At 36.9% G+C, this 72,089-nt stretch overlaps 3 protein-coding genes across 3 annotated transcripts; all 3 read left to right on the top strand.

The window, feature by feature from the left end:
• The first annotated feature begins 13,411 nt into the window (after window positions 1-13,411).
• LOC149179213 (uncharacterized) lies at window positions 13,412-18,168 on the top strand. Its single transcript, XM_089422386.1, has 2 exons — window positions 13,412-13,564; window positions 17,368-18,168. Exons 1-2 carry the CDS (start codon window positions 13,412-13,414, stop codon window positions 18,166-18,168), a joined length of 954 nt encoding a protein of 317 aa, XP_089278512.1.
• LOC149179212 (uncharacterized) lies at window positions 18,165-19,898 on the top strand. Its single transcript, XM_089422385.1, has 2 exons — window positions 18,165-18,783; window positions 19,186-19,898. Exons 1-2 carry the CDS (start codon window positions 18,165-18,167, stop codon window positions 19,896-19,898), a joined length of 1,332 nt encoding a protein of 443 aa, XP_089278511.1.
• Window positions 19,899-37,033: 17,135 nt separating this feature from the next.
• LOC149179211 (uncharacterized) lies at window positions 37,034-37,516 on the top strand. Its single transcript, XM_089422384.1, has one exon. The coding sequence runs from the start codon at window positions 37,034-37,036 to the stop codon at window positions 37,514-37,516; it is 483 nt and encodes a 160-aa protein (XP_089278510.1).
• Window positions 37,517-72,089: the final 34,573 nt, after the last annotated feature.

Raw genomic sequence — 72,089 nt, 5'->3', positions numbered from 1 at the left:
GTCGAACATGGAGGGATATAATTCCACCTCGCAAATTTGGTCCTTAGCACTGTCTAGGTCCCTATAACAGTAGGCCTTCTTAAAATGTAGAATAGCAGCTTTGGAAATGTCCTTCTGTGTCTAAACCCGATTTTCGGTTGCCTCAGTGATCTCCCATATGGAGTTGATCTTTCTCCTGTGATTGGAAAATCTGTGAAAATATTTAGTATTCCTGTCCCCTTCTCGAATCCATATGGACCTACTCTTTAGGGACCATATAGACACTTTAATAAGTAGTATATGTTTCTTTGTAAGTTCCAAGGCATGTATACGTTTCCTCATAGCAACTGGGAGATTATGCACAAGCATATGTGGGCGAATGGCATCTAGTTCCCTCAAAATGTCAAGTAACTCTTTGTTCATTTGACCTCACTTTCTCTTCTCCCATGCTTTTACGTCAACCCTAAGAGCCCGAAGCTTATCCAGTATATGCTTCATGGAGGAAATGTCCCAAACGGTGACTCGATTCCATACTTTCCACACAAGATTGTTAAAATGTAGGTCTTCCAACCACACACGATTAAACTTAAAAGGCATCCCACATGTGAGGTCCCCCCTCCTCCAATGTAGGATGATGGGTCGCCGATCCGAGATATAATTATTCACCGCCTGTGATTGGACTATCCCAAGTCTCTCAACTAACTATTCATGAAAGAGAAAGTGATCTAGCCACTTTGCGACACATCCATCCCCAATCTTCCATTTTCCCAAGTTGGAATGATCATAGAAGGGCATATATCAACAAAGTTATAATGGATCATAATATCTTTTATCTGTTCAGCCATAACGTCAACCTTTCTAGACCTCCCCCATACCTTGTCTAGACCAATCGTACAATTCAGATCCCCTGCAATGACAAGAGACACAAGTCCCAGAATCTCCGACGCTATCAGGTTATCCCAGAAAACAACCCGATCTCTGTATGGGGCATATACATTTAAAATATGAATTTGACCCTTTAAACCTTTGATATGACCAGCAAGGAAGATGCCAGCAAAACATGAAAATGCCTTTACATTAACCCATCGAGGGTCCCATAGAGCCACCAGTCCCCCCGAGAGACCAACAACATCAGTGGCAGCCATATGCCAATCAGGAAGCATCTTCCTGAAATAATTTATCACTTGCGGAACCACATGCATAGTTTCCTGTAGAAGGATGATATATGGACGAAGTGAAAGGAAAAGTTCCTTGAGGGCCAGATATTTAGGAGTAGCCCCTAGACCCCAAATATTCAATGAAAGGATGAAAGTCATGTTAACTCAGGTGCGGGCATCCGTGCTCTAAGGGCCCGAGGAGAGGTAGTAGCAGCGATAGGAACATCAATGAGAGCATGTGCGTCAAATGGACTAAAAGGGAGAGGCTAAGTGCATCCTCTGAAATGTCTCTTATCTCGGTTTTGTTTTTGATGAACAGTGATATTGCTTGCCAAGGAAGGATTGATGCGGGGGGACGATGAGCCAAGTGGCTTGTGGACAGTGAGAGTTCGAAGATCCAGAGTCTTCTTTTGGAGGAGGAAGTCAAGATCACTATCCACACAGTTGGTAGGGTAATAAATGGGCGAAATAGGAAATGTAGGACGCGTCCTAGATCCCGGGATGGATGTGAGACAAGTGAAGGTGACAGCACAAGAACATACATAATATGTGAGGAGGGCACATCATATGACTTCAAGGGGGGTACATTATTCAGTTGAGGCGGGGAGAGGGGGGGAGGGTGGGTGGGTGAAACCCTATCCAATGGGGGTGGTGAGGTGTCATCAACAGAAGGAGTACTAGACCCTTCAGAAGTCCAGGGGGATGAAGAAACAATGATAGGGGCAGAATAAGTTAGTTTCACATATTGATAAAAAATGGGATGTACATGATATGAAAAATTCAAAGTACCTGATGAACATTGTGCATCACGCCTATGAATTTTTGCCCCATTCCTGTTACTAGGTATAGAAAATTTATCATCAACCTTCTCCAACGCACCGAAACAATGCCACGTATGTGCCATATGCCTACCACCCAGTGGACGATGACACTGCGCCAAACGATGTATGACATGATGGCAGTTAAGACACTAGAAATGTACCCCCAGAAATCCAGCTGCTAGACCAGATGACTGTCGTCCCATTGTAATTCAATGTGGTCCGGAAATGCACCTATATACTCCTTTTCGGTCAAAATGCATTCAACTCGCTTATCCTGTGCACCCAAACACCGCAGGTCGACATAAACAAACTTCCCAATAACATTTCCAATGTCGATAAAAACTTGTCGAGTCCATAATTTAATGGGAAGTCAAAGCAATTTAACCTAAATCAATTTTTTTTGTGGTGTTTCCTTGAAAGGATTAAGTCCTATATACCAAGAATGAAAATCCAGAAAAATCCTCCCTTTAATCCAAGGAATAGCCTTGATTTTCATTAAGTCATCCACTTAACAATCTCACCACCGTAGGCATGTAGCCCAACAGAGACTTCCATTTAGTGTCAACCCAGTTCCTCATATCAGCTTCACTCAGTTCAGTGAAATGCCACTTACCAACAAGCGCCCGCTTCTACATGTTGCTAACACAGTCGATTAGTACATCATGGCCAAAAATCAGTGCAGGCGCATGGGGTGGTAATTTTGATGGATCATTGTTGACGTCAGGATCGTCCTTCTTTTTATGCGTGATATACCCCATGCACATCGAGAGTTGCATGTACACCATCTGGCATGTACATCGGGTCTTCAATGAGTGCCAAGTGCCTAGGTTGTTTGGACCCCCCGTCCACTCAGACCCAGAAAATATTTGGTAATTTGATTCAGCATCCAGCGTGGCACGTATGTAGGCCTCATGTGCTGATGTGTCTGACTCCAACAAATCCATAATATCACAGAGCAGAAAAAGGACCAGTGATACGGAAGAAAAGGGAATGAATTGACATTGTAATAGACTTATAACCTTGTGATAAGCATTTCTTATTTACCAAATTTACATTAAAAAAAATAAAAATAAAATTTTCTATTCAATAATTTTTAAATTTTTAATGTAATAGTGAATATAAATTTTAGTTTGATTATATATTATTTAAAATTATTTAAACAAATTTCTTATAAATTATATAATATATTTTGATTAAAAAGTTATTAAATATATAATAATATTCTCTATTTAATATTTAAATTTCGATTATAAATTATTAAATTCACACATTTTATTAATTAAAACATATATATTCTAAAATATAATATAAGTTAAAGAGTTTTTGAAGATGTTACTATGATTTCAACTTTCTTGTAATCAATGAGATTAAAATGAAGAAGGGAAGGGTGACTTTGAAAAAAAAGGAAACATGTGTGAAGGAGAATATATAAATCTAAAGATATTTGATTAGAAAGCCCAAGTCAAATGATTATTGTGGCTCTTTTAGGTAGGGTGACATGAATTTGTTTATCATCGTCTCTTTAATAATGTAAATAGGATGATTGTTATAGTGTCTAATTAAAGGCAGTCACTTAAAGTTTTATTTTCACTAAAGTTGTAGTTAGTTTATTTGATAAAAAGTAGTCTAATGAGGCCACAAATTTTCCTATAAAATGGTGGAAATTCTAGCATGATTTTGGTAAAATCTGATATAAATTTTGGGAAAATTGGGGTACAGTTGTCAACCTTTAGGATTTTGCATGCCTCGGGGGATTTTGATGGTGCTAAATTTCCACCATAAAAAATGTGATTCAAACATTCCTATAGTCAAATGTTTTGAAGAAGAAAAAAATGGTTGAATTTCCCATCCCACAGACCTCCAGTTTGAATACATAAGTGATTCAAACTGGAGGTCTGTGGGATGGGAAAAGCATAATCAAAGATAACAAAAAGAGAGGGAGGAAAACAAATCTTCAATGCACCATCTGCATTGGGGAAATGCTAGTGGAGTTAGGCAGGTACTCCAAGCTCACAAAGTATTACAACTCTCTCTCCAACCTTCCATCATGAAGTTAATCTCATGGAACATTAGGGGGCTCAATAGCCCTGGGAAATGCAGACTGATTAAGAACATGATAAAGCAAGAGAAACCCCAAATTCTCTTTCTGCAGGAAACTCAATGCAACTAAATCTCTCTAGATTGAATTGCTGCAAAAGTCTGGCCGGGTAGTATAGCAGTAGCAGTAGATGCTGTTATCGCTCAGGTTTCCCCAAAGTTGTGAGAAAGGGAAGGATGCCGAGGTAACCACAGACCAATCTTTTAGATATAGAATCTAGCCAATCTGTATCCAGAGAAGGCTCTCTCTTTACGATTTAGCTTTGTTTTTAAAAGTATTAGGCTAGTTATGAAATTCAAGGGTTTTGTTTGAGTTTGGGTGTTGAGATTCCATAGAACAGAGAGGTATGACAAAATAGTTCAGTCCATTGGGCATGATGGAGTCAAAGAAGATGGCTTTCTGGATTTGGTTTCTTAACAGAGGATGGCTTCAAAAAGCAAGGTAGTTAAACAGGGAACAAATAGAGATTGGAAACAGATGGAATGGACTCAAATGGGTGAAAGGCAGTTAAGAATCCTTCAACCTATTGAAAGAGGGAAAGTGAATGATTACTGTTAAGGAGCAGTAAAGAATTCTTTAGAAAATAATCAACATGAAAGAATTAGGAAACAAGAGCAATTAAGAATTCACTGTTTATCCTAATTCTGAAGAAAACACAGAGAATAATAAAAACTCAAAACAGAGTGCAATCAAGAATATTATGAAATTAACCTTTTTCTTTATTATTTAGATTATGAAACACAAATGATATAGTAAACAAAAACACAAAATATAGGGGACTTATTGGTCGAGAGGTTGATTCAAGAAATCTGTGACAAGTCCTCTCCTTCAATTCTTCATCCAGTAGGCCAAACAGTTGAATCCAACAGCTTTTTATTCCAAAATTTCAGTATGATAACATAGTATAGGAAATCCACACACCACACACCACCCCAATACTCTAATGGAGGGGGTATTTATACAACAAAAATATGTACAACCTATATCTCATAACAGCTATGAGATAATATCTAGTTTTCACCTAAAATAGTTTACAGGTAAAATAGAAGCGGCTAGAGAAAGATAACTGATATTGTGCTGGAGGCAGGCTCTTTAATTCGGTTGGCAGCTATCTTCTGTAGTAGCTCTGCGCCGACTGCCTGTCTTAACTAATGCATTAATTTTGATCTGCTTTCTTTAATTCTTCTCTGCTATTTTTAATTCTCCTCTGACACCTTTAATGTTGATCTGATGTATTTAATGTTGATCTGCTTTGCCTTTAATGCTGAATTGATACTCTTTGACTTGTTTTCCTCTGTTCATCACTGTCCACCGTGTTCTGGTAAAACTAAACTATGAACGTGTCTTCTCAGCGCTTTTATCTAGAAATTCTTGTCTCTGAAGGTCCACTGGTTAGGGTAGCAAAATATTCCTTTTCATCTTTATTTCTTTCTTCAGCAAGCTTGAAAATCCTTCTGTTTGGTTTAAACTATATTAGAGAGGAAAATTGCTCTATGCAGGTTGAATGGCTAACCACGGAGCTCGCGTTGTAGCTTTTCTGTTCGAAAGGCGGTCGAAAAAACTGGAGCAGAGGTCGTTATTTCTGCATGGGAGTTCAGGGCGTTGTATGCAGTGTATAACACTGAAAAAGGATGTTTTTTCCCAAGAGTGTGGTATGCCGAAAAAAATAGCAAAATGACGATTTACCCTTTTATTGGAAAAAATGGAGTTTTGGCGGGATTTTATGATTTGAAGGACAAATGACGTCAGCAGAAGTGCAGGGCAAGTGACGTGGAGGTGATGTGGCGGGTGACATCAGCAAAGGACAGTTGACGCCAGTGGATGACGTCAACGATGGTGGTAAGCGGTTTGGCCCGCACCGCTTTTTGGGCTGGGTGGTTTCAGGCGAGGGGGAAGCGATCATAGCGGGAGCACGGCACGTGGCAGAGTACGGGCGCCAAAACCATTGGCCTCTCGCGAGTTAACGTTTGGCAATGGAGGGGGTCGCGAAATGACCGTCAACCGTTGGATGTGAGGGCGTTGATCGGACGGTTGACCACTTTCGGACATGGCGAAGGTTTAAACAGCGGGGCCAACATAATAAAACAATGTTTTAAAATGTATCGAGGGCAACTTCATTGGTTAGGGGTTGGTTATTAATTAACCCAGGTGGTTAATTAAGCCATTTATGCGCGGTGGGTAACGGTTATCAATAAATTTCAAATAAATTTATCAATCCCTTTTAAACAGTTGTATGGCAGTAATCGACCAGGGTGGGGATATTAATATTTTGGGGTTTTTTATGTAATTTAAATAATATGGGAATAGGTGAGAGTTTATCCGAGAGTTATATAATAAAAGTTAGCAATTGATATGATTTATGCAATGGAAAGCGTTAAGCCATAATGTTAAAAAACTTAGGCAAAAGGGGGAAAACCAGGGTTTTGAGGTGATATTATGCATTTTCTAAGTAAAATGGGAATTCACTTAGGCAAACGTTTATGAAATGAGATGAGTGATTTTTGAGTGATATTAAGCATATCTTAATACTTTAGGGGGGGAATTAGTAAATGATTAGGGGGAAATATGAAGGAGAGTTAGCTATGAAACTTTGCCTCGCTTGAGCTGCATCAAGTGTAATTTTTGCCATGTACTTGTGATAGGGATGAGATTAACACATTTAGAGCCAAAATCTTATCACAAGTGTCATTCTGCAACACCAATCTACCTAGCCTGCCTACTTTCCTAGCATTTTTCCTTCTCTTTTATTGGGTGCACTTGGACTAGCAAACCCTCATCAAATTTTCTTTTCTTTGCATGACAAGCCTACCTAAGTCTACACTTATTACTTTCCAAGGCCTCAGATTAAACTATTGAGCTTCTTTGCTTCTCTACCTATCTACTTATCTGCCAAGATTAAACAGTTTGGTCAGATTTTTATTCTCTATCTCTAAAACAAGAAATTCAAACATTAATTAGCCAAGATTAAGTTGTTTGGCCATTCATCAATTGTGGCATAAAGTTCTACAGGCTGCACACAATGCTTTATTTACAGAAAATGAAAAAGTAGTGGCATTTTGGACTTGCACACTTTCCTGGTCTTTCTTTGTTTGGGGTTCATTTCTTTCACTTTTTTGACCATTTTATTCTTTTTACCCTTTGATTTTTCTTTTAGGGCATACCCTCTTTACATTTTTTATATTTTTTGATTTTTTGATAATATGGAAAACCTTTGCAACAAGGAAATGGATGAACATATTACAGAGCTCAACAAGCCAATAATGAAATATGACACCTATTGGTATAGGAGTATAACTATGGGTCCACTTGGGTATGGCTTTCCCTGGTGGAAAGTCAAGAAAAACAGGTTAGATCGCCTTCTGAATAACTTTTACTGTTTCTGAAATCTTCTTTTTGTTGGTTGCTTTATTGTATATATGACAGCACACTTGTGAAGCTTAGGTCCTTCTTCGTCGGGCTTCAACTGTAGCAAGTTACTATCCAATCCAAACTGTGACAGTATTAAGGATGCAGTATGTACATGTTAGAGTAAAAAATTCGTCAAAAAACTGGATCAAAGTAATGTTTCGGCATTCGACCATTCAATGGTCCTTCTTCTGTTCCTGTACCATCCAGGTTCTTCAGAAAGTAAGTATTGTTCTTTTGCAATGCTTGGATGATGAATGGCCCTTTCCATAGGAAGTCAAACTTCCCATGTTTTCCATTGTCTTCTCTCCTAGAATCCCACCTTAGAACTTTGTCTCCAATGTATAATTCTTCTGCTTTGGTCCTTTTATCAAATATTTTATTGAGTTTTTCTTGTAACACTTGGGATCTTCGGTGCACTTCTTCTTTGGTCTGCTGCAAGTGGATGGACTGATTTATTCTCCTTTGAATAGCATTGGGCTTCACCTAAGCTTCTTGCAGCAATTTCATTACAGGAACTCCTAAAGATGAAGGAAATACAACCTCCATGCCATAAACTAGCTCATAAGGGCGAGTTCCAATAGATCTTTTTGTAGTAAGTCTGTATGCCCATAGTGCATTTGTAAGTTTCTTGTGCAAGTTTTTCTTGTTCTCTTCCAACAATTTCTTTATAATATTAATCAGGACTTTATTGGAAGATTCAACTAGACCATTACCTTGAGGGTAATAGGTTGTGGAATGGCCTAAAGTGATATGGTATTTGCTGCAGAAATTTATCAGTTTCTTCGATTTGAAGGCAGCAGCATTATCAGTTATGATCTTTTTAGGACAGCCAAATCTAGACAATATGTTGGTTTCTAAGAATGCTATAATCACTGTATCATTGCCTTGTCTAGAAGGAATGGCTTCTATCCATTTGGTGAAATAGTTTGTGGCAGTAAGAATCCATTTATATTGGCTAGAAGAGGGAGGATGTATTTCTCCAATGAAGTCCAAACCCCATTGTTGAAAGGGCTTTTAAGTGGAAATTGGTCTCAAGGGTAAGGGTAACAGTTTCCTTTTCCCTTCAAAAATTTGGCATTTGTGGCAAGTAGTGACAAACTTCTTTACATCAATGAACAAGGTTGGCCAGTAAAATCTAGCCCTTGGGATTTTGTCTGCAGTTGATTTCCAGTAAAGGTGTCCACTGCAGTCCCCTGCATGAAATTCTTTGAGAACTTTGTCAGCTTATTCTTTTATTAAACAATTTAATAGAATACCTTCATTATTTTTCCAAAAAAGAGCATTATCTAAAATATAGAGTTTTGAAGCTTTCTTCTTTAAAAACCTTTTCTTTGTTCTGGATAACCCTAGAGGAGCCTGCAGGTTTAATAATACATGAGTTATATCAACATACCAAGGTGATTCTAAGAAGGCCTGGCTGATTTGTGGAGTCACCATCTCTTGTTCATTATCCATTTCATTAATATCCAAGGCTTGAAAGTTTGTTGCAATCATGAGTTTAGCCAATCCCAGTCCTTTTATCAGCTTTGTAGGTTTTATCTCAATATCATACTCCAATATTTTAGCTATCAATTTACCTCGTTTGCCTTCAATTCCATCCTGAGTCAGGATGTTTTGGACAACAACATTTGGTACATAAGCTACTACATGGGAGTATAGTATATAGACCCTGAAGTCTTGAATAGCTTTCACAAGTGCAAAAGCCTATTTTTCCATGATTTTGTAATTCAGAGGTGCATCTCTAAGTGATTTACTAAAAGAGGCTATGAGTTTTTCACATCCTTGATCATCTTTTTGCAGTAAAACGACTGCTATAGTGTGTTCTGATGCAAATGAGAAGATTATGAAATCTCTATCGAACTTTGGACTTGTGAGGACTAGTGTTCTAGTCAAAGCCATTTTAATTTCTTCAAATGCTTGTTTGGCTTCTACTGTCTAGTTGACCTTTGAATCCTTTTTTAACATATTGTTCAACAATCTAATTAATTCAGCCAAATTAGATATGAATCTTCTCAAAAAGTTAATCTTCCCTAGGAAAGCTTGAAGTTCTTTGACATTTCTGGGGTGGGGTATTTGCAGAATAACTTTTATTCTAGCAGGATCAATTCTGATGCCATCTTTGGAGATGATGTGGCCTAACAGTTTGCCTTCTTCTAGACCAAACATATATTTTTTAGGATTTAATGAAATGCCATACTCTCTGCATTTTAAAAACACTTGTCTCAAATGATCTAAATGTTGTTGATCTGATCTAGAAAACACACTGAGGTCATCTAGATATACAACCAGAAAATCGTGAATCTCTTTTGAAAAAGCTATGTCCATTGCTTATTGAAAGGTTTCCCCTCCATTCTTAAGTCCGAATGGAATTTTAACATATTTGAATGTACCCCATGGTGTTGTAAATGCAGTCTTTTCTTGGTCATCGGGATGAACCAGAATCTGATTAAAACCTGAAAACCCATCCAAAAGTGAAATCCTAGAAGCACCTACTACCCTTTGTAAAATATGATCCATCTTAGGTAAAGGGTAGTTATCTTTCAAAGAAACCTTGTTTACATTTCTTAAGTCAACACATAATCTGATTTCTCTTGTTTTCTTCCTGGTAGGTACTAAATTAGATACCCACTCTGAAAATCTGATTGGAGCAATTATCCTTGCATCATGCATCCGTTTGATTTCTTTTTCAATTAAAGGAAGTAGTACAGGGTTGATTCTTCTGAGCTTTTGTTTGAATGGTTTCTGATTTTCCTTGAGGGGTATTGTATGCTGAATTACAGAGGTGTCATAATATTTTTGGTCGTCATAGCTCCAGGCAAAAACATCCTGGAATTCTTTGATCATTTCAACATACTTAAGTTTTTGATTAGGGGGCAAAGATTTGGACAATTTTACCACTTTTGGATTCTCTTCGGTTCCTAATTTGTAGTCTTCAATGTCTGCTTTTGGAGGTTCCATCTGAGGTTTCTTTGGAATATCGTTGAAATCAAAGAGATCTTCCAAAGGAGTTAATCCTTTGGGCAAGTGATTGTCTTTCAAATTGATAATTTTAGATTCTCCTTCAATAATCTCATCAACATCTGCTTCTTTAAGATCCTGTATTTCCCTTTTGGTAAATTTCATTGGATGAAGCATTTGAGTTGCATTTTCTATTGAAATGTCTGTTTCTAACTGATTTGTTGGATCAAACTTACTAACTATATCTCCATCTATGTTAGTGCTAGAAAATTCTTCTCCTAGGGTTAAAAAATTGTTGATCTGATTATCACTGTCAAACACTTGCCAGTTCTTTACATTATCAGGTATGGCTAGCCTGTGTCTAATCTCAGCTGTGAATTGATGATTTGGTTCAAATGGTAATTTATAGGTGCTAGCAAACATTGCTAGGCTATGAGCTTGCAAGTTATGTTTTATTGGGATTTTGGCAAGCTGAGTTTCTAGAAATGTATTGAGGATCTGTATAGTTGTTCCTCTATACTTTCTCAATCTGGGATCATTTGTTAAGAACTTTCCTTTTATCTATTGAATGATTAAATTAGAATCTCCTAGGACTGACACTTTAGTTTCTCCCAATTTTTTGATCATTTTAAGACCTAGCAGTAGAGCTTCATATTCAGCCATATTATTAGTGCATATAAAGTTTAACCTGTAGGCATGGCCTTCAGCATGATTGTTTCAAGATTGTGCACCCAGACTCCGGCTCCTGCTCCTAATTTGTTCACAGAACCATCGAATTCTAAGTACCAAAGGATTTTATGTTCATAATTAGTATCTGGAGTTTCAGGGATCTGTTCAATATGGAGATCTGGTTTTTGAGTTTCTTCTGGTTTATCTGATGTTTCATGATTTTTAGAAGTTTCTTGGATTCAGACATTAGACCTTTTATTTGCAATCTTTTATGTTTCGTCTGCTAGAACTTTCATTTCATGTGAGGGATCAATTTCAGCATTGTAAAGGATAAAAGAATCCATATCTGAATGTACTGAGTAGATAGGGAAAATTTGAGGTTTCTTTTGACTACTTACTACATACTTCATTAATGTTTCTCTGTATAGTCTCTTGGATTGACCAAACACTGAAATAGTAGCGTAAGACATGTCTAACTGTAGAGATCCTTGAAGCTTTGCACCCCAAGATCTAGACAATAACATACCATACTTTGGTGGAATACCATCTACTACTATGTCCAATAAGATGGTGTTGGCAGGATATTGGACTAGTGACACACATAAATCTTTGATTAAACCCAAACATTTGACCTGACTTGAATCAAAAGAGAAAAGGTCTTTATATGGCCTGGTGATGTCAAGGTCTAATCTCTCCATTACAAATTTAGGCATTAAGTTATGGGAAGCACCAGAATCAAACATGGCATTATGAAGTATTTTATCATGTATGTTTAAGCCTACATAAAAAGGAGGAATTTCTCGTTCTGCTATTTTTCCATTTACTTCAGGGCCAAATATCAATTCAGGTTGGTCATCAAAAACATTTACTGAATCTTCGTTCACAGAAATTTTGAGTGATCTGTTGATTTGACTTTTGTAGACATCATGTTTAGCCAATTCTGATAATGGAACGGCTATCTTTAGTTTGCCTACTTCTGTCTCAAGATTAAAAGTTTTTTCGTTCTGAGTTCTTGTATTTCAGATAGCTGAATTTTCTGCGTTTCTCTCCTCTTCAAGTGTGGGATTATGGGCTGAAGTTGTTTCCAAATCATGTTCTAGAGGTTCTTATACATTTCCTTTAGAAGGAATAGCGGTGGAAGTTTGTATGTTCTTTGGTTGATCATCTGATACATCTTCAACAATTGGATTATCAGGGTTAGGACCTGCTTTAGAAAGAATATGTACAAGGGGGTATTGATCTTACCTTTTTTAGTCTGCTTGGTATCTTTCTTTTTACCGATTTCAGGGACATCTATCCTTCTTCTCCTCAGATTGTATTGTTTGTGGACTTCATAAATGGTTGTATCATATCCCTCCCTAAAGTCAAATGATTCACCTGACTAAGTTTGGAATTGTTTAAGGATGTGAGCTTCTTGATCCTCTTGGGTCAAGAAAACTTGTTGTTCATTGTTGAGTCCCATCAGATTAATTTGAGTGTCTTTGGTTGGTTCATCAGAAGTTGAGGCTTCAACATAATTTTCTTGAAATGGGGGCCTAATATTTTGGTCAGGCCCTATCTTTCCAGTGTTAGGATTTTGGTTCTTCCTGAAATTTTGATTTCTCCCAATATTTCTTGGTTGACCATCCCAAGGGGATTTTCTCTCAATTGTTTCTACTCTATCTCAAATTCTATCCATTCCTTTAATACTTGCATCTAATTTGTGTTCAAAGGCAGAAGGTTCTTCTTTGAAAGGTGTCCTCCTTTTAGCTCTGGCTCTAGATTGTTTAGATATCAGGTTCGCCTCAACACTGACACCTATACTCTGCATCTCTTCTAAGTTTCAAGGAGCTCTTTCCCTAAGTTGGTATTCCATATCATAATCAAATGCATCAGGGAATTTGATCAAGGCTAAATCGTGAGGAGGTCTAAGATTCTGAGGAATAGTGTTGTGGACATTATTGAATCTAGTACAATAATCTTGGACAGTTTCTTGTGTGCCTCTTCTTAGGTTTTCATATTCTGATAAAATGTGGAGAGGATCTTTCTTTTTTTCCCATCTGTTCAAGAAGGTCTGATAGAGAGCTTGTGGGTCATTGATATTGTTGGTAGGGAGGGCTCTAAACCAGGTTCTAACGTCTCCAGTGAAACTTTGAACAAATACTTCCATTCTAACATCATCATCATCAACCTCATATTTTTCAAAATAGTTGATCATTTTATTGGTATGTTGTCAAGCTGTGTAAGTTCCAGTACCATCAAAAGAAGGGATTTTACTTTGATAATCTTGGGGCATAGCCCCTGGATTTGCAGGTAAGTTTAGGGGAGTATATCGGTTTGCCATGGTTGCAGAAATAGCTGTGACAGCTGGAGGAGTAGGGATAACAATGGGAATGAGAGTTGTAGATGGAGAAGTGGAAAGGGTAGTTGGAGATGCTGATGGTGAACTTGGAGAAGCTACAGTAATCACAGAAAGATTTGGTGTTCTTTCAGAGGTAAGCTCAGATTGAATGGAGTTCTGCAAATGTTTGTCAAGGTGTGAACTAGCAGAATTTCCTTGGCTCTCTTGACTTCTAAGGATCCTAGGAATTAGATTAGGATTTTCAAACATAGGTGGGGGATTAGGATCAGTATTTGATTTGGTGTAATGAATCCTTTCTTAAGCCAGTTTCTAGGTATGTTTTTGGTTTTTTTCTTGAAATAGTTTTGACAATACAACTTTAACAGTCTCTTCTAAGAAGTTTTTAGATGTGGGAATTTTGAACTTCCTTCAGACTTAAAAAAGAGGAACTGATCAAGTATTTGAAACCAATTGTCCAATCCACAAGCTAGACCAAAGATAGACTGAAGTAGCATTCATTTACTTCTACAATTGCAAAGAAAAAGAATTTCAAAGGCTACTTGGCTAACTTCAGGCTTCGTCTATAGGTTGTGAAATACACAATAGTAATAAACAATTATTCAGTTCCCCAGTGGAGTCGCCAATGATGTTATCACTCAGGTTTTCCCCAAAGTTGTAAGAAAGGGAAGGATGCCGAGGTAACCACAGACCAATCTTTTAGATACAGAATCTAGCCAATCTGTATCTACAGAGGGCTCTCTCTTTATGATTTAGCTTTGTTTTTAAAGGTATTAGGCTAGTTATGAACTTCAAAGGTTTTGTTTGAGTTTGGGTGGTGAGATTCCATAGAACAGAGAGGTAAGACAGAATAGTTCTGTCCATTGGGCATGATGGAGTCAAAGAAGATGGCTTTTTGGATTTGGTTTCTTAATAGAGGATGGCTTCACAGAGCAAGGTAGTTAAATAGGGAACAAATAGAGACTGGAAACAGATGGAATGGACTCAAATGGGTGAAGGGAAGTTAAGAATCCTTCAACCTATTGAAAGAGGGAAAGTGAATTATTACTGATAAGGAGCAGTTAAGAATTCTTTAGCAAATAATCAACATGAAAGAATCAGGAAACGGGAGCAATTAAGAATTCACTGTTTATCCTAATTGTGAAGAAAAAACAGAGAATAATAAAGACTGAAAACATAGTGCAATCAAGCATATTCTGAAATTAACCTTTTTCTTTATCATTCAGATTATGAAACATAGATGATATAGTAAACAAGAAAACTGTAAAACACAAGATATAGGGGACTTATTGATTCAGAGGTTGATTCAATAAATCTGTGACGAGTCCTCTGCTTCAATTCTTCATCCAGTAGGGCAAACAACAGTTGAATCTAACAGCTTTTTATTCCAAAATTTCAGTATTACAACACAGTCTCGGAAATCCACACACCACACACCACCCCAATACTCTAATGGAGGGGGTATTTATACAACAAAAATATGTACAACCTATATTTCATAAAAACTGTGAGATAATATCTAGTTTTAACCTAAAATAGTTTACAAGTAAAATAGAATTGTCTAGATATAGATAATTGATGTTGTGCTGGAGGCAGGTTCTTTAATTCGGCTGGCAGCTGTCTTCTGTAGTGGCTCTACGTCGACTGCCTGTCTTAACTAATGCATTAATTCTGATCTGCTTTCCTTAATTCTTCTCTACTGCTTTTAATTCTGCTCTGACACCTTTAATGTTGATCTGATGTATTTAATGTTGATCTGCTTTGCCTTTAATGCTGTGCTGAACTGATACTCTTTGACTTTTTTTCCTCTATTCATCACTGTCCACCGTGTTTTGGTAAAACTAAACTGCGGACGTGTCTTCTCACTGCTTTTCTCTAGAAATTCTTGTCTGTGAAGGTCCACTGGTTAGGGTAGCAAAATATTCCTGTTCATATTTATTTCTTTCTTCTGCAAGCTCGAAGTCCTTTTATTTGGTTTAAACTGTATTAGAGAGGAAGACTGCTCTATGCAGGTTGAATGGCTGGCAGCGGAGCTCGTGCTATAGCTTTTCTATTCGGAAGGCGGTTGAAAAAACTGAAGCAGAGGTTGTTATTTTTTCACGGGAGTTCGGGGCGTTGTATGCAGCGTATAACACTGAAAAAGTATGTGTTTGCCCAAGAGCGTGGTATGCCGAAAAAATAGCAAAATGAAGATTTACCCTTTTATTGGACAAAATGGAGTTTTGGCAGGGTTTTATAATTTGAAGGACAGATGATGTCAGTGGAAGTGCGGGGCAGGTGACGTGGTGGGTGACATCAGCAAAGGACAGCTAACGTCAGCGATGGTGGTAAGCGGTTTAGCCTGCACCGCTTTTGGGGCTGGGCGATTTCAGGTGGGGGGAAATGATCATAGCGGGAGTGCGACACATGGCAGAGTACGGGCGCCAAAACCACCAGCCTCCCACGAGTTAACGTTTGGTGATGGAGGGGGTTGTGAAATGACCGTCAACTGTTGGATGTGATGGCACTGATTGGACGGTTGACCATTTTCGGACATGGCAAAGGTTTAAACAGCAGAGCCGACATAATAAAACAATGCTTTAAAATGTATCGGGGGCAACTTCATTGGTTAAGGGTTGGTTATTAATTAACCCGGGTGGTTAATTAACCCATTTATGCACTGTGGGTAATGGTTATCAATAAATTTCAAATAAATTTATCAATCCCTTTTAAACAGTTGTATGGTCGTAATCGACCAGGGTGGTGATATTAATATTTTTTGGATTTTTTATGTAATTTAAATAATACGGGAATAGGTGAGAGTTTATCTGGGAGTTATATAATAAAAGTTAGAAATTAATATGATTTATGCAATGGAAATCGTTAAGCCATAATGTTAAAAAACTTAGGCAAAAGGGGGAAAACAAGGGTTTTGAGGTGATATTATGCATTTTCTAAGTAAAATGGGAATTCACTTAGGCAAATGTTTATGAAATGAGATGAGTGATTTTTTAGTGATATTAAGCAGATCTTAATACTTTAGGGGGGGAATTAGTAAATGATTAGGGGGAAATATGAAGGAGAGTTAGCTATGAAACCTTGCCTCGCTTGAGCTGCATCAAGTGTAATGTTTTCCATGTACTTGTGATAGGGATAATATTAACACATTTAGAGACAAAATCTTATCACAAGATTCATTCTGCAACACCAATCTACCTACCCTACCTACTTGCCTAGCATTTTTTCTTCTCTTTTCTTGGGTGCACTTGGACTAGCAAACCCTCATCAACTTTTATTTTCTTTGCATGACAAGCCTACCTAAGTCTACACTTATTACTTTCTAAGGGCTCAGATTAAACTATTGATCTTCTTTGCTTCTCTACCTATCTACTTGTCTACCAAGATTAAACAGTTTGGTCAGATTTTTATTCTCTATCTCTAAAACAGGAAATTCAAACCTGAACTAGCCAAGATTAAGCTATTTGGCCATTCATCAATTGTGGCATAAAGTTCAACAGGCTGCACACAATGCTTTATTTATAGAAAATGAAAAAGTAGTGGCATTTTGGACTAGCACACTTTCCTGGTCTTTCTTTGTTTGGGGTTCATTTCTTTCACTTTTTTTACCATTTTATTCTTTTTACCCTTTGATTTTTCTTTTAGGGCATACCCTCTTTACATTTTTTATATTTGTTGATTTTTCGATAATACAGAAAACCTTTGCAACAAGGAAAGGGATGAACATATTAAAGAGCTCAACAAGTCAATCATGAAATATGGTACCTATTGGTATAGGAGTATAACAGATGCTTCTGGCACCTCAAGAGGCTTGGAAATCATCTGAGATGCACGCACCATTGAGCTCAACAACATTCATGCAAATAAGCATTTCCCTCAAGCTACTTTCCACATTACAGGCACCATTATACATGGTCACATAACCAATGTATATTTCCCCAGGAAGTTATGCATAAGGTAGAACTTCTGAATACCCTTTCCTCAATCAATACTGATAGGTCTCATCTGCTCTGGATCACTGGGGGCGACTTCAACATGATAACCAAGATGGAAGAAAAGCGAGGAGGAAGGAATAAGCTGGACAAGGAAAGTAACAATCTAAAAGATTACATTCAAAGCAATTGGCTTATTGACATTCCATTCAACAATGGCCTTTTTACCTGGAATAACAAAAGAGCTGGTTCGCACCAAATTGCGTCTCGCCTGGACAGATTCCTAATCTCTGACAACGCAATCCACTTAGGGGGAGACCTTTCAGCTTCAATCCTGCCGCTGACAGGCTCAGACCATTGGCCAATTTCTCTCCAATGGTCTCGACCAGGCAATGCTACCCACAGGCCATTTCACTTCGAGGCTTTTTGGATGACACATCCAGATTTTGTCAATCTGGTAAATTCGGAATGGATCAACTTCTCTTCGCCAAATGGTACAAGCATGTTCAAATTTCAGCAGAAGCTTAAATACCTCAAGAGTAAAATAAAACAATGGAACCATTCTTCATTTGGTAACATTTTCCAGGCTCAGACTGCTCTAGATCAAGAGATGAAACAGTTGCAGCAACGGATCATCACAGAGGGAAGATCAGAGGAACTTTCGGAACAAGAAAAGTCTCTTGAAACTCAGATCTCAGAGAGGGCCAAACAAGAAGAAATGCTCTGGAGGAAAAAATCGAGAATCAGGTGGCTAAAGGAAGGGGAAAAAATACAAAAAATTTTCACCGTTCCACTATTCAACACCGAATGAATAACAATATTACTCACATCCAAAATGAGCAGGGGGTAAAAGTGGAAAAACATGAAGAAATTGAGCTCGAACTTCTCAACTACTTTAAGCAAGCTCATCAAGAACCACAGGTGGACAGAATGCAAGCTATAGGAAAAATCACAGAGAACATCCCCAAACTCGTCACAGAAGAGCACAACCAGCTCTTACTCAGGCCGGTCGACTTACAGGAAGTGGAAAATGCAGTTCATCAACTGAAAGAAGGCAAGGCACTGGGGCTAGACGGATTTACCTCCAACTTTTTCCATAATTTCTGGGAGCTAATTAAATTGGAAGTCTGGCAGATTGTTGAGGAATCAAGAACCATGAGGTGGATGCTTCCGGCTATGAATGCCACATTCATAGCCCTTATCCCAAAGGAAGCTCATTCTAACACCCCTGACAAATTTCAGCCCATTTCCCTGTGCAATGTCATCTACAAGATAGTTTCCAAAATCGTAGCTTCAAGACTTAAATCGCTGCTACCACTTCTCATTTCGTCGGAGCAGTCAGGATATGTAGAAGGCAGGCAAATTACGGACGGCATAATCCTCACTCACGAAATCATCCACTCCCTGAAGCACTCCAAGAAATCAGGTATGCTACTTAAAATCGACCTCTCAAAAGCCTTTGACAGTTTAAGTTGGATGTATATTCAAAAGACCCTATCTGCCTTTGGTTTCTCCCCAACTTGGATTCGCTGGGTCATGAGTCTCATCTCTTCCTATTTTTTCTCAATTTTGATCAATGGTATCCCCTCATCTCCTTTCCAGCCTTCTCGGGGTATCAGACAGGGGGGCCCTCTTTCCCCTTTCCTCTTTGTGTTAATGGCGGAAGGTGTGGGCCGCAGTATTAAAGCCGCACTATTTTCACAGAAACTAAGAGGCCTATCATTTCCTAACACTCCAACCTTCACTCATCAGCAATTTATGGACAAAAATATGCTTTTTGGTCACCCTTCAGTCCAGGAAGCTTGACAATTCAATTCACTATTGACAGACTTTTCAGAGGCCTCTGGCGCAAAGATAAACAAGGCCAAATCTCAAATCTTCTTTTTTCATACCCCCGCTGTCACCCAAGCTTCTATAGCTCGTATTCTTGGATTCTCAATTGTTGTTCTCCCTTCCAAGTATCTTGGCACTCCTATGACTGACTCAGCTATGAAACACTCCTCTTGGAGAATGCTCTTAGAAAAATTGGAGGCTCGATTATCTTCCTGGACTCATAGGGCTCTCAATATGGCCAGTCGCCTTGTCTTAATCAAGGTAGTTCTGCAATCCATGCTGTTGTATCTCTTCTCGATCCTAGTTGCACCCAAATGGGTTCTCAAAGAGATCAAATGCCTACAGAGATCCTTCCTGTGGGGCAACTCAGATCAAAAACGCAAATGGGCCCTAGTCAATTGGGACACAGTTTTCCTGCCAAAGCTTGCTGGTGGAATGGGTCTGAGGGATCCTTACCACAACAATATGGCTATGGGCACCCACATTTGGTGGAAATGGCTTACTATGCCATCCACCCCTTGGGCATCCCTATGGACTGCAAAGTATGCCAACAGTCGACCCACCGAAGAATTAATCCGAATTTCAGAAGTCAACCCAGGTTCTCTAATCTGGAATGCGGCCAAGCAACACAAGCTCTTAATTCAGCAACATAGCTTCTGGGAAGTGAAGGACGACAATACAGCAAGGTTCTGGGATGACTCTTGGTAGCAGCAACCCAAACTAAAGGATTTGATCTTACCTCATCAAATCCCGGAACAGGAAATGCAAACCTATAATACTGTCAAGCACTTCTGGCTTCCTTCCACATTGCAAGGGCACAGGCAATGGTGTAGCATGGACCACATAATAAGACAGGGAACGGACTCAGCTCAACAGATTCTCAGTACTGAATTAGCAAAGAGAAGAATACAATACTCAGAGGAAAAGGATATTCTTAGATGGGGCTATGAAGAAAAAGGATCCTTCACAACTAGGGAGGCCTATCACATCATCATGAAGGAACACATTGTCAAGGACCCTCTCTGGAATAAAATATGGGACCCCAAGATTTGGCCGAAAGTCTCGACCTTTCTTTGGCTCTTATGTCACAATAAAATCCTTACTTGGGACAATCTCAGGAAGAGGAGCTTCCAAGGCCCCTCCATCTATCCCAACTACAAGCAAGAAGAGGAAACCACTCAGCATCTTATGAAATCTTATCCATTACCGCACAAGCTCTAGGAAAATGTTAGCTTCAGATGCCAAAAGGATGGAAGGACACAAGGAGATATAGTTTCCACTATTCGCAACTGGGCAAGGAACCCATTCAAGAGCAAGCTGTTAAACTCCTTATGGAAGCTTATACCGGGTTTTCTCATGTGGACACTATGGAAGGAGAGAAACCGGCGAATCTTCAAGGACCAATCTATGCCCTTGGAATCTCTATGGAATACAGTATGTCAAAATATCAAGGAAACACTACTTCTTCAAACATGGTCTAAGGAAGACTTTCCCTCTCTCCCGTTGGAACGAACCATATGGACAAATTGGAATCTACAGTGGAACCAAGAAATGATAATCAACGAAAAAACTCAAGCAAGAAGCAGGACACCAGATAAGTGGATTCCTCCTCCCTGTCACATGTTCTAGCTAAACTTTGATGGAGCCTCAAAAGGAAATCCAGGAAAGGCTGGATTTGGAGGAATATTCAGAGATCATAAGGGAACTCCTATTATAACCTACTTAGGCTCAACTGGATGGGACACCAACAACTCGGCAGAGTTAGAAGGATTATGGCAGGGACTCATTATAGCCCAAAAATAGGGTATATTCCCGCTTGTTATAGAGGGAGACTCGCAAATTCTCATAAATATGGTCACCAAAATGCTGCAGGGAACAACCTCAAGTAAGGTGAGCAACAGCTGGAGAATGGAGAGTCGACTAAAACATATCGAAATCTGGCTCTCCTCCCACAAAGCGATCAATCTCAAGCACATACGCCGGGAGGGAAACAAAGTAGTTGACCTATTGGCAAATATAGGAGTGGAAAGCAGAACAGATCTCCATACAGGTACACTCTCTACTCTAGCCACTGAACAACAGATGCTGGAATATCAGGAATTGGTAAAGAATGAAATGGCTCAGGAGGAAGAAGCGCACCCGGAGGCGGGTGATCTCCAAGAACATTAATGGCCACCCAACGGACCACTGGCGATCGCAGAATGGGGAGACCAAAGGGCAAGGCCTTTACATATAGCAATATGCGATTGCGATCAGATCGCATCACAATATCGCATCAGCGGAAACCAAGGGGTGGAGCCTTTACTTATAGCAATATGCGATTGCGATCGCATCGCATCAGCAGAAACCAAGGGGCGGAGCCTTTACATATAGCAATATGCAATTGTGATCAGATCGCATCGCAATATCGCATCGGCAGAAACCAAGGGGCAGAGCCTTTACTTATAGCAATATGCGATTGCGATCAGATCGCATCGCAAAATCGCATCGGCGGAAACCAAGGGGCGAAGCCTTTACATATAGCAATATGCGATTGCGATCAGATCGCATCGCAATATCGCATCGGCAGAAACCAAGGGGTGGAGCCGTTACACCTTCATATGTGCGATGCGATGATGCAGACCCGACGGTATTCTAAATATTATTTGATAATATTTGTTTTTGCTGTTTGTATGATTGACCAGTGGGTCTGTCATTTTGTTGTCGCTTCTGGTGGTGCTGTGTTGAATCTTTTTCGGGGTTTTGCTTCAAAACATGGATCCGAGTCCTATGTATGGGTTTCCTTTGGTGACAGTCCCGGGATATATGATTGGTCTTTTGCCATGTCAAACTGGTTTCCCCAATCTGGGGCAGTTTAGACCTTCTTGATGAACTCTAGCAACAACGGTTGAGGCGGGGCCTCGGTGTAATTATATTTTTGTTTTTATTAATAGAATTAGCCTTAAATAAATAAAAAAACATAAACCTTCATATAAATTGTAATATTATAAACTCTAATATTAAACTTTGTATTAAAAGCCTAATATTCAACTTGATATTATAAACCCTAATACTAAAACTTAATTATAAACCCTATATAGTAAACCCTTAATATTAAACCCTATATTATAAACACTATATATTAAACCCTATTATTATAAACCTTATATTTTAAATCCATATATAAACCTTTTCTTCCCCAAGGAAAAATCGTAATTTCCATTAATGATGAAATGAAGGTTACATGTAGTAGATGTTATGAATAACATATCGAGATGATAGATTAGACCATGTTTGTAGTTCAAAGAGCTATGAGATCCTATGACATCAGAAAACGCAAAAATAAATATACAAAAAGTAGTGATGTTTGTGCCTATGCCATCATTGTCATTGATATTGTATACATATATTCAAAAAAAATATGTATATGATGCATATTAGAAACTAGTGGTGTCAAAAAATAATAGTGTTCATGTATCAGGTGGTTGCAATTGTCAAAATTTGTCATATGTTCTAGTTTTGTCGATAAAAGGGTGATGGTAATACTAAAAGTGATCTATTCCATTGAGCTCATTACTTATCCGTGAGCCCAGATCTTACTGCGCAACCACTTTGGAAAGTTGGTTAGCACCAATGTTCCTCTCCCTGTAAATGTGGCAACTTGGATTTGATCAGAAGAGTCTCTTCAAGTAGATTTTTTAGAGTGTGTGTGTGACATAGAGCCATTTGATTGAATGAGTCAATGACAATTTTGGAGTCGCAAAATACCTAAACTTGTCTGCAATCTTTTTCCAGTGCAAATAAGAGAGTCAGCTTAAGGCTATGTAGTTCAGTAAAATTATTTGAACCAAGGTCGAATCTAAAACTCATTCTGAAATAATGGTCATAATTAAGTTAGAGAATAGTGTCCCCTCCACTATTATTTTGGAGAGAAGGTCCATCAAAATAAGCCGAGGGCTTTCAGTGATCAATTACTTCTACAACTATTGTGTAACTAGGGACAGATTGATCTTCATCTGGAATGTGTTCATATATAGCTAAGATCTGTGCCTCCTTCTCTGGATACAAATTTTGGTTTTCAAATATTTTTTTATTCCTACCAATCCAAATAGCCCAACAAACAAGTAGCGGGATATTCCTTAGTTTATGTGGATTTGATTCATTGTACCATCCATCCCAAGCCTTCGAAATTGTTGGTCCATGCTAGTTGATATGTAAACCTAATAGTGCGTAGATCAATTCCCATATCAGGTTTGTCATTGGGCATGCTAGGAAGAGAGGATCCATCAATTCTTCTTAACAATTGCATAGTGCACACCATGATGGACCTTGAAAAGATATTTTTTTAAGATTTTCTTTGGTAGGAATTTTGTTTGATAATAAACATCAGAATAATGTTGATTTTTCTGTAGTTTTGGAGGTACTCCAAGCCCTAGTGTTAGAGGGTTGGAGGTCAAAGCGCCACAAGTAGGCTTGTGTGCTTAGAAGCCAAGCCCGAGGTTTTGCACCCAATAGTGTTTGGGGCAATTAGAAAATTTCTACATGCGATGGTATGAGACGATAAAGGGTGGAAAGGAGAATCCAACGCTTCAAGAATTTTCAAATTCTGAGTTGTAGAAGTGGAGAAATGAATTTTTGAGGTTGACAAGTAATTATAGATTTTCAAGTCATATACACTTGAAGTAAAATTTTGCCAATAGATGTGTCTATTCACTAATTCATGGAGCCCTTTGTTGTGTATAAATAAAGGGTGAAGGAAATTCATTTTATCATCCAATAAGAGCAACACATTCTCTAAAGGGTAGTCCGATTAAGGGAGAGAATAACGCATCAAGGAGGCAAGCAACAACGAGGTTTGGAAGAGGTTTGTTTAAGGGTTTTTATAGGGTTCGAGCTTTTGTTGGAAGCCAAGACCCTTGCTGGGGCTACTGCCCCATTTTTGAAGGTTGCAACCCTAGGAGGAAAAACAAAGGGATTTAGAGCTGATCTAAAGGGTGGACAATTGTCCCAAGAGGTCATCACAGCCATATTGTGGGTGGTTGAAAGTGCCGCATTAATTTTAGGAGACTATCCCTTGTATTGGAAATGAATCTACCCTAAAATATTACCATGAAGGGTAGCATACACGTGTAGTACAACCACAGTGAGGAGTAATTACAGGAAAAAAAATTTGGTGGTTAGGGACTATGGTTCGTGCCCTAACCAGTCCTAGAATTGCAGCAAGTCAGAACAACAACATTTGGAGGAGTGTTTGGTCAAGATTGACCAGTGTTTGGATCAGTCCATATCACAGACTATTGGGAGCCATTTATTGGAGTTGCCTTGGGCCTAAAGGAACTCCAACTAGGAGAAAATCTTGCTATTGAGTGATGTAGGTGTGGACACATTTTTTGTAGCCTGTGGAAGCCAAGGAGTTATGGCTGATGTGGCATAATAGAAGCCCTAACTGGTGGGCAGTTTCCATATAGTATGTTGGTGCCTAGATTTGTGCAATAGCCCCTCTATTATAGAGGCAAAGGGAAGCTGATGAGAAGTTTGTGGGAAGTCATGTGTAAGGGTCTCGTAATTGTGGGGATGCCCTAACTAGGTGTAGATGCTACAGTGTGGACTTGGTCTCTCGTGGACTGTTGGAGGGAAATATGAGAGAAGATCAAGTGTGGATGTGATTGGGAACATATGGTTTGCTGGAGGACAACATGATGGTGTCAAAGTTGGAGTCCTGTGAGAGACACCTTGATGGAAAAAGGTAGTTGCGAGAGAGGTAGTTGTTGAGCTCAAGGATTTGGTCAACCATGAGAAGTTTGTAGAGCCTAAGGCTTGTTTGTGGAGAAGGAATTCTAAAATAGATGATAGGTAGTCCTCCTAGCCCATGGTCATTGTGGTAGATGGATATATTGTAGTGAGAGGTGTCAGCCCTTCGTGCCCTATGTTGGCCTTCATCAGTGGAGAATAGGAAGACCATAGTGGGTTGAAGTCCCTAAATAGTTGAGGAGTAGTAGTGGGAACTTGATAGTTGTTAACAAGTGGAGTTGTGAACAACTCAACAGGATTCTCAATTTATTGATGCGTTGATGGATGAATGATCAACTAGAGAGAATATTGGATAGTTGAGATTCAATGGCCACATGGACTTGGAGCATTGATAGAGGTAGGAGTTGCAGATCGGGAGCCAAAGGACTGGGTAGGCACAAGGTACGATGGAGGGGAGTTGAGAGAGTCGACAACATTAGCCATATGGTCAAAATATCTTGTTGAGGGTAGATTAGTCAATGATGGACTAACACCAAGCCCCAGTTTGTATCTTGTACTAGTGGATGTATGTGGGCCATTATACCTGGTACGGGAGCCCTAGACTGTTGTATTACATGTTGTTTAATATAACAAACTTGGGTTGAAAATTGTAAAATGTTTTCTAATTTATGTGCATGTGAGAATTATTGTTATTTATATTCCATTGTGCTAAGTAGTATCGTTGAGATTCTTGGTTTGGTAGCGTCAGAGATTTTAAGATTCTATCCTAGACCCAAGATCATGTAAAATCAACATGGTATCAGAGTGTATCTGAGCTACTTTGAGGGACAGTGAATCAGAGTGTGCACAATGAAGCACCTCAGAGGGAGTTGTCAATGTTTAGATCATGGAGCAAAGGGTTTAGCTCGAGAAATGGAGATGTGGTCTTGACTAAATTGGTAGTGACATTGGCTAGGAGTTCTGGTGGATTTGTGGTGATCTTCGTGAACAATAGTTTTTTGTAGGGCAAATTGTTGATCATGGACTTGTGTTGATTGGTCATGGATGTTTGGGATAACTTGAGGGTTTATTTGGCTTGGATAAGATCATGTTGATCGAGACGACTTCATGTGATGGACTGCAGAGTGGTAGGATAGAGTCTTCATCGGATCGTGATGTTGCATATCTGAGATTGGAGGGATTTTCACAATTGATATTTGATCCAGGAGGATGAGTGCTTGCAGGACTGACCCAGTGGAGATCATGTAGGCTCAGAGGTAGTCTAGCCTCAGATGGACCAACACTATGGAGGTTCAGGATCTTCAGGTTCATATGTGATGAGGCAGAGGCATTACTAATATTTTCGGATTCATTCTGTAAGGTATGTTGCAGTAATTTATGCCAGATAGGCTAGTGTCATCATCAGATATGATGATGGTTAAGTCCTAGTGTTATAAATACCTCCCTCGCTAAGAGGGAGTGTTGACTATTATGTAGCATGGTAGTTACTCTAAACCCTAGTGATCAAGGGTTAGAGGTCAAAGTGCCACAAGTAGGCTTGTCGACTTAGAACTTAAGCCTTAGGTTTTGCACCCTATCATTTTTGGGGAAATTTTAGAAGAAAATTTCTACATGTGATGGCATTAGATGATAGAGGTAATAAAGGAGAGTCTAATGCTTCAAGAATCATCGAATTCTGAGTTGTAGAAGTGGAGAAATGAATTTTTGAAGTTGACAATTAATTATTGGTTTTCAAGTCATGTAGGCTTGAAGTAAAATTTGGCCAATATATGTGTCTCTACACTAATTCATGGAGCCCTTTCTTGTGTATAAATAAAGGGTGAAGGAATGTCATTTGATCATCCAACAAGAGCAATGCATTCTCTAAAGGGTAGTTCAATTGAGGGAGAGAAGGACACAACAAGGAGGAAAGGAACAAGGAGGCTTGGAAGAGGTGTGTTTAAGGGTTTTTACAAGGTTTGAGTTGATGTTGGAGGTCGAGACCCTTGTTTTGGTAAACCGATCCCTTGAGGGCTTAACATAGGGCATCCTAAGTGTTGTTGAAATGGGCCGCAACCCCATTCTTGAAGGCTGCAACCTTAGTAGGAACAACGAAGGGGTCCGTAATTGATATGAAAGGTGGATAGTCATCCCAAGAGCCTACCTCAACCCTAATGTGGGTGTTGGGAAGTGTTTCCGTACTTTTGTTAAGATTGTCCCTTGTTTTGGGCATGAATCTACCCTAAAAGAGTAGAATGAAGGGAAACGTACACGTGGAGGACAACCACAGCAAGGAAGAGTAATTATAGGAGATTTGTTGGATGAATAGGGATTATGGTTAGTTCCCTAACCAGTCCCAGAATTGTAGCATTGCAGCAAGTCTGAACAACAACATTTGGAGGAGCATTGGTTCAAGTTTGACTAGTATTTGGATTGGTCCACATCACAGATTGTTGGGAGCCATTTGTTGGAGTTTCCTAGAGCTTGAAGGAACTACAAGTAGGAGAAGATCCCGCTATGGAGTGATGTAGGTGTGGAAAGAGTTGTTGCAGCCTATGGAAGGCAAGGAGGTAGGGCTAATGTGGCATACTGGAAGCCCTAACTGATGGGTAGTTTCCACAGTGAAGATTGGTGCCTAGATTTTTGCAATAGCTACTCTATTGTAAAGGCAAAGGTCAGTTGATGAGAATTCTGTGGGAATTCATGTGTAAGGGCATCTTAGGTGTATGTATGCCCTAACTAGGTGCAAATTCTATAGCGCGGACTTGGTCTCGCGTGGACTGTTGGAAGGTAGCATGAGAGAAGAGCAAGTGTGGACGTGATCGGGAACTTATGGTCTATTGGAGGACAACACGATGGGGTCCAAGTTGGAGCTTGATGAGAAACACCTTGATGGAGAAAGGTAGTTGCGAGAGAGGCAGTTGTTGAGATCAAGGGTTTGATCAACTAGGATTAGTTTGTGGAGTCCGAGACTTTTGTGTAGAGAAGGACTTATATAAAATATGATGGGTAGTCCTCCTAGCCTATGTTCATTGTGGGAGATGGACATCTTACAAAGATAGGTGGCATCCCTTTGTGCCCTATGTTAGTATTCATCGATGCAGCGTAGGAAGACTATAGTGGGCTGAAGTCCCTTAGTATATGACAAGCGACAATGGGTAGTTGAGAGTTGTTGACAATTGGAGCTATGAAGAACTTGACAGGAGTATTGATGTGTTGATGGATAAACTCTCAACTAGAGAGAAAATTGGATAGCTGAGATTCAATGGACAGACGGACTTGGAGCATTGATAGAGGCATAAGCTACAGATTAGGAGCCGAAGGACTGAATAGGTATAGGGTACGACCGAGGGGATTCGAGACAGTCAACTAGATCATCCAGATGGTCAGAGTATCTTGTTGAGGGTAGATTGGTCATCGATGGAATTACACCAAGCCATAGTTTGTATCTGTACTAGTGGATGTATGAGGGCCATTATCCTTGGTATGAGAGCCATAGACTATTGTATTATATGTTGTTGAATATAACGAAGTTGGGTTGAAAATTGTAAAAAGTTATCCATATTTTGTGCATGTGTGATTTACTGCTATTTATATTTTGTTGTGCTTAGTATCACTGAGATTCTTGGTTTGGTAGCATCAAATATTTTAAGATTCTATCCTAGACCAAAGACAATGGAAATTCAACAAATACGAGTTTGGATTTCAGGGGACTTTTGAGCTCCCATAATATGTTCCACCACCAACATGATTTAGATGACTTTTTGAATTCATAAGCAATGTGGTATCCTTCCTTGGGATTGTAAGTACCCCTCTTTGAATTTTTCCAAATGAAATCATATTTACGGTTTGATATGTGTACATGTGACATGTTCAGACCATTTTTCAAATCATTCCAAATTTATGCTAATGAGGCACAATGTTCAGGACCTGAGCAATTTTCCAACCCTGTCCCAAAATAGAGGTGGATTCTAGATACGCAATATGATTGACTGATTTGATGCCATGATCATTTAAAAAAGTAATGATATGGGGAGGAATATGACACGTGTTACTGTAGCTAGTCCAAGGATCAATACCAATAAGCACTTCCTCTCCTGTGCCTATTCGCCAAACCAGACCTAAGTCAGTGATATTAAATGAAGTTGTCATGGATTTCCATATTGAAGATATGTTTGCCTTGGATTTGTTTTTCAATCTGATCCAATCTATTAATGATAGTGGAATTATGTACTTTTTTTTACCATCTCAATCCAAAATCTTTTGGTTGTTATGAGATGGCAACCAGCAAGTTCCTGGGAAAATAATTGGAGCTCTTTTAACCACGAGCCACACAATCTTTTTTTAAAGGGAAATTCGATCCCATTTAACCCATGTGAAAGTACTCCCTTCCTTTTTCCTCTCCATAAGTTAGAAAAACAATGACTCTGAATAATATTAATGATACCCTACGAAATCCAAGCTAGTTCCATCCAAAAGAGAGGGATCGCCTCTAGAACTGACTTTATACACAAAAAAATCCACATATAAACCCTAATAGTATAAACCTTATATATTAAATCCATATTAAACCCTAATATTAACTGAATATTGTAAACCTAATATTATAAATCCAAATATTAAACCTCATATTATAAACCCCAATATTATAAACCAAAATGTTAAATATGGGGAATCAGGTTGAGTATTATTAAACATAGGGTCGACTACGTTTCATCATGGTCAATCATTTTAACATTTACTGTAGAGGGTGACATTGTTTGACTAATGTATTTGGCTATGTTTGATTATTAATATTAATAAATGATTCTGTTTGACTGAAGTTGAAGAGTATTGATTATCAAACATAATCAAACCTAGTCAACCGCATTAGTAAATTTAGTTGACTAATTTTGTAATATTGCAATGTGACATTGGATAAATTTCAATGTAATGTAACATTGCAACAATGATTGTCACATTGCGACAAAGTTTGATCATGACCAATAGTTTAAATAATGACTATAAAGGTTGACTTTTCTTAACTCTGTTGACTAATGTGGTTGACTATTCTTCAATATTAATATTAATTAATAATAATAACAAGATATACTTTTGACTGAAGTTGAAGATTGTTGAATGTCAAACATAGTCAACCACATTAATAAAAGTGGTTTACTAATTTTGTAATGTCACAAAGAAACGTTGGACAAATTGCAATATAATGTAATATTGTGACAATGATTTTGACATTGCAACAATGATTATCACATTGCGACAAAGTTTGATCATGGTCAACAATTTAAATAATGACTATAAAGGTTGCATTCGTATGACTCTACTCACCAATGTGGTTGACAATTTTTACTATTAATATTAATGAATAATAATAATAATAGGGAAATTATGTTTGACTGAAGTTGAAGAGTTTTGACTATCAAAAATAGTTAACATAGTCCAACATAGTCAACCCCAATAGTAAATGTGGTTGACTAATTTTTTTAATGTTACAATGTGACATGGGATAAATTACAATGTAATGTAAGATTGTGACAATGATTGTCACATTGTGACAATGTTTATAGTATTAAACCCTATATTATAAAGCCTATATATTAAAATCTAATATTATAAACCCAAATATTAAGCGCAATATTATAAATCCAATATTAAACGCTTTTTCCCAAGGAAAAAATTGTAATTTTATTCAACCTAATAACATAGGAAAAATTACATTATGGAGATTCCCAAAGACATTAAATCAAGACTGGCTTTATAGAGAGAGTCCAATATAGAGAAAGACATTATAAAAAATCAATACATAAAAATTTCGTGGGGTTAAGTGTGATAAAAATCACTTAATTTATTGTTTTCTCCTTTCTTTCTTTCCACCTTTCGCCAAACTCCTTGATTGGGGGTGGTTGTTACTATTTCCATTTGATTTCCATTAGTTTGTGAGGGAACCTCTTTGTGTAAGTCTAAGATTTCAAATACATGAGATCTGTTTATGCCTCATGAATATTTTTCTATGGTTAACTCCTCTTTTTGCTACTTTGGAACTATGATCTCCTTTGATTTTGTCCCCCTTTGGCTGTCCTCCATTGATCCAGATATATCCCCTTCACCGCAATTTGCTTGAGTCCGTGCTTTTGAGTTCAATTGTTCTTCCTTGAGCTCTTCTTCTTCATTTATTGTGTACTTTGGAAATTTCCTCCCCCTCTACTTTGGGCCTTGCCTCTCTCATTTTTGGTGCCTTTTTTGCTTAAGGGAAAGTATTTTGCAGATGCCTTGTTCGAAAACAACATCAGCATCTGAAAGTCATGTTATCATAGTCGAGTACCTATGTCCACTGAAATTTTTCATGATTAATTAGAAGACGATTAGGGAGATGCTTACTAAGGTTGATCTCAACACATATCGTGGAAAAAATAAATATGCCTTTCGATGTTTTGTCCGAGTCTATCTTTTAAAATTTTCCTCGGATATTTCTTATTTCCTCCAAAACATGATGATATTATAAGGGGAGGGGGCTTTGATAACCTTACATTGTTGTTACCACCCTCGTTTTTGCATCAAAATCTAGAAACCATGGGGTTGCAAAAATCCCAACTCTACCCCAAAATCATGGTCCTTCATTAAGAACATTTTCCCTTTCTTGTTGTGTCTCAAAATGTACTATGAAAAAGCCTTTTGACCTCAAATATAGATCACACCTTTTTGTCTAGGAAGAGTACACCCATTCATATAAATATTCTGGTTTCAACCAAAACCCATTAAAATGACATATTAATGCCATGGTTTACAGATAAATAATACTGTATTTTACATTTGGGGATTTTACCTTCACTGTCAATATCCTATCCATTTGCTCAACTATGCAAGGTACTAACAAAATTTTAGCTTATTCAACTAGAGAGACATTCTTCCATTTGAATGTGTCCTTAAATGTTATGGATCCATTAGGGTTCCTACAGTTTGAATTTGGATTTTTGTAGGGTGAAGACCCTCCCCGTATCCTTAGATTGAAGATTATGGTTGAGTGCTTTCCCACACCATAATCTTTCAGCCAAAACAAATCTTGTAGAATTTTTCATATTCGAAAAACTGATGTGTCGTTGGTATACCCATATGGATTTGGATGGTGTGCTTCATATTTTCCACAAGATATATTAAACACTACATATTTAACCCTAATATTTTAGACCCTAATATTATAGACCGTATATTATAAACCCTAATATTATAAACCCCACTATTATAAACCCAACTGTTAAACATGGTGAATGAGGTTGACTATTTTTAAATATGGTAAATATAGGATTTTCCATGTTTCATCATGGTCAACAATTTAAACATCGGTTATAGAGGGTGACATTGTTTGACTAATGTGGTTGACTATGTTTGATTATCAAATATTAATCAATAATATTAACAGATGATTATGTTTGACAAAAGTTGAATAGTGTTGACTATTAAACATAATCAAACATATTCAACCACATTATTAAATGTCGTTGATTAATTTTGTAATGTCACAATGCAGTGTTGGATAAATTGCAATGTAATGTAACATTGCAACAAAGTTTAATCATGATCAATTTAAATAATGACTATACATGTTGACTTTTGTTTGACTTGGTTGAGTAATGTTGTTGACTACGTTTCACTATTAACATTAATCAATAGTAATAATAATAAATTATGTTTGACTAAAGTTCAAGAGTGATGTCTATCAGACATAGTCAATAAACATAGTTGAACATTGTCAACCACATTAGTAAATGTGGTTGGCTACATTTCACTATTAACATTAATCAATAATAATAATAGGCAATTATGTTTGACTAAAGTTGAAGAGTGGTGTCTATCAAACAGAGTCAATAAACATAGTTGAACATAGTCAACCACACTAATAAATGTGGTTGAACAATTTTGTAATGTTGCAATGCGACGCTAAATATATTTCAATATAATGTAAGATTGTGACAATGATTCTCAAGTTTTGAAAATGTTTGCCACAATGCGAAGTTGGATAGATTTTTTTACCATTCCAACATCACAACATGTTTGATTATATATATTAATCAATAATATTAATCGAAGAATATGTTTGACCAAAGATAAATATTATTATTGACTATTTAAACATTGACTATAAAAGTTCAGTGTCTTTAACTATGTTTGACTAATGTAATATTTCAATAGACATAAATAAAATATGTGAATATCCATGCTAATTAATATAGCCAATATCAAACTTCATAGATATGTATATAAAGAGTGAGAAATTTCTATAAAAAGATTACTTTAATGTTTCCCACAATAAAATATTTTAATATCTAACAAGCAGAAGTAATTGAAAGTAAACAAATTCAATCTCTTTAATATGAAGGAGCATGTGTAATTCATTCGATTTTGAATATAAAAAATTCAATATGGATGATAAATAAAATATTTCAATATACCTAATTAAATAATGAATGAGATGTGTAACTCATTCAATTCTGAATATAAAAAATTAAATATGAGTTATAAATAAAATATTCAATATACCTCGTTAAATAATGTTGAGGTGTATTTCTAATTTTTTGAGGTGTAAACTAATTTTCAAATTTTACACTCTATATTGTCCATGGGTCTTGGATAGATAATGATTTGGTGCTTTGTTAAGACACTCCTTCATTTGTAGTCATATGTTCAATTCCCTGCGTCGATGGGGGTGATATATGTGACATGTTGAAGATGTGGTGCTACCAAGGTTACAAAGAAAAGAAAAAAGTACACTCTAAATTAAGTTTTCACCTCAAAAGATTTGATAAATAAATAAATAACAATGATTTCATCTAAAATGTTAATGAGCGTATACTTTTAGATGGAAATGAATAAGGTATTAAAGTCAAGTTTTCACCCATATTCTTCCACAATCTTTTTCCTCTCAATAATTTTTTTTCCTTTTCACTCATTGAAAGAATGGCCTACCATATTTTCTTTTCATAGGGCACTGAAACATAACGGCCTTACCCTACCTTTGACTCCATGGATCGTTGTTAGAGCTAAATGAATGAGACTTGATTTTACACTCTAAATTAAGTTTTCACTTCAAAAAATTTGATAAATAAATAAATAATAATGATTTCAAAATAAAATCTTTGTGAGCATGTGCTTTTAGATATAAATAAATAAGATATTAAAACCAAGTTTTCACCCATATTCTCTACACTCTTTTTCCTCTCAATCAATTTTTTTTCCTTTTTACTCATTGAAGGAATGGCCTTACCCTAGCTTTGACTCTATGGATCCATGTTAGAACTAAATGAATAAGACTTGAAAAAATAATAAGTATCACTGATAGGGTGAATTAGATTAAATAACTAATATCATTTGTTATAAATTAAATTGAAAATTGTATATAAATAAATTATTGAAATATAATAAAGAATAATGAATAAAGATATTTAATTGAATTTATATCTATATAACTATAAAAGTTAAAGTAGCATACAAATCTTAATCAGTTATAAAAGTTAAAGTAGCAAACAAATCTTAATTTTGATTATAATTTGAATTTAATTCAAATAAACTTTTAAGTATGATAAAAGTTTTTTTTTCGTAATTTAGATTTTGTATATAATAGAATTTCAATCCTCTCAAACAATATTTTTAATTATTTAAACGCTAATATTTGTAATTCAAATATATAAGAAAATGCTACGCATTTAATAAATAAACTATATAAATATTTTATCACAACTATAAAAGTATTTTAATATTTAATTATAAAACTCATCATTAATAACTATTTATTTTACTTTTTATAATCCTAATGTAATTAGGAACATTAGGATTTAAATGATTTATTTATATTTAATATTGAAACCTCAATCGTAAATGTACATAGAAACTACCAAATACAAATGTTAATGTGGGGCTTGTGTATTACCATATTGTTGGCTCCTCATTAATGGCGGTGTAGAAGGTCAACGCTTCTCGTGTGTTTCGTGGCATGTACCTGCGGGTTTTCGTGTAATGGCAATCGTGACTCCAACAAGTGGTATCAGAGCCAGACGTCTCGAGTTCGAAACACATTGGGCTCGCGTTGGGGGTGGCAATTGTTGGCGTCAACGCTTCCCGTGTGTTTCGTGCTGCGAATTTTGGTGTAACGGCAATCGTGACTCCAACACATACAACCCGACATTATTTTTAAAACGATAAAGCACAACTTAAAAATATAAATATAAAATTAGCGATTTTTCTGGTTTGCTTCAATCTGAACACCCCCTTTTCCTCTTCTTGAGTGTGACGTAATAGGAAGCAAAATAGGCCCCAAAATAAAATAGGCAAGGGAATAAATATTTGATTGTCCTCCGAAGTGTGATGTAATATGAAGCAAAGTAGGCGAAATATATATATATATATATAACGATAACTGCACGGGAATATAATCCTTGTGGATCTTCCTACAATTCCATGAGTGCAACTTTAAATGAGATGGAGACTTATGATGTTGATAAGGGAATATAATCCTTGTGGGTCTTCCTACAATTCCATGAGTGCAACTTTAAATGAGATGGAGACTTATGATGTTGATTAATTGTACATTCTATTAATAATTCTCTTTCCTCCCATTTACTTGGTCAACATTTTAATATTATGCGAGTAAACTAAGTTGGCACTAAGTACGAGTCCATGTGCAGCCAAGTTAAAAGGCTCATCGTACAAATCCATGTGCAGCCAAGTTAAAAGCCCCCTCATACAAATCCATTTGATTCCTCATTGGGGTGTCTCTTTAATCACACATTTGGCAGATTTTTGATGTGTATGGATCTATAGATTTCGATCAACTTTTTGGGAGAGTTTTCCAGCATAAATCGATTAGATTTACTTAATAACAATGAAAACTTTGGACTACTTCTTTTTGGCATTTATTGTATTTTTAAAGATTTCTTCCCTTTAAACCTACCACCATATGAGCAAATTATCTTTTCAAAAATTAGTGAAAATTCACAAGTTATTTATAAATGATGTGTTTATGTTTTTGGTAAATATTTAAGTTAAGGGAGGCAGAGTCGGATGAGTGTCATTGGAATTTTTTTAGTTGAAAATAATTAATATTATTTTGTATTAATGGAGAAATGGTTACATAAGTTGTAACGTATCTCTTTAGTTTAGGATTTGTTCCTAGAGTTTAGGAGTTTGTTTGCAACTACCTGATTTCTAGTGATGTACATAATAATGTAATCGTTCACTTGATGAGAGTAGAGTGTACGGAAAGAGTTCTCTTTGTATGAGTGCAGTCTCTAGGTGCAGTACTCACTTGTGAGCTGTAACTCGTCCTTTTGTTTTTAATTCAAGTGTGATTTTTATCTTGGTATGAGAGCACAGAGTAGGGATAGCCTTGATTTTTTTTTTAGGATGCATAATTGATTACAGAACTGTAGTGGCGGCATTTGTAGAATCAGGTGGACTGCAGTAACACCTGAAGACAGGTCTCAGATGACTGATCATCTCTGAGCGCAAGAAAGTGTTGGCGCGGTTTTGACGCGAACAGTCGCGCCATTTTGGAGCGGAAAGAAGAGCGGGCACGGGTTTTTAAGGAACAGTCGCACCACTTGGCGCGGTTCTGAGGGTGATAAGTGCACCAGTGCGCCAGAAAGTACAATTGGTGTGGAAAATCAAGGATTAAGCGCGCCAATTTCGTACCTACATCGATTTTGCTTCTAGAGTGAGTATTTCGCTGTCGAAGGAGCGCCAACCTCTTTCTCTTTGTAAAATCTGCATTTTTTTAGCAGATCGGAGTAGCCTGGTGGCGGCGTATTGGAGTTCCTGATCTACTTGGTGGTAGCAGATCGGAGTAGCCCGGTGGTGGCGTATTGGAGTTCCTGATCTACTCGGTGGTAGCAGATCGGACTTGCCCGATGGTGGCGCGTTGAAGTTCTTGATCTACTCAGTGGTAGCAGATCGGACTTGCTCGGTGGTGGCGCATTGAAGTTCCTAATCTACTCGGTGGCAGCAGATCAGACTTGCCTGGTGGTGGCGCATTGGAGTTCCGGATCTGTTCAGTGGCAACAGATCGGACTTGCCCGATGGTGGCGCATTGAAGGTACAATTTTTTTTTTCTCCAGCAAAACAGAGGTTCGAATATGGTATAAGTCAATATGAATAATAGTTTAGAATCGTATCTCCACGAGTCTCTCCACGAGTCTGGCAAACTCGATGGATCAAATTTCAACAACTGGAAATTCAAGATGCAGACTTTACTTGAAAGTGAAAATGCGTGGTCGATTGTGACGGGAAATGAGCTGAGATCGGGATCAGCCACACAAGAACAAGATTGGAATAAAAGGGAGACAAAAGCAAAGGTCATATTGAAGCTGTCTGTCAAGGACAATGTTATCCCACATATTAGAGACTGTAAATCGGCCGCTGACATTTGGACGACCATTAAAAACCTATACCAGACGCAGAATTCAAACCGTGTCTTCTCACTCAAAGGCAAGCTGTTTGCATTGAAGATGGAGGAGAATGAATCCGCTGTTGGATTCATTGCGAGAGTCAAATACCTGAAGGACAGATTGGGAGATATTGGAGAGAAAGTTTCCGATTCAGGTCACGATCACGTTGAATGGAATGATTTATGATTACCATACATTTATCACAGGGCTATCAGCAAGGGAGAAAGCCCCTTCATTTGAAGAGCTGACAGGGATCTTGATACAAGAAGAAGAGCGACGAAAAAATTTGAAATCATAGAGCAATGACCTTGCTCTGATGGCAAAAAGGAGACAGTTAAAAGGGAAGCAGCATCAGCAATCGCAGCAGCAGCAGTAGAGAGGAGCCAACACATTTCAGAAGAGACCGTTTAAAGGTATGTCTGCTAATAATTTTCCCATCAAGAAATATTTTTACTATGGGAAAGCTGGACATGAGATTAGAGATTGTTATAAGAGGCAAGCAAATGAAGGAAGAAACAAACAAAGAAAACATAAGGGTTACTTTGTTAAGGAAGAGGAGGATCATAACCACAAACTTCGACTATTTATAGTCGATTGTGCTCTTTCAGCTTCAAAGGAAGATGAGGACGACACATGGTATGTCAACTCTGGCGCATCCTCACATATGACTCGTAAGAAGGATTGGTTTGAATTTCTTGAAGAAACTTCATGTGGGTCGAAAATCTATTTAGGAGATGATAGTGGACATGAGATCAAAGGACATGGTGACATTCCTGTAAAATTACCTAACGGTGACATTAGACATCTTAAAAATGTATTGTATGTTCCAGGAATTAAGAAAAATTTGGTCTCTGTCTCAATGATTACTGATCAGGACATGCAAATTTAATTCTTTAAGACTAACTGTGTCATTAAGGATAGCCAGATGGAAACAGTTGCAACAGGAGTGCGCGTGGGGAACCTGTACAGACTAGACGTGAAGAGTATGCCACAGTAGGCAATGGTTGCAACTGGATCGACAGCCGAAAATCTCTGGCATCGTAGATTCGGCCATCTTAATCTGCAAGACCTCATCCTACTTCATAGAAAAGGTATGGTCGATGGGCTCCCTGTTTTCCATAATGTTAAGCTGGATTGTGATGGATGTGCATTAGGGAAAATGCATAGAGAAGAGTTCCCTTTGCATGTTAATAGAAAGGAAAGAGACATTTTAGAACTGGTGCATACAGACATCTGTGGACCCATGCAAACGAGGTCATTAAGAGGAGCATATTACTTTATTTTATTTACAGATGATTGCACTAGATTTTCGTGGGTATACTTCCTGAGTGAAAAGAGTCAAGCTTTTCAGTATTTTAAAGAGTTTAAATCCATGGTTGAAAACCAGACAGGAAAAAGGATAAAAATTCTCCGCTCAGATCAAGGGGGAGAATACAGGTTGGGAGAGTTCATGTATTTCTGCAAGCATCATGGGATTGTGCAACAGTTTACAGTGCCTCACACTCCGCAGCAGAATGGAGTGGTAGAACGAAAGAACAGAACTCTTGTGGAGTGCGCAAGGAGCATGCTTCAAGGTAACAGTCTATCAAATGGTCTTTGGGCAGAAGCTATTAACACTACTGTATATTTAAAGAATAGGAGTCCTACTAGATGTTTAGGCTTCAAAACCCCTTTTGAAGCATTGTTTGGATTCAAACCAGCAGTGAGTCATTTAAGAATATTTGGGTCAAAAGCTTATGCTCATATACCTAAGGTAGATAGGAAGAAGTTAGATCCTAAAGCCCTGAAATGTATATTTGTTGGATATGGCACTGAGTTCAAGGCATATAAGTTATTTAATCCTGTGACTCACAAGGTGTTTGCAAGTAGAGATGTCATATTTCATGAACAGGTTGAATAAGGAAAGAATGACTCTAACAATGATTGGCACATTCCATTGCTATTGGAAGAAAATAGTGAGGAAGATGAAAAGCAGGAGGAGAAACAAGAAGAAGAAGTAACAGATGATGTAATCAATGAAGATGCAAGCCCAGAAAAGGTTGAAATGGACAGAATTGAGGTAAGTCCCCTACCAAGGAGATCAGGTAGGAAGACTCGATTATCTTCTAAATTGAAAGGCTATGCATTAATGTCAAAGATTTTAAACATTGTAGAACCTGCAAATTATGAGGAAGAAAGTAAATCTGATGCATGGAGGGCTGCAATGTATGAAGAAATAGAATCAATAAATAGAAACCATACTTGGGATTTGGTTGAATTGCCTAAAGGTAAAACCCCCATAGGATGTAAATGGCTATATAAACCAAAATTAAATGCAGATGGGAGTATAGAGAAACTTAAAGCTAGACTGGTAGTAAAGGGTTACACACAGCAAGAGGGAATAGACTTCGATGACACCTTTGCTCCTGTAGCCAAATTAAACACCATTAGAATGCTAATTTCCTTAGCAACAAAACACAAATGGCAGCTACACCAGCTAGATGTTAAGTCTACATTTCTAAATGGTGACATGAAAGAAGAAATTTATTTAGTACAACCTAAAGGTTTTGTGAAAAAGGGACAGGAACATATTGTGTGTAAATTGAAAAAGGCACTTTATGGTTTAAAACAGGCACCCAGGTCGTGTTATGAGAAAATTGACTCATTTTTTGTTCAGCATGGCTTTCATAGGAGCTTGAATGATCCAAATCTGTATACCAAGTTTAATAAACAAAGGCAAATTATTTTGATTTCTTTGTATGTAGATGATATGATCATAACAGGGAATGCTAACAATCTGATCAAAGAAATCAAACAGCAGATGTCACAAGTGTTTGAGATGAAAGATCTCGGAAACCTTCATTATTGTTTGGGATTGGAAGTATGGAGAGACTCGGGACAAACTTTTCTTACTCAAGGGAAGTATGCCAGAAGCTTGTTGGAAAGGTGTTGGCATTATGGCACAGGTTTGGAGCTATGGCACAGGTGTTGTCCTTGATGGCAACTCTCTTTGGTAACAGATCTCAGTTCAGGCTTTCAGAATGAAGGAAAAGACATATACGCAGGTTCATCTAGATGAATACGCGTATACAAGCGGGTTAAACGTTTCAAAGGCGCATATGCGTATACATGCACTTTCATGCAAGGAAAAGAGCGTATATGTTGGAGAACTTACTTTTGGTCCGTGGTAGTTAGTCCTTGGTATTTGAACCTATGGTTTTGGATCATGGTACCTTGTCAGAAGTGTTGATCCCAGGTATTGGGTGCGTGGTATTGGTTTACTATGGTTTTGGACCGTGGTATTGTGGAAGGCCTAAACCTATAAAAGAGGAAGGAGATCATGTGGAAAAACATCATCTGAATTATTATTGAATATCTGATAAAGTGCGAGATCTGAAATATTGGTGATTAGGGTTATGGTGCAGATTTGGATCTGAATGAAGGAGGAACCTTAGCGCAAATAAGGATAAGTTCTATTGATGGGTCATAATCTTTTGGCTTGAATGATAATATCTTTGCATGATTTTGGTCTGTTATATATGGCGCATGCTTGATCTATAAATATGATAATCTGGGTTAATCAGTGTCTAAATATTTTGAAAGAGTGAATTATCTTTTATAGATCTGTACGCAGGTTTAGTGAAGCGAAGGCGCGTATACACACTGGTTCAGTGAATGCAAACAGCGTATACGCAGGTTGTTCCATACGCAGAAGCGTATGCACGCAGGTTTCAGGCTATTAAAGTAGCGTATATATTTTGAGTTGTGATCTTACTGCTTCTGCTTATTGTTGCAGTGTTCTGGGTTTAGATTTGGTGTGTGGTTATTGTTACTGTGATCTAGGTACAGTCATCAGAGAAGTGTTTATTTTGATTCAGTTTTGATTGGTGAAAAGATGATTGGTTGATGTAGAAATTCTTGATGTTTTATTGATGCTATTTGTGGATCCAGTCTGAAAATTTATGAAACGTGGTCCCTGGAAGAAAGAGAAGGTTGTAGCCTTCTGTAGGCCAGCACCTACGTACTAGTATCTTGGCTAGTGCAAGAGCTAAGGGGGTTGTAGCTCCCTTCAAGGGGAAGCTGGAGAACAAGAGAGGGTTGTAGGTCTCTGCAGGTTGGAGCCTGCGTACTGGTAAAGGACTGCACCAGTACATTGTAAAAAGAAGTTTCTAATTAAAAGAAATATAGAGACGAATTGCAACAGGTGGTTTTCACCCACATTGGGTTTCCACCTTATATCTTGTGTTCTTGTGTGTGTGAATGTCTTCTGTTCTGTTTTACTGGTCTGGTTACTATTTATTTTACTTAGATACACAGATTAATAATCAACATCTGAAAGATAAAGTAAATCATAAGTTTGCATTGCATACGCGGGTTTCCTTCTACATAGTTGCGTATATACGTGGGTTTTACTAACTGAAGTAGCGTATATCCTTTGTTTTTTAAAAGGGAATATTTGGCTTGATAATGCTGATTCACCCCCCCTCTCAGTATTATTTCCAACAATTGGTATCAGAGCAGGTCCTTTTGAAGAAGCTTGATCACTTGGAGGAAGATCCATCATCGTAAGCAACTACGAGAGAGAAGCATCTATCAGGCCACCGATTTTTGATGGGACAAACTTCGTATATTGGAAGGTAAGAGTTACTGCCTATCTCCAATCTCTTGGTATAGAAGTCTGGGATATCATCGATACAGGGTACACTTTTCCTTCAGCAACTCCTACAGATCCGGCTGAGAAGAAGAAATATGAAACAAATGCAAAGGTAGTCAATACCCTATTAGGATGTCTATCTCAATCAGAATTCATCAAGGTTATGCAGTATAAATCCACAAAGGAAATATGGGACAAGATTGTTCTGAGCTATGAAGGAGATGAACAGGTAAAACGAGCAAAACTTCAAACCCTCAGAATTCAGTATGAAAATCTCAGAATGCACAATGATGAAAGTGTGGCTAACTATTTCCTTCGTGTAGATGAGATTGTTAATTGTATGAAAAACTTGGGTGAAGAAATAAAAGAGGTTGTTGTGGTTGAAAAAGTTCTAAGATCTTTGTCCCCTAGGTTTGAATCTAAAGTTTCTGCAATAGAAGAAAAAGAGAATCTACGAAACCTTACCATGTCACAGCTGCACAGGATTCTAACTACTTATGAAATGAGGAAAGGAGGACCATCAGATAGGAGAGAAGCTGCTTTCAAGGCTTCAGGCAAAGGAGACTACTATGAGTTAGGACACGTGTCAGAAGAAGAAGAAGAATCAAATTTTGTCAAGAATCTTCAACGGGGTGCTGGAAGATTCCGAGGTAAGTTACCTTTCAAATGCTTTTCTTGTGGAAGAGTTGGTCATTATGCTGCCAAGTGTCCTCATAAGGATAAGATTGACAAAGGGAAGGAACCTGTTAGATGGAACAAGAAACAAAATGCAACTAAGAAAAGTTAGTACACTCATGAAGACAGTGATGGCCTATCAAATAGTGACGTAGATGAACAAGGTAATGATTATAAAATTTTAAATGGCTTTTGAAGATGATGATTACATGGATGCTATAGATGTAGATGGTTTTTATGAAGAGATTTCTAGACTCAAAACATGTTTAGAGGAAAATAATATGATCATTGATACTCTGCAATTCCAACTGGATGAAAAAGAAAAATCTCTTGAGAAGTTAGAATGTGAAATTATTGGCCTTAGAAAAGAAATTGAGAAAACAAAGGCTCTTAATCTTAAATTTGTTAAAGGATCTGAAACTCTGGATGAGATTATCAATGTACAACATTCTCCACTAATCAAGACAGGTCTGGGGTATAATGGAGAAGCATCTCAAGCATCCACCTCAAAGAGTTATCTTGATGCAGCAAGGAGGAATGAGCAAAAGCCCAATGGAGATCACCAGGTAAAACAGGGAAAAATTACATCAAGAATAAACAAATACTACCACGTAAATCAGGGGCAATCCATCTTAAGGGTGAACAAAAGCTACAACCAGCCACAGGTAAAAACTTCTCAATTTGCTTCAAGAATGGATGACAATAGAAACTACAATCATTTGGCTAGTAGATTTGATAATCGCAGAAGTTTCTTCAATGGCCAATGTTTCTCTTGTCATAACTTTGGTCACAAAGCAGCTCGATGTGTTTGCCTATAAGACAATCATGACTAGAGAAGCTCAAAAACGAAGAAGTATGACTGGGATTACAAAAAGGACCTATAACAACTTTTCGGCCCATGAAAATGAAATTGAATGTTCTATTTGTAATAACTTCGGTCATGAAGATTCTGAATGCAGGAGCAGATTTCGGTAGACAAAGGAACAAGCCTCAAGCACCAGAACATGGAGAATAAAGGAACCACAACCAGAAAGATGTGGGATAGCATTTTATGCAGAAGGACAGGAAAATCTATGGTACATTGACAGTGGATGTTCGAAGCATATGACAGGTGATAAAGAAAAACTTGAATGATATAGTGTTTTAGAAAAGGGAAAGAAAGTTTCTTTTGGAAATGATACCCCTGAAGTCATAAGAGGAAGAGGCACTGCTCAGTTGAAAGAAAATGTCAAAGCTGGAAATGTTTTGTATGTTGATGGCTTGAAGCATAATCTACTGAGTGTAAGTCAGATGTGCGATCAAGGAACCGAGGTAATATTTTGATCAAATGGATGTAGTGTTCGTGATCTTAATACAGGAAAAACAGTGATCAAAGGTAGAAGAACTCCAAATAACTTATACATATTTGAAGAAGGACAACAACAATGCTATTTGAGCAAGGATGATGAACACTGGTTATGGCACCGGAGGTTGGGGCATCTAAGCTTTTCACAAATAAGGAAAGCATGCAAATACCAGGCAGTTCGTGGTCTTCCAGATATCAAAATTCCAGACAACTCAATATGCAAATCATGTCAATTTGGTAAGAAAACTAGAACTAACTTCCCTGAGAAGGAAGGATCAACTAGCAGGTCTCTTGAGCTAGTCCATACAGATGTATGTGGTGCATTTAAGACAAGGTCACCTCGAGGAGAAGAATACTTTATATTATTCATTGACGACTTCTCCAGGATGGTTTGGTTCGGACTTATGAAGCACAAAGACGAAGCATTCGAAAAATTCAAATCCTTCAAAGCTTTGGTTGAAAACGAATCAGATCACAAAATTAAGTGCCTCAGGTCCGACAGAGGTGGGGAGTTTACCTCAAATGAATTTTTCAATTTCTGTGAAGAACATGGGATAAGAAGGGAATTCTCTACAGCTAGGACTCCTCAGCAAAATGGATTGGTGGAAAGGATGAAAAGAACGGTCCAACAAATGGCTCGTGCTATGCTTGATGAGTCTGGAACTCCGGCAACCTTCTGGGGTGAAGCTGCATTTGCTGTGATTGTTATTCTCAACAAAACAAATGTCTGAGTGAACAGCACTCAAACTCCTCATGAGCTCTGGTATGGTGAAACTCCTTCGGTAAAGCATTTTAAAATTTTTGGAAGCAAATGCTATATTAAGAATAATGTTGAACATCATGGCAAACTTGAACCTAGAGCAGATGAAGACATTCTCCTTGGTTATTCTCCCCACAGCAAAGCATATAAGTGTTACAATAAAAGACTTGGAAGAATTGTTGACAGCATTGATGTAGTGGTTGATGAAAAATGATACATTCCTAAGCAAGTAAATTATGAAAATATCAAAGAGGATGAAGACTACTCTCCAAATCAGACTGATGATGAAGAAGAACCTCAAGAGGCACCAGAGGAACAGATAAGGATAGAAGAGAAGACTCCATCCAAGTATGTTCAGAAGAATCATCCAGAATCTCAAATTTTGGGGCAGAAAGAGGCAGGTATACAAACAAGAAGAACAATTGCAGAAGCCTCAAGCTATTTGGCTTTGCTCTCCTCCACTGAGCCACAAAATGTAAAAGAGGCATGCAAAGATGAATGCCGGGTCAAGGAAATGGATGAAGAACTTGAGCAGATTGAAAATAACAACACTTGGGAGTTGGTTCCTAGACCAAAAGATAAGAATGTCATAGGGACAAAATGGATCTTTAAAAATAAGTTGAATGAAAATGGAGAAGTAATCAGAAACAAGGCCAGACTTGTGTGTAAAGGGTATGCTCAACAAGAAGGAATAGACTTTGAAGAAACTTTTGCTCCTGTTGCTAGACTTGAGGCCATCCGAATGTTCCTTGCTCTCTCAAGCTTTCAGAAGTTCAAAGTATTTCAAATGGACGTGAAATCAGCCAATCTGAATGGAGACTTAGAAGAAGAAGTGTACATTGAGCAACCAGATGGTTTTATTCTTGGGAATGATCCAAATCTTGTATGCAGACTAAAAAAGGCTCTCTATGGTCTTAAACAAGCTCCAAGGGATTGGTACTACCGTTTGTACAAATATCTTCATCAACAAGGTTTTTCAAAAGGATCAGCAGATAGCAAGCTTTATATAAAAATTGAAAAGGACAAATTGCTAATACTTGTTGTGTATGTAGATGATATTATCTTTGGCAGCAATGAAGAAGCTATGAGTCAAAGCTTTGCCTTGGTGATGCAGAAAGAATTCGAAATGTCTTTGCTTGGAGAACTGACATACTTTCTTGGGTTGCAAATCCAACAAAATGAAGGCGGTATTTTCTTGTCTCAAACCAAGTACCTCAAGCAGACTTTGAAGAAGTATGGCATGGAAGATGCAAAACTAGTATGTACCCCCATGGTTACAGGATGGAGCCTCAGTGCAAATGATGAATCAGCAGTAGTGCATCAACCAACCTATAGATCTATGATGGGAAGTCTACTTTATTTGACAGGCACCCGACGAGACATCATGCATGCAGTGGGAATAGTTGGAAGATTTCAAGCAAATCCTAAGGAAACTCATCTTCAGTGAGTCAAGAGAATCTTCAAGCACCTTCAAGGGACTCAAAACTATGGCTTATGGTATCCTAGAGATACAGATCTCACACTTCATGCTTATACAGATGCAGATTGGGCCGGAAGCGTGGATGACAGGAAGAGCACAAGTGGTGGTGCATTCTTTATGGGTTCCAGATTAGTATCTTGGTTCAGCAAGAAACAAAGTTCGATAGCTTTATCTATAGTTGAAGCGGAATATGTGGCTGCTGCATCTTGCTGCACTCAACTCCTTTGGATGATGCAGACCTTGCAGGATTTTCAAATCACTTGTACACCACCTGTCCCCATTTTATATGATAATACAAGTGCAATCATCATTTCGAAGAACCCAGTCATGCATTCAAAGACCAAGCACATACCGATCAAGTATCACTTTCTCCGGGAACAAGTGTTGGAACAAAAGGTCAAATTGGAGTATGTTCCTTCTAAGGAACAAGTTGTTGATATTCTCACTAAACCACTACCCAGGGAAACTTTTGAATACCTCAGACAGAAGCTGGGAGTAGTTGATGCATCATCTTGCTGTTAGATCTTGTCTGTTTCAGAGAAAAATGGGTGTACGCGAGTTTCCTAAGGTGGATCCGCGTATATATGCCGGTTTGTGCAGAGACAGTCGCGTATATGGAGGTTTGATGGATATCAGTAGGGACAGGCCCTAGTTGAAGATTTTCTGATATGGGTCTGGCAGAGACCATCCGGCACAGGTTGAGGGGGAGCAGATAGTCTTCTAATGATGTATTGTTTGCATTATCTTAGAAGCTTTTGGTTCTAGTTCTCAGCTGTTGTTGGGTTCAGGTGGAACAAAGGTAGAGGGAGAACAGAAGGAATTATTGGTTGCTAATCTGAATGGTGATTGACAGATGCTGCTGCTATCAGTTATTGGTGACTTTCATAAGTCTTGTTCTAGATATTTCGTCTCTATATCATGTATCTCTTTTATGGTGTCAAGGTCATGTAACGGCCTATTTTGGTTTCCCCACTATACCTGGGATGAACTTGGTTGTCATGTGTAAATTTCTGATGTATCCCCACTTGGTTGGGAGGATGATCCCCACTTGGTTGGGTAATGGATGTATGTATTGAGTCTTTTGGTGAAAGGAAGGTCTTTTATGATGTATAAGTCATGGTTCTTCATGAAGAACATCTTTTTGTAGATCTTACCTATAGTCAGGGGGAGCATGGTCAGCACAGATTTCAGCATGTCTCTGGGGGAGCACAACCCTTTGCCCTTGATGACAAAGGGGGAGAATGACTTTGAGGATTGTGGGGTTGCCATCAAGTCCAAAGGGGGAGATTGTTGGCATTATGGCACAAGTTTGGAGCTATGGCACAGGTGTTGTCCTTGATGGCAACTCTCTTTGGTAACAGATCTCAGTTCAGGCTTTCAGAATGAAGGAAAAGACATATACGCAGGTTCATCTAGACGAAGACGCGTATACACGCGGGTTAGACGTTTCAAAGGCGCGTATGCGTATACACGCACTTTCATGCAAGGAAAAGCGCGTATATGTTGGAGAACTTACTTTTGGTCCGTGGTAGTTAGTCCTTGGTATTTGAACCTATGGTTTTGGATCATGGTACCTTGTCAGAAGTGTTGATCCCAAGTATTGGGTCTGTGGTATTGGTTTACTATGGTTTTGGACCGTGGTATTGTGGAAGGCATAAACCTATAAAAGAGGAAGGAGATCATGTGGAAAAACATCATCTGGATTATTATTGAATATCTGATAAAGTACGAGATCTGAAATATTGGTGATTAGGGTTATGGTGCAGATCTGGATCTGAATGAAGGAGGAACCTTAGCCCAAAGAAGGATAAGTTTTATTGATGGGTCATAATCTTTTGGCTTGAATGATAATATCTTTGCATGATTTTGGTCTGTTATATATGGCGCATGCTTGATCTATAAATCTGATAATCTGGGTTAATCAGTGTCTGAATATTTTGAAAGAGTGAATTATCTTTTATAGATCTGTATGCAGGTTCAGTGAAGCGAAGGCGCGTATACACACTGGTTCAGTGAATGCAAACAACGTATACGCATGTTGTTCCATACGCAGAAGCGTATGCACGCAGGTTTCAGGCTATTAAAGTAGTGTATATATTTTGAGTTGTGATCTTGCTGCTTCGGCTTATTGCTGCAGTGTTCTGGGTTCAGATTTGGTGTGTGGTTACTGTGACTGTGATCAGGGTACAGTCGTCAGAGAAGTGTTTATTTTGATTCAGTTTTGATTGGTGAAAAGGTGATTGGTTGATGCAGAAATTCTTGATGTTTGATTGATGCTATTTGTGGATCCAGTCTAAAAATTTATGGAACGTGGTCCCTGGAAGAAAGAGAAGGTTGTAGCCTTCTGTAGGCTAGCACCTACGTACTAGTATCTTGGCTAGTGCAAGAGCTAAGGGGGTTGTAGCTCCCTTCCAGGAGAAGCTGGAGAACGAGAGAGGGTTGTAGCTCTCTGTAGGTTGCAGCCTGCGTACTGGTAAAGGACTGCACCAGTACATTGTAAAAAGAAGTTTCTAATTAAAAGAAAGATAGAGACGAATTGCAGCAGGTGGTTTTCACCCACATTGGGTTTCCACCTTATATCTTTTGTTCTTGTGTGTGTGACTATCTTCTATTCTGTTTTACTGGTCTGGTTACTGTTTATTTTACTCAGATACACAGATTACTAATCAACATATGAAAGATAAAGTAAATCATAAGTTTTCATTGCATACGCGGGTTTCCTTCTACATAGTTGCGTATATACGCGGGTTTTACTAACTGAAGTAGCGTATATCCTCTGATTTTTTAAAAGGGAATATTTGGCTTGATAATATTGATTCACCCCCCCTCTCAGTATTATTTCCAACAAAAGGTTCAGAATGGAGCAGTGCAGATCAGCAGCAAGATCATTACAGCAGAACTTAAAGTTGAGGAGTGACGATGGTACTAAACAGGTGGATGCTACCATGTACAGACAACTAGTTGGAAGTTTGATATATCTGACTACAACTAGACCAGATTTGGCATATTTTGTTAGTGTGTGGAGCCAGTTCATGTCAAAACCACTCGAAAGTCACTGGGTCGCAGTAAAAAGTGTGTTGAGGTCTCTTAGTGATACTAGTAATTATGGCATTTTGTACGCTGGTACTTCTGATGTTATTCTAGCAGGTTTTTCAGATTCCGATTGGGCAGGTAACTTGGATGATCGAAGATCTATCACAGGTTACGCATTCAGCATTGGATCCGGGGTCATAGCATGGAGCAGCAAAAAGCAGCACACTGTAGCTCTATCTTCATGTGAAGTTGAGTACCAAGCATTGTGTGCAGCCACATGTGAAGCTATCTGGTTGAGAAGACTTCTCAACGATGCAGGAGAAGAGCAGAAAGAATCAACTATTATCAAAACCGACAACCAGAGTACCATCAAGCTTGCAAACAATCCAGTCTTTCATAAAAATACCAAGCATATTGATACTCAAGTTCATTTTGTTCGAGAGAAGCAACAGTCAAAAGAGATATGTGTTGAATATTGTAAAACTTGTGATAACATGGCTGATATTTTTACTAAGCCTCTTAGGCGTGTAAAGTTTGAATTGTTTAGAGGGATGCTAGGAGTTCAGGATAATCCTTTCTCCATTAAGGTGAGGAGTTGAAAATAATTAATATTATTTTGTATTAATGGAGAAATGGTTACATAAGTTGTAACGTATCTCCTTAGTTTAGGATTTGTTCCTAGAGTTTAGGAGTTTGTTTGCAACTACCTGATTTCTAGTGATGTACTTAATAATGTAATCATTCACTTGATGAGAGTAGAGTGTACGGAGAGAGTTCTCTTTGTATGAGTGCAGTCCCCAGGTGCAGTACTCACCTGTGAGCTGTAACTCCTTTTTTTTTTTAATTCAAGTGTGATTTTTATCTTTTTTTTCCAATTTGTTTGGGGTATCGGCCTTTTGATAAATAACCAAAACCAAGTGGAATTCTTAGCATCGTGGAAAAGTTTGGAGTTAATTCTTTCTTAAAAAATCTATAAACTTTTAGTTCTTAGTGATTAATGATGGTCTTAAGACAAGTCATCAAAACCAAGAATGTTATATATCAAGAGCATACTTCCACTCTCCAAAGGATTTCCATAATTGCTTCACAATTTGAGATCCTCAAGTTTATTCATGTGTATCATCATTTAAATTTGGTGGCTGACAAATTGGCAAAAAAATTTCCTCTGTTAGGCATGGAAGAAATGAATAAAATCATTGTCTAATTAACCTCAGCCCGATTCCTTAAACATGCTCAGTTCTCTAATTTTTTTAAATGGCATTGAGCGGTCCTCTTCGGATTGTGCTTTCTCACCACCCTTCATGATTTGTTATTGGCATGACTATCAAGATCGAATATCATCATTCATCGGTATAAAGCATGAAAAATTTTAAGGGCGAATGTAAATATAAATATAATATTAGTGATTTTTCTAGTTTGCTCCAATCTGAACACCATCTTGTCCTCTTCTTGAGTGTGACGTAATAACGTAATAGGAAGCAAAATAGGCCCAAAATAAAATATGCTAGGGAATAGATATTTGATTCTCCTCCAAAGTGTGATGTAATATGAAGCGAAGTGTGATGTAATATGAAGCAAAGTAGACGAATATATATATATATATATATATATATATATATATATATATATATATATATATATATATAACTGCAAGGGAATATAATCCTTGTGGGTCTTCCTACAGTTCCATGAGTGCAACTTTAAATGAAATGGAGACTTATGATGTTGATTAATCATACATTCTATTAATAATTCTCTTTCCTCCCATTTACTTGGTCAACATTGTAATATTATGCGAATAAACTAAGTTGGCACTAATTACGAGTCCATGTGCAGCCAAGTTAAAAGTCCCCTAATACAAATCCATGTGATTCCTTATTGGGGTGTCTCTTTAATAACACATTTTGGAGGATTTGATGTGGATGGATCTATGGATTTCGATAAACTTTTTGGGAAAGTTTTCTAGCATAAATCGATTAGATTTACTTAATAACAATGAAAACTTTGGACTACTCCCTTTTGACATTTATTGTATTTTTAAAGATTCTTTCACTTTAAACCTACCACCATATTAGCAAATTATCTTTTCAAAAATTAGTGAAAATTCACAAGTTATTTATAAATAATGTGTTTATGTTTTTGGGTAAAATATTTAAGTTAAGGGAGGCAGGAATCGGATGAGTGTTATTGGAATTTTTTTTTACAATTTGTTTGGGGTATCGGCCTTCTGATAAATAACCAAAACCAAGTGAAATTTTTAGCATCGTGGAAAAGTTTGGAGTTAACTCTTTTTTAAAAAATCTATAAACTTTTAGTTTTGGGTGATTAATGATTCTCTTAGGACAAGTCATCAAAACCAAGAATGTGATATATCAAGAGAATACTTCCACTCTCCAAAGGATTTCCATAATTGCTTCATAATTTGAGATCCTCGAGTTTATTCATGTGTATCATCATTTAAATTTGGTGGCTGACAGATTGGCAAAAAAAATTCCCCTGTTAGGCATGGAAGAAATGAACAAAATCATTGTTTAATTACCATCAGCCTGATTCCTTAAACATGCTCAGTTCCCTAATTTTTTTAAATGGCATCTAGTGGTCCTCTTCGGATTGTGCTTTCTCACCACCCTTCATGGTTTTTTATTGGCATGACTATCAAGATCAAATATCGTCGTTCACCGGTATAAGGTTAAATCCCAGCCACATATTTTGAAATTCTCTCCCTGGTGGCATTTCCATTGCAACAAGTGCCTTGAATTCTCAACTACACTTTTTCCAGAAAAGTACATGACTTTCCATTTTTTGAGCAGAGGTTAGAGTTAATATTGCCGCGTTGTTTCTATTGTCATCAATCTTTCCCTTACCCTCTCGAGGGTATGGGTACAGATTTGGATTTTAAGTTTTAGTTCGTTTCGTGTCAACGCTTAATCTTTCCCTTACCCTCTCGAGGGTATGGGTACAGATTTGGATTTTAAGTTTTAGTTCGTTTCGTGTCAACGCCCCTGAGTGGTTTATTTATTGCTAATTTAAGCCCCCTAAGGAATGCATTGAGTGTGGGTTTTTCATAATCTTGAATATTGGTCGATCTTGTTTTTTGTTTCTATTCCAGCTCCCAGTGGCATTCGACTCCTCAACGCCTCCAAAGTGTTAAAATGATGGTCTCATATTTGATAGAATTCTAGACTTGGCCAATGCCTTGTTGGAGGCTACGCAAAGAAACGACAATATGGCAGAGAGAGAACATCATTCCTTCCATCTCTTTATGGAAGCGAAGCTGCTCCAACACCTCAACAATATGGAACTGTTGATGAATGAGTTACGGGAGGAGTTGTGTTCCCTCAATGCTCAGGTTACATTAATGGAAAAATCCTCACTGGAAGCATTGAATTTGGACAGGGTGGTATCAACCCAGTTCCACTCAAGAGAAGAAAAAGGCTCATCGCCACCGTGGAGCTGATTCTTTGGCCAATGGTCGAAGTTGATGGTGGTTGTTGCAGTTGTTTTTTTGATAGTCTTGTCATTTTCTTAAATTATGTTATGTTTTAATGCAAGTATCACTTGATTCTTAGTTCCTTCAGTTCAATAAATAGTATCAATCTTTTCTTTTATAGGAAAGAATAATAATGCCACGAACAATTTTTTTGGCTCTATGGGTGGATGAATACTCTGATGTTCAAATTCCATAATACTCCTGTAAGGTTCTAGCTTGCAATACATTTTTTTTTGGTTAATATTGAATATATAACTGTTGGATGTGGCCATAGATGTCATTTTCTGTTTTTGGCAAGCTCATGAGTTTGGTGGTGAAGCAAAGTGACTCAATCAAGCCATCTTTAAGCGCTCAATTGGGCAATATTTTAGCCCTCTATCTATATATTTGAGGGATTAAATATTGCTCGATCGAACTATGAAACAAACCCTTGATCAAGCTCCTATGTAACGGGCAGTTACTTAGGCATTCCATCGAGCTACTAACTCGATCAAGCTATGTTTTCCAAATTCCCACCAGAACATAATGTTTCTTTTGGCATGGAATATTTAGAAAATGGATCGATCAACATTATAGCTTGATTGACCCTTTTTATTTGTTTATAACCCCTGATGCAATCTACACAATCCATTTTGCACATACCGTAGTTTTGAGAGCTTGAGCGAGGAGTAAAGGAGCTCAACTAGCTGCCCAAAAGCTTGACAAAGAAGCACAATGTCTGGATCTCGAGATAGGTTTTCTATGCCATTGTATGCTTCTTTTAATTTTTTTTGCTTGTAAATGAATACATAAATTAATTTTAAATGAAAACAACCACAAAAACATAGGAAAACCACCAGATAGAACTACCATTGAAAACCACAGAAAACCATTAAGAAAACCACCATTGAAAACCACATAAAACCACCATATGACCAATGTTTAATGAAATATGTTTTTAATTTGATATATCTAGCTATGATGAAAAAATAACTATTCATGAGGTGGCTTATTCATTTTTCCAATGCATTCCGAAAATGCTACGAATATAAAAGTGTTCTATGGATGAACAATTTTCATTAAAATGACAATATAGTATCAACCTAATTTGTAAGTACAGAAACTTTAAATGAATTTTAGGTAATTATCTCTCCATCTCCTACGGTCTTCATAAACCAATTAATTAAAAGATTCACTATCTCATGTCCAAAACAATAACTATTTAGTATATGAGAAAATTTTGAATTATGAAGATCTTTATCTTGCAAAAATACCTTGACAACTATTCAAATAATTTATTGTCACAATGTTTAGTAATTCCTACCAGGTTCAATAAGTTAGAAAAATCCAAACCGATACCCTTTTCATTTCATTTAGATATAATACCCTCAATGTTAGTGTTAAACTCTTTTAAATAACATACACACATGCATCTTTAGGAGCTGAGGATATAGTTGACACAAACTAGTCTAACAAATGTTTGTTGATTCTACTACAATACTTTATCCATTTGAAGTGTAAACAACAATTCATGTAGATAATCCTTGTTCATCTTTATATGTTCACAGTCAAACTTTGATTCACTTATGCCAAGTCATGCAATTGAAAAAATACATTTATCTACAAATATGATAACATGGTTCAAAGTTTGGAATTGTGTTTAGGACTTTGATGAACAAAATTCAAACATTGCATAGAGGACTTGACATAGTAATGAAATATCACTTTGGAATTTATAGGTGAAATAGATATTACTTCATTTTCACCCAAGAGATAAATTATTTCATCTATTTAGTAAGGACACATAAGAGAAATGTGTTTGAAGTGATTATAACTACTATGAGAACTTGTTACTTTCATTTCCAATGAGAATTTCGTTTAATGTGATTATTCATAAAGCTTCATTCCAAAAAAAAACTTTTTCAACACTTGAGAATCCCCAAAAAAATAAGTTTAAGTTAATATTCCTTGATCTCTTTAAAAAAATATATTCAGTTGTAAGTTTAAGATCACAATCTCATAGGTGCCCTCTTTTTCATCTTCGACATGCTTGGTTTAATGAAAAATTTCAATTATCTCTTATAATTGTATCTGTTATTTCTATGGAAACCATAATGCGTGAATGTGCTTTGCATATAAATTAGTATTACCATGAATGACCTTAACCCTTAATTGAACAACTAACAATAATTATGAAATATGCTTTGAGGAACATTATGTATCTTGTACCATGATTTCTTATAACTAACCTTCCCATCACATCTTATTTACATTACATTCCTATTAATGAGAAGTAAGTTGTGGCCATGGTTCTCCAACATTGCAATATTTGAAAAGAGTAAATTAAAGAAAAAACCCATCATATAATTTTGGTTCATAATTTCCATGCCACTTCTAGAATATTTATTGAGAGTCCTAACTATTGAAAATGCAACAAGATTATGGAGCTTAGTGGAAAGAAGTCACCTTCACTAAGTGGGCCTGCAGGGTATATTTGGCGCAAAGTCTATTTTTAGACTATGTCTATTTTTGGACATATGGATCATGGTCTATGAGTTGCAGGATGCTATTTATGGATGATCGGTCATGTTGGGAAAAATAGATGGACTTCTATTTTTGGATCACAGCAGGAGTGATCAGAGTCTATTTTTAGACTGCTAGTCAAAAATAGAAAAGTCAAATATTATTGTCTCATAATAATATTTAGACTATAAACTTTATCTTATCCTCTTAGAGCACTTCAGTTTGAGCTACAGATGTGGCACATGCAGCTGTCAAAAGGAAATACGCTTTCTTATGAGTCAGTTGAGCTATTGCATGCAGGACATCAGTTAGAACTCATGTGGTTGAGTTCTGTGGAGTTGGATGTGGAGTTGATGGAGTTGTGTTCAGTTTGACTTTGTTAAACTAGTTGTAATTAGTCTAACTGCAAATAGACTAGTGATGAGTGATGTGAATTAATTGATTAAATTAATTCACTAATTATTAACTCATAATGCAACTGAAGAATACATCAGTTAACTTAGTGCATGTACAGTTCAGTGGAGACAGGTGTTAGAGGTTGAGATTGCTATCAGTTGTGACTATAGTTGTGCATGAGATCTTGCACAATCAAAGGATTGAGTATGCCCATGAGAATTGCATATGCCCAGTAATATAGCCTGTGCTCACGTGATTTCCAGTGTGAGTGATTTTCAAAAGGTAAATAGGAGTTTGGATCAGCCATTCATCATTCATTTCTCTTGCAGGGTTGTGCAGTGGAGGTGGCAAACAGTGGAGGAGATTTGAGGAATCAAATCTGAGTTGTATTGTGTGTAACAGGTGGATATAGTGCTGGATACTTGTGAGGAGTATTGTACTATGTAATTTTACATGTTCTCAATCATTATAATATACAGATAATGTGGGGTTTTCAGCTGTATGCTTTCCTCGGGTTACATACTGTGTTAATGTGTGCATGCGATTGATGTTTCATTGTTTTTGATGCTGCTAAATTGATGATCAATGTAGAGGAGGTTATGTATTATGCATGTATTCTGCAATAGTGTATAATCGGGATAATCTCTATGAATAAGTGTCATATTATTCAAAATTTCTACACTAACCACATGTTGAAGAAAATCTTTGTTAGACATTTTTCCTCTACTAAAATTTGAATATTCCCTTTTTTTAATATTTTCTAAATTATTTTATAGCCATAACTCAATTAGCCTTTTTGTATGGCATCAACATGTCATGCATGTCACTTGATTTTAGATCATTTTCATTATGAAAATTCCAATTCTATTTCTTTAAGGGATTTGTTCTTTTTATAATCTCCTATATCATCATTTACTTGCTTCACTCCCTAAACATTTCCTTAAAACTTGACCTTTCACATTTATTGTCCACCAATTATTTATTAAAGGTGTAACCAAAAAATCTATATTTCCACATCCCCAATCTCGCATCTTTCACACTTTCTACATATGTCTTCCTTGCAAACACATAGAACATAATATAGCCATGATTTTATTAAAGATGGAACTTAATTTGAGATTATTAGGGATTGTGCCTACATAAAGGTGTTTAATACTAGAAATCAATGTATAGTATAGTACAAGCAATATTTCTGAACTTTAGATAATTGTATGTGAGGTTAGAAATGCTTCTTTTGAATTTAGTCTTCCAAAAAAAAAAAATTATATATCAGAAAGTAACCAACAATAGTAAGGACAAGGCAAAGATCACAATGAACAATAGAGACACTACAAATTAGGTCCAGGACCAGGGAAAAATCCCACAAGGGGAAAACTAAACCAAATCCTTCTTAGGGAAATCCTTCAAAATACAACAAGACAAGGACTATACTAACCCAAGAAGACTTAGAGAAGTGCAAGGTTTCCACAACTAAATGTCCAACAAAGATAAAAAAGGAGAGGTTGATCCTCTCACATGACTAGAATGTACCAATCTTTGAGCTCGAACTTCAACCAATAAAATATCTCAAATTTATTAGAGAGAAACAATTTATATCTTCCACCATAGATTTTGGATCTTTGTCATGAATATTAGATATACCACCACAAAGCTCAAATCTATGTTATCAAGCTTAGATATGGCACCAGAGAGCTCAGATCCATGTCACAGAGTTTGGATCTCACACCACATAGATCAAACATATGCCACAGAGTTTGGATCTGCCACTACAAGGCATGGATATCCCACCACAAATCTCAGATATATGTCGCAAAGTTTGGATCTGCCACCATAAACCTTTGATCTACCACCAAAAGTCAAATATATGCCACAGACTTTTAGATCAAGCCACTAGAAGTCATATCTAAACCACAAACTTTTAGATCAAGCCACCAGAGGTTAAATATATGCCACAGAGCTTCAGATCAAGCTCTCGGATCACAATTATAGATGTCACATAATGAATTAAACATGAGAGAGAGAGAGAGAGAGGAATTTCTTGAGTGCGTAGAATGTACATTGCAACTTAAAACACCTTCGCTTGACTAGCATGAACATATATAACTGAGTGGTGAGTGCTTGGAAAGAAGAAAGAGTAGCCACTTTATATAGTCATCAAGGTGATCCAAATGGGTTTCAATCGTAGCAAGTTGACTTGACTATCTATAAGGGATGACTTGCACTTATGGAGCCTTCGTAAATTACAAAATAATTTTCCTTCTTTAAAATATAATTTTCCTTCTTTCATTGCCAAGTAAAATATTTTTACCTTGAACAACATCCTTGAACGAAATAATCATAATTCATTTTTCAAGTTACAATAAATATTTCATGAATACTGACCATAGATACATTTTCAACACTCCCCGTTAGCTAGGGAAGTATTCATAGTCATAGTCAAGATGTAGTTAAATTTGAATGGTTCTTCAAGGAAGGACCAAGACTATATCAACATCATCAAAGGATTACTAGCATCACTACCTAGAACCAAATCATTGTGGTACTCTTCATGTATAGTCTCCCCAAGAGATAACAATCAATTAGTGTCTCATAAGTTCATATCCATGTACCATATAAATCAATCAATGAGTATCGGAGAACTACAGTACTTCCTTATCCATGCATGGTAATAATAAGCTCTTTAGGGCTAGATACTGGGAGGGTTTTATCCAACCTAGTAGCCTTTAACCCCATTCTCCTATCTAGGTCACTCTACTTGACTGAGCGACTATAACCCTTTCCAGGTTAGTGTACTTAATACAGGGATGTTAGGCCCTATATATGTCAAAGTGAAAGACACAGAAATAGGCTCACAAGACCATTCTCCCTATATACGTCAATGTACAAGACACATGGTAATAAACCTATACAATTCATAGTACAAGACATAGCGAAAATGAATTTTGATGATGGTGATCAATCTAGCAAACCATTATCCCTATATAGGTCACATTGACATGGGGACTATAACCCTATCCAGGTCAATTTGACACAAGAAGAACAACATAATCTAAGAAGATCACTACTCCCTCTCAGACAGAGAGGCAATATCCACAAGTCATTGCTCATATCTAAAATATGCAAACATTTCTCTATGAGATTTTTCAACTATTTTATCATGAGTGGAGATATATTGAAGCTTCATTTCTCCTTTTTGTACCATGTCATGAAAGTAGTGATACTAGGTTCTATCATGCTTTGACTTTCCATGATACACTAGATTCTTATATAACTTCATAGAATATCAATGTGGTATCCAAAATCAAACCAAACAAGTCAGCGAGCAAATATTTAAGCCAAATTGCTTCATGAGTCACTACATATGCTGCCATACATCCTACCTCATTATAACTTTGTGCCACAAAAGATATATTTATGCTCATTATAGGAAAGCCCAAAAATCCTTAGTTCTCATCATCAATACTTCAACCATAGTCAAAGAGATTTAGTAACTGTATCTTACCATCAATAAAATACTTCAAGAAACAGTCAATAGTACGACAAAGGCATCTAAGCACGTGCTTTTCTATAACCCAAAGATCATGCTTTGTTTCCATCTAACCCGAGGTGTTTACTGCAAAGAAACGGTTAGATCCAATATTAACCAAGACCATTAATGAATCAATTACCTTCCTAAACATAACAAAGAATCATATTATTTCCTCTTCCTCATGTTCATTACCATGGGATTTTTTGCAGGATTTCATTCTAGCTATCCAAACTTCTAAAGGATCTTGATAAAAAAAATCCCTTTGCCCAAGGGAAACATCATCTTGATTTTGATAGATTACTTATCCCAAGAAATAAAGTAATAACCCAAGATCATTCACATCCAATCCAGTAACCAACCATTAGAGGAAATTTCAGCCTAAGAATGTCCTCCTAAGGAAAAATAATATGATAATAGTTAATAAAATAAAATAAGAGTTAAGAATTTTGGAGGGAAAAGAAGAAAACTACTTTTATTTTATTTTATTTTTGGTTTATCTCCTTATAGGTTTACTCAAATTTCAAGAATAGACACTCATTGGATGCATAATTAAATCCCACATCCAACGAGTACCCATCATGCATACTTCTGAGAACACCCACAGTGGTAAAAATTGAAGATACATTAAAAAAATGTGTTCATTTACCTCTTTTTAAGTTTAAAGGATTTTGATTGGTTTAGATATTATGAAATGAAAATTACATGAAAATTTCTTGGGAACTTTTAGGCTGAAATTTCCTCTAATGTTTTTCTTTCATTGAGGAAACATGTCTTTAAAATCTATTAGAAGTAGGTCATCCATATAAGGAAGCAAAGTAATAGGCTCATTCTTCACAACCTTGACATAAAAGTTGGAGCCAACTTCACCGAACCTTGTTAGATACTAATTAAATAATTTGATGAATCAATCAGTGGATTTTATCATTTTAGCAACGAAGCTTTTTTAAATTCTTCATCATGCATATCTCCATGAACATACAGTCCACCAAGAAGAACCAAGTTTTTTCATCTAGCTTTTAACATATTTAGGTCATGATCTCATTAAAGGCTCGTTTGGGTCAACAAAAAGTCGTTTGTTCATAGGGGACTTCAATCTAGTTAATTTTTTTTACTCCATCTCAATACGTTGCTCATCAATGATCTTCTTCCATTGATTTTCGTTTCCTTGACAATATTATATTCCTACAATTCACATTAGGAGATCAAGGAAGAACAAATATAATCAAGAAATATATATAGAGACAAGAAATATAAAATAAAGGTAACCATAATATTAACCAAGAGAGTAATTATCTCTTGAGAGTGTACCTACTCCCTCTTAATTAGCAAATCCTTCTTGACCATGTCAACATCAGGAAGCTATGGTTTCTTCTTTTGCAGGAGAAACTCATCCTAAGGCTTTAAAGCACAAGCCCTAGACTTACTTCATCCCTTTTGTCAATGATCAGATAGAGTTTTATGTCTAAACCCTATATTAATTATAGTACTGAGATTTTTTCTATAAATCCTATGGCCTTATATAATTTTGTGTCCAAGCCCTAGACATTCATCCTTGAATCCTCATCATTAGTCCTAGGGTACAAACCTTTGGTCTTACAGCCTCAATCCCTTGCTAGAGTTTACAAACCCTAGTCATTCACAACCTTGGGGAGGTGTTGTAGCAGTTGCAACACCCTTCAAAAATTTTGGCCTATACTTAAATGTCAGAGCCTACTGTGGATCCTATGATCGATTTTTCCTTAGCCACTTATTTGGTAAGCTGATGGTCTCAAGATTCCCTCTTCGATCTTAAGAGCCATTCACACTTTTATATTTACATAGTATGTGTCATCTTTGGGCAATTGGGGATTATCGCTTGTTATGCAAAGGGGTGTTTGTTTTGCTTCAAGGGGAAATAATTTTGAGAATGGGTTGTCCTCACCACGTAGACATGTTTCACACTCATTTCAGACACTCTTACACAATTTTCACCTTTGTCCTCCCAAATTCTATCATCATTGCCACACTTGTCGTAAGCTGCCACAAAGGTTATTGCATTAAGCAAAGTATGTGTTATATGCTCTAGATGGTTTATGCTGCATCACTAAATTTTGAAGTGTTTGACCATAGATAAATTTTATCACCGTTCACATCAATTCCACTGATCACACACTGAGCCAAGCTCTGGAGTTTCCCTAGCAACCTAACCTCATTCAACTTTCCTAAACTGCGCACTTTATATATGTAACCCTCAGGCTTTTCTCTTTGCTACTAGAACTGTGCAATGTAGAGAAAGCCCAACCTCCCTTAGCATTCAAAACTATGCAGTGGTTTCCTCTAGTGTCCTTCCGTTAATTGGAACCCACTATCTCTAGATAACTGTGCAGTTTTTTCCCTCACCTGCCCAGTCTACCTTCCATCCTGAAACTGTGTAGATGTGTCCTCCCAGGGCCTCATCCCACAGTAGTGACTTGCATCCTAAAATTGCACAATTCTTTCCCTCAGCTACCCAGTCTGCCTTGCATCCTGAAACTGCGCAGATGTTTCCTCCTAGGGCCTCATCCCACAATAGTCACTCGCCACTCAAACTACACAATTGTGTCTCTCAGGGGCCACGAAGAAGGTTGAAATGCTATATGACTCTCAAGGAGTTGAGAAGAAAGATAAGTAGACCAACAAACCCAAGGTATGATAGAAGATCAGGACCACATGAAGACTCCATCTGATGCATAAGCCTTTGTAGGGTAAGTATGGAAAACAAAGCATATCTTTTGAAATATGCATCTTAGTGTAGCCTGAAGGACCACTTATCATTGTCATATCATTATTTCTTTAATGGCATGCATGCTTGCAAGCACTAATATTCTTTCCATGTCTTTTCTCTAAGTGTCTTGCTCCCTTTCACTTGTTGGATCAATTTTCGTCTTTTTACATGTTTGGTTGTTATGTCATGTTTTTGAACCATTGTGGTGACCTTGAAGGTTATTCATTGTGTATACAAGTTTTCTTGGCCATGTAAACATCTATCGCACTCATACATAAAGTTGTAAGCACTGTCACACAAGTGTTGTCGCAGTCGTCCAAAGGTCTATCCCAAGTGTCACACTTGTCTCTTTTAACTATAGATAGTCTCACAGAGGGAAATGCTTTGTCTTGTTGTTCGGGTGGTATATGTTGTCATGTTGTCAAAGTATGCTAAGTGTGTGATCACAATGTTGAGCCCTCACAAGTTCACTTGCCTCCCACACTTAGCCATTTTCCTAAAAATCCTTCTGACTGAAAAAATCCACTTCAGTAGACCCTAACTGAGCTGCATTGCACAGTCTCAGCCCTCAGGGATGTTACTTTACTACCTAGAACTCCGTAGTGTAGAGACTGCCCCCTAAGCCAATTGCACTGTGCAATCCCAGAGTTGAGTAGCCTTCTTTCCTTCCTAGAATTGCATAGAAACTAGCTTAAAGCCCGACCTAAACTGCACACTTCGCAAGATCATTCATCAAGCCTCCTCCCTACGTGTTGGAACCCTGCAATACATAGAGACATGAACCTGCTTTGCCTCCCATAACTACACAAAGGTGTCATCCTCGTGTCTTCCCTTAGCTGGGACTCACTACTCCTAGAAATGTCGCAGAACTGTCCTCTCTGGTCCCTTTGTTTCCCTAATCTTTTCTTCCCTCGGAAAATTGCACAGAGGTGCCCTAGGATCTCACCTTGCAGCTTCCACTAGTGACCTGAACTGCGCAATCATGCCTCCCAATGGACATTAACAATGTAAACTTTGAAACGAGACCTGATATTGTTACCAGTTTCATAGAGATAGCAAAAGAGTGACCCGATTTTGAAAAGGGGCGATGCAAAACACACATATTTTTTTTAGAGCATAGTTTTTGGCACTTTAAATTTTTTTATGTACATTGCGTTTTAGAATGTTAGTGATTTGCATGTTGATTTAAAAAAGTGGTGATTCTGCATCATGCCCTTTTTTTAAAAGACCTGTTTTTTTACTTTAAATTTTCTAATATATGAAATGTAAATAATTATTTTCTAAATTTAATGATTTTTGACACTTTAAAATTTTTTAATGTATGAGGTGTAGAGATTTTTTTTAAATGTTACATTTTTTACACTTTAAAATTTTTTATGTCAATTTTTTTTTACATTAAAAAAAAATATAAAAATATATACAAAAAAGACCAAAAAAAACATAAAAATGTAAAAAAAAATCTCATAAACCATAAAAGAATTTGGAAAAAATTAAAAAAAACATTAACAAAAACTAAAAAAATTAAAAATTAAAACAAACTAGATTTAACCAAAAAAAAAATTAGAAAAATAACCAAAAAAAATTTAAAAAGTACTAAAATAAAGATTAAAAACATTTAAAAAAAAAACGTAAGAAAACAAAAATATATTCAAAAAAAAAAGGAGAGAGAAAAAAAAGCCAAAAAGCATTTAAATTTTTTAAAAAATATACATATTTTCAAATTAAAAAAATAAAAAATAAATAAAAAAACATTTAAACTTGAAAAATAAACAGCATATTTTTTATTTAAAAAAAACATAAATTTTATATTAAAAAAATTTAAATTTTAAATTTCGATTTAAATTTTTTTTAACATTGTTAAGAAAAAAATATTTAAAAAAAAAAAAAAAAAAATATTTAAAAATTAAAAAAAAAAATATCATTTATTTCAAAAAATTAAATGCATTTTTTTATTTTATAAAATATTCTTTATATTTTATTTTTTAATATCATTTTATTTTTAATGGGCATGCGTTGTTTAGTAGTTGTTTGTTGCTTATTCAAGTGAATCAAAGAGCCCAAAACTTAGTCGTTTTGAAGGACCAGGCTTACAGCTGCACCCCCACGGCAGCCCGACGATTCCCGGAATCACCTAGCCACCGCCTGACCACCGGTGGGGGCGCGACCCTGGGTGGCGCGACTACTTGCAGCTTCACCATCCAGGGCCTCGCCCCCATGGGCGGCCGGGTGGAGGCTGGGCGATTCCCAAAATCGCCCAACTGTCGTCCGCCCGCCCGTGGAGGTGAGGCCCTGGGCGACGTGGCTTTAAGCACCACAAGCCAAGAAGAAAAGAGTGTCAGGTAATGATTCAGAGAAAACAACTGTTGCTGAAGTTAAAATTGGTGACATGGAGAATGCATTTGATGGGCCTGACGTGGTAGATCAAGGTTCATCCAAGAAGCATAAGCCTGCCCGTTCAAAGAAACGAAAGTCTAAAGCTCTTGTAAATGACAGTGTTAAGGGTAGTGCAAGTGGAAATGTAGTCACTATTGCGTTACAAGCATAAGGCCTTGTGGATGAAGTTTGATCTACCATTAGTTTTGGAAGTAACATGAACCCTGCAGGTTTTGGAAGTAACGTGAACCCTACAGCAGGATTGTTGAGCAAAATTGCAATTGGGGTTTCCTCTAGATGTTGCCACTTGTCCATGATATCCCAGTTCATATGACGAGATATGACGAACGACTGTGTCAACTTGAAATTTGTGGGTCAAGGGTTGAGGGTGCAACAGAGAGAAATGTGTGGTAACATTTGGTGTACTGAATGTCTTGAATCTGTAAGATTTTTACGGTAGTTGAACTGGTCATAATGGTATATTATTTAAATGTTTCCTTATTTAACAAAAAGGGCTACTCTAAATCATGTATTCTAGCCACATATTCTGATAGTATTTGGGCAACTGCTCAATGATTTTGATTTTGACTTGGGGTTTAATTCTATTTTTAAGCTGCAAGTTGTTTCTATCTTTACAGTGTATGCTACTTCATGTACATAATATGGAGTTGGATTCTGATACATGCTATGGTGAGAAATACAACAAATTTGATTGGTTTTTGGAAAATATACGAGTAACCTTTTTTTTCATGCTTAAAAGTGGCACAACGTCAATTTTATCCTCGTGGTAGAATTCCCAATAGTAATCTCATTTTCCTCATGTAGCTTCTGAAGGTTGGCAATACAGTTGCAATAATTTTTTCATGTAGTTTATGCAAATTGGATAGAGGTCACAAAACATTTGGCCATCAAGTGAAATTATAGTACTGGATTTTGGAATAAATTGATAAAAAAGTTGCACAATCTTTGAGGATTGGTAAGCTAAGGATTTTGAAATTTGCTTAAAATTTACATATATATGGTGAAGATATGATATTAAAATCTACATATATATGGTGAAGATATGATATTAAAATTTACATATATATGGTGAAGATCTGTTTAATTTCATATAGGATATCCTTAATATGAATTTTTTAGTTGCTACTTTCAAGTTGTTTTGATACTAGTTGACCATCTCTATAGACTATAGATGTTATGTGATATCTTCCTAAAGTTGAATCATTCATTTCACATCTAGGTTTTAGTTAAAATTATTGGTAGTCTATCAAGTAAAGGGGCAAGTTAAATTCACTCTGGAATCTAAAATGGGCATTGTACAAAGGTCCTTTGCAGCATATTTGGTTTCTTCAATAGTCCAACTCGCATGTGATTACATTGACTGTAACCCTCTATTTGGTTTATTCAAGAGTTCAACTTGCATGCAATTACATTACCTTTAACGTCAGTTTCTTCAATAGTCCAACTTGCATGTGATTACATTGAATGCAACCCTTTATTTGAATTGGTTTATTCAAGAGTTCAACTTGCATGTGATTACATTACCTTTAACGTCATCCATTTTGTAGAAACAAGAGAAATACCTAATGTTCATACCAAAATTCACATTATAAAATGGGTTTTTTTAAGGGACTTCTTATGATTATTAATATTGAAGTTCACTTTCCAAGGATCGTGATAACTTAACTTGGGTCTACAAACATATTGTTTAAAGGCAAGGAATCCAATATAAGTTGTTTTTGCACTTTAAGGGAATATAAAATGTGAATTTTTATTCAACTTCACTTCGTCACATGCCCCTTCAAGATCATGCATTTAGTAGAAGCAAGAGAAACTCCCTATGTACTATTGTTGATCTTCACACCATAATCACTTTTCATTTTGAGGGTGTTTTTGGCACAATTTTCGCACATAAAAATTCGGTTTTACTGGAATTTTTAAAAATGTTGAAAACTAACCCTAAAAAAAGGTCGTCTTCCAGTATCAACACTTTTCATTTTCAGGGTGCTTTTTGCACAATTTTTGCACAAAAAATTCGTTTTCATTGCCATTTTTAAAACATGTTCAAAATTGACCCTAAAAAAAAAACCATCGTTCCAGTATACACACTTTTCATTTTTAGCACTGTTTTTCATGTTTTTTGGGGGTTTTTTGGCCAGAGTTCCCGTTTTGAGCTTATACTTCCCATTTCAAAGTTTACATTGTTCATTGAGCAGTTTTCCTTGACAGTGAAGATTATGCCCCGAAGTTCCTTAGTCAAGCCTAAGTTGCGCTCTGCATAGTCTCAGTGACCAGTCTCCCTCGCTGTCACTTGGAATTGCGTAGTGCGCAGTTATTGGGCCCTCTTCCCTAGTCTGTCATTTTTCCGAGGCCCAATCCATGGAAAACAATGCATCATTTTATACTAGGAATGAGTAAGCGAGATTGTACATGTCCGCGTATTTACTTGATGCAATCTATTCCCAACATTAGTTTCATGCCATGAGTTGGACATGGACACCAAAGAGGCTATCATCAACATTTATTGCAAGTTTCTTTCCGACTGCAGCTACCGAGGAGTTATGGTGAGGTTGACTAACCATTTCATCATCCCTTTGTACAAGTTTATCTTTGGGGAGAATCCACCTTGCATGTCCGAAGAAGCGATGGAGGAAATACTTGACATTACAAATTGGTATGCTTCCCCTGGTATCATCTTCATTAGGATGTTTGGTGGAGAGAAGCCTCTGCATGTTGTACCAAGGTATGCCACAGACAAGTTGGTCATGTAAGAGGTCTCATATCACATCTCCACTAGGTTATCAGTAGGGCTGCATAGGAGGAAGAAGGCATCATGGCCCACTCTTCCTTTGTAGATTGGGTTGTATGAGATTAAGACATTGAAGGATGTGGATGCAAAAACTAAGGAAATATTAAACTTCAAGTTCGGCATCAAATACTTTAATCCATATTATCCCCACGATACTTGCAAGAACCATTGTGCGAAGATGTATTATCCATGGATCCACGGGACATTTCATTGGAGTGAGGACTGATGAGCGCCAGTATTGCAGCAAGGATGCTGCAACTCCTAGGTTACCAGGTTTACTTTATCAACCCAGGGTTCATACAAACTTGGAGGTGACAGTGTTGTATACACAAGTAAAAGTGATGGTTCTACCTATTATCAATGTTCAACTGGCAAGAGACCACTAGGGTTCCAAGCCAAACTTCTATGGAGTCAGAAGAAGCTTGATTCTTTGATGGAAGAAAGGTAAATCTACTCTAAGAAAGAGTTACTCTACTGCAATAATGAAGAAGGTCGACATGTAATGCTAAATCACACCAGTACCTAATTAACCACTAAGAAACTATGCTTGGTAGAAATTCTAAATTGACATGAAACAAATGCTACTATCTAAGTTATAGAAGTAAGCAGCATCAAACATCACTAATGCACAAGTAAAGACATTGAACAAATCTGTTTTTGCTTTTTTGTCTTTTTATGCAAAATCAAGTATGCAAACTAATTGCTTCTATTTATGTGGCAGGTGAATTAAGGATGTTTGAGGATGGATGGAAGGGTTATGAGATGGTTGGGTGGTGTGGAGGACCCCTGGGAGGCTTTTGGTGACTTCTTAGAGGTTTTCCATCAATTTGGCCTTAAAACATGCTATTTCAGGAAAACCTATAGGATGTACTAGACGCCTACAGGATCCCATATAAACCTATAGGATACAGCTGATAGCAAAATGTGAGGTGTTGGAGGTGATTGAAGGCCTAGGAAAGGTGTGTGATGGGTGAAATAGAGTGGGAGAAGGTCTAGGATCACTCAGAAGTCAACATCAAAGATAGTAGATGGATGGATTCACTCAACGTGCTTGGAAGAATTTTTATGAAAAATGATGAACAACTAGTGAAGGTGATGGTGAAAACAAGGGAAGGCTAAGGTGGATGGAGTGGAAGGTGGTTGCTGGCTATAAATTCTTAGTCTCCTCCTGAAGCATATTCTCTACATAAAACATGTATATATTCCAAAAAGCTATGCAAACAAGAAACCTTTTCATAAACTAGAAAAGAAGAATTAATGAATTAATTGCCTACACTATGTATGAGGAAAGTTGTTGAAAGGAATGAAAGCATGGATGAGATCTACTATAAAAATGGAGATGAAAAATATGACAATGGAAATCTACCTTGCAAAACTAACCAAATACTAATTTAAAGACAACAAACTCCAAAGCTCATAAAAGAACTAGAAATATTTGTTTTTGGTGTTGCATAAGGGTCCCTTCCTCAATTCATGATCCGAGAGGGAGGAGGTGAGGCCGAGACACCTACTGAAAACCTTATGGTGATCCATTTTTCCTTGTTAACATGTTACTGAAGTAAGGCACAAATGGAAGCAAACTAATAAACACCCAATCTAATCTACACTAGTAATGTAAATGCATCTAAAAAGAAAATTAACAATGAAGCTATGAAACTACATTAAACATATATATACAAGAAAAAGGAGCCTTGGTTGTCAGGTTTGGGCCCTAACCCAAGATCTTTAGCCCTCTGAGTTAACTCAATTCTCGCTCAAAACAAAACTCATTCTTATTACCAAAACAACAAATTACATCAATAGAACTTTCACAAGTATTGAAGCTCGAAAATAGCTTAGATTTTTTACAATAAAAAACTTAATCCTACTGAGGTCCTAGACCTCTCTACTTATACTACTGAAGTCCCCAACAAATTCCTTAAAATTAGGGAGGATCACCTCCCAAAATCAAGATAAACTGGTGCTTTGTCTCTCACTTGCTCGGATGCCTTCTAATCCTCATGATTTGGCTCTTTTGCACTCCGAGCTAATGTGATGAATGGAGGAATATTCAAATAGAGGAGTAGTAAATGAGGAGGATTTACCTCCTACAACCCCTCTCCCTTGTCCCATTTGAGTTTTGACCTTAGTCTTTGCCAAAATTCCTTGATTTTCTCCTTTAATCCTGCATTCAATGCATATTAGTCCACTAAGCATAATATCCAACTCTTACTCACCTCATAAACAAAATATAATAAAAAACATGTAGTAAGTTATGAGAAAAGTTGGTTTGACTAAGATAGGAGGTGAATTAAGGCCCATATATTTACCCAATGATGAGGCTCATCATCACCCCTGTACTGAAAGTGTTGCTCATCCTTTGAGCAACTTAATCAATATCCAGGGAAAATTTTAAGAACCCACCCTAAATTTACATGTATAATAAATGGGCAAATCTCCATGGTATATAGGAAAAATGGAAGGCGATTTTATCAATAATATGATATGTATATATAATTTTTTGGCGAATCTCTCACCAGGCATGGCGAATATTTTACTCAATTATAAAATCTCGTGTTTATTGAATACACAAATGAAATCATTGCATTTCTTTAAAATATCTTTTGAAATCAAAATTACCGAAATTACATATGGATAACCTAGTGGGTGTAGGATAAAATTCACCCATGCCATTCACAGAAATCATGAGAAAACACCTAATACTATATATAAAACCAAGAAAAATTCAATTTCATCACTTCTAGGGACCTCGTAACCACCCTGCCAATACACAAGTATGTTCTTGTTTGCAATTAGAAAAATTACCCAAATTGCAATCTGTTTACTCCACTTCTAGGGACCTCGTAACCACCCTGCCAATACACAAGTATGTTCCATTTGCAATTAGAAAAATTACCCAAATTACAATCTATGTTGGAAATTTATAGAAGGATGACTAGTGCAATCAATCCATTCCTTTTAGCCCTGGATTTGTTTCAATTTAAAGCAGAAGTATACAAATATACTTGTCCAATGTCTATGCTTTAACCATTCACCTTAAGATGTTTTTACAATATAATTTCCTAAGTCTATTTAATATCTTCATTATCATAAAAACCAACCTATATCCATCTTAACTCCACATCTACCACTCTTAGGGGGGTGAAATCTATTTATCCCTCTGAGCACTTGGTAGACCCAGAATTAAGATGGATCTAAGATAGAATTTCCCCTTTAAATAGTCTATGCTCACATGAATACCATGGGTCAATACCATGGGTTATCAGAAACCTAGAGCTTAAAAATTACTATTAGTAATTTATAAAAATTAATAAAATTAATAGTTGATTTTTATTTTTTATTTTAACCAAACTAAAATGTTTAACATACATTAAATTACAACATCCATTTTTACTCTTGATCGGATCAAATATTTTTTCACTCTATGCTAGTTTGCATATCACGATATTTGATACCTCTCGGGGGTTAGTAGATCTAGAGTAAAGATGGATCTATGCTGGTTTAATTCCCCATTTAAATAGGCTACATTCCAAGTGAATACCATGGGTCAATACCATGTGCCATTTTGGTGAATACCATGGGTCAATACCATGTGCCATTTTTATTTTTATTAATACTAATATTATGGTTAATAACGTTTTTTGCATGGTATTAATAACAATCTAGTCCATGGTATTTGTCCCATAGTATAAATATAAGGTGACTTATGGAGTAAATATAAAAAAATGATTTATTTGTTTACCATACCTCTCGTTTATTTATATTTTTATTAATTTACCATACCATTCATAAATACAAGGTGACTTATGGAGTAAATATAAAAAAATGTTTTATTTGTTTACCATACCTCTCGCTTATTTATATTTTTATTAATTTACCATATCTTTTTTACAAATATGGTATTTGGCCCATAGGATTCACTTAAATAAAACCTCTTTCTTGAGCCTTCATAAATAGAATGAGGGTTATGGACTAAATATAAAAAGAGGTTTTATTTATTTACCATGTGTCTAGTTTATTTATATTTTTATTTATTTACCATACCTTTTGAGTAAGTATAAAAAGACGTTTCATTTATTTACCATACCTCCACTTTACTTATATTTTTATTTGTTTACACCCTTGCATGTATATAAGGTGACTTATGGAGTAAATATAAAAAATGCTTTATTTATTTACCATACCTCTCATTTATTTATATTTTTATTAATTTACCATACCTCTTTTATAAATATCGTATTTGGGCCTTTGGCCCATAGGATTCACTTAAATAAAACCTATTCCTGAAAATGGGCAAATGGATTCACTTAAATAAAACCTATTCTTGAAAATGGGCGAATGGAAGGTTGTAACTCCTAATTTCAAGGGCTAAATTTACCTTTTTTACCCTCTCCCTTAAAATAAGGTGGGCTATTTCAGGTTATTTGTAAAAATGTACTATGATACAAAATATTCGCCCACTAAAAATTTAAAACCCCTTAATTTCGCCAAAGGGCGAACATTCGCCCCTAAAATCACCCCTATCAATATCCATATCCTTAATGGCTCTAGTGGCCTCTCTAACATCCCATGCCTCTGTTGTGGTCTACTCCTCTTGTTCATAGAATCCTTCTTTCTTTTCTACCTCCTCCCACTCCCTCTTTTCTTCTTCTTCCTTTCTCCCTTATAGCATCCCTAAGAGTAGTGGTGGACTGAGTTTTAGGCCAATCCAATTGAATTTCAACCTTTGCATAGATTGCTTATACATGGGTGTCCTGTTTAGTGCCTCTCTCAACCTTTGAGGAGAGTGATACTCTCTTATCTTTAAGTTGTATGGCAGTGTGTTCCATCTCCTCAGGAAAGCATGTATGCTATCATCTCCTAACAACCTGAACATGTTCTCAAAATGTGAAATTTCTTTCTCTTGGGAAGCAAGATATCTAGGTGCAAGTTGAGGATCATTTGCAATCAAACTATGGGTATTGATGAGGACCATGGGATTTGATTGTTCA

This window comes from Pinus tabuliformis, chromosome 4_1, assembly GCF_031772625.1.
Source record: "Pinus tabuliformis cultivar Carrire ecotype Pingquan chromosome 4_1, CPIR1, whole genome shotgun sequence".
In the NCBI taxonomy this organism is placed as follows: domain Eukaryota; kingdom Viridiplantae; phylum Streptophyta; class Pinopsida; order Pinales; family Pinaceae; genus Pinus; species Pinus tabuliformis.
The sequence above is the reverse complement of the archived record's forward strand: the minus strand, read 5'-3'. Positions and strand labels throughout refer to the sequence as shown.

What these genes read in the sequence shown, in the direction of transcription:
- LOC149179211 (XM_089422384.1), top strand. Translation starts at nt 37,034, where the DNA reads ATGAATAATAGTTTAGAATCGTATCTCCACGAGTCTCTCCACGAGTCT.
- LOC149179212 (XM_089422385.1), top strand. Translation starts at nt 18,165, where the DNA reads ATGAATAACAATATTACTCACATCCAAAATGAGCAGGGGGTAAAAGTG. An exon ending in GAAGCACTCCAAGAAATCAG is followed by an intron (nt 18,784 to 19,185) that starts GTATGCTACTTA and finishes CACTATTGACAG; the next exon opens with ACTTTTCAGAGGCCTCTGGC.
- LOC149179213 (XM_089422386.1), top strand. Translation starts at nt 13,412, where the DNA reads ATGGTTGCAGAAATAGCTGTGACAGCTGGAGGAGTAGGGATAACAATG. An exon ending in GATTTGGTGTTCTTTCAGAG is followed by an intron (nt 13,565 to 17,367) that starts GTAAGCTCAGAT and finishes ATATTTCCCCAG; the next exon opens with GAAGTTATGCATAAGGTAGA.